This window comes from Coffea arabica, chromosome 4c, assembly GCF_036785885.1.
Source record: "Coffea arabica cultivar ET-39 chromosome 4c, Coffea Arabica ET-39 HiFi, whole genome shotgun sequence".
NCBI classification, from domain to species: domain Eukaryota; kingdom Viridiplantae; phylum Streptophyta; class Magnoliopsida; order Gentianales; family Rubiaceae; genus Coffea; species Coffea arabica.
The window spans coordinates 27,908,755-27,980,843 of record NC_092316.1 but is presented as its reverse complement, the minus strand read 5'-3'; the positions used below and the strand labels follow the sequence as shown (position 1 = coordinate 27,980,843).

The 72,089-nt window shown below is 34.3% G+C and overlaps 2 protein-coding genes and 1 long non-coding RNA gene across 14 annotated transcripts; 2 read left to right on the top strand and 1 right to left on the bottom strand.

Moving 5' to 3' along the window:
* The first annotated feature begins 13,276 nt into the window (after window positions 1-13,276).
* On the top strand, window positions 13,277-21,690 carry LOC113738592 (uncharacterized). Its single transcript, XM_027265838.2, has 4 exons — window positions 13,277-13,662; window positions 14,113-14,245; window positions 14,343-14,457; window positions 21,380-21,690. The coding sequence occupies exons 1-4, from the start codon at window positions 13,442-13,444 to the stop codon at window positions 21,433-21,435; spliced, it is 525 nt and encodes a 174-aa protein (XP_027121639.1). The 5' UTR covers window positions 13,277-13,441; the 3' UTR covers window positions 21,436-21,690.
* A 17,572-nt stretch (window positions 21,691-39,262) lies between these two features.
* Window positions 39,263-50,866, top strand: LOC113740023 (uncharacterized). Of its 12 annotated transcripts, none has more exons than XM_027267509.2 (14): window positions 39,263-39,421; window positions 40,401-40,540; window positions 40,631-40,681; window positions 40,817-41,087; window positions 41,162-41,236; window positions 41,319-41,377; window positions 41,480-41,615; window positions 44,742-44,838; window positions 44,937-45,003; window positions 46,646-46,744; window positions 48,411-48,500; window positions 48,954-49,108; window positions 49,423-49,524; window positions 50,258-50,866. In XM_027267509.2, the coding sequence occupies exons 4-14, from the start codon at window positions 40,835-40,837 to the stop codon at window positions 50,370-50,372; spliced, it is 1,248 nt and encodes a 415-aa protein (XP_027123310.1). In that variant the 5' UTR covers window positions 39,263-39,421; window positions 40,401-40,540; window positions 40,631-40,681; window positions 40,817-40,834; the 3' UTR covers window positions 50,373-50,866. The 12 variants fall into 12 exon arrangements, with proteins under 12 accessions (XP_027123310.1, XP_027123309.1, XP_027123302.1 ...); XM_027267508.2 differs by having other exon boundaries at window positions 40,401-40,551; XM_027267501.2 differs by lacking the exon at window positions 40,631-40,681.
* Window positions 50,867-56,984: 6,118 nt separating this feature from the next.
* On the bottom strand, window positions 56,985-60,388 carry LOC113738725 (uncharacterized). Its single transcript, XR_003460202.2, has 4 exons — window positions 60,293-60,388; window positions 59,520-59,669; window positions 59,146-59,193; window positions 56,985-57,339 (listed from the first exon to the last, which is right to left on the bottom strand). It is a non-coding gene; the product is annotated as an uncharacterized lncRNA (long non-coding RNA).
* Window positions 60,389-72,089: the final 11,701 nt, after the last annotated feature.

The window sequence follows — 72,089 nt, the reverse complement described above, 5'->3', positions numbered from 1 at the left end:
AGGATTGTTTGAATGTTTAGACTTGAACGGATGTATGTATATGTTCCACTCCTGAAAATTTGTTTTGTTTCGTTTTGGGAACTAGTTTCCGCTTTGCTTATAATATGTAATTCTTGGAGGATTGGATGTAATATTTGAGATATATCTTTTAATTTATTTGAAAACTATAGTGAGTGACTGAATCCCGGCAAGAGATAAACAGGCGATCCGCCGAACCCTTTGGTTCGCCTTAGGGGGAGGTTGGGCTATCACATTAAATCCCATCAAATCAGTTCATCAAACCAATGTGGGATTTCATAGAGCTCACTAATAAGATTTCCAATAATATAAAGCTACCCATGTGAATCTATGAGCTCATAAGTGCAATATAATTTCCATAAATTAAGAATTAAGAGGTTGATTGTTGTATACCTTCTTAGATGATTAAGGCAGAAAATTTCGGTCACTTTAAGCTCAAGAAAATCGTGAGATGAAGCACCTTTCCTAGCATAGCTTGATCACCAAGTGATTTGCAAGTTGTGTGTAAATTTTGAGATGATTTGGGTGAGTTTTGAGTGATGAAATGAAGAAGAATTTTGGTGGTTTCTTCCTCCTTGTTGGTCGGCTGTCTTGAATGAAGAGAGAGAGAGAGTTGTGCTGAGAATAAAGCTTCCTTGAGAAGCTTAAATGTATAGCCAAAAGTGTCCCAAAAGTCCACTAGGAATAGTGTGTGTTCGCGCGCGTTTCATGCTCGTTTCCACTCGGGTTTGTTTCACTTGTGCACTAAACCTCTAATGCACTTTCTTAAACATTATAATTATCCACTCTTATTAGTTTAGAATAAATTTCTCAAATCTCCAATTAACCACTCCGATTCGATATACGCGAACTTTCAATTTTCACGTGTTACGGCGAAACTTCCGAGAAACTCTTATAACGATAGTATAACTAATTAATACTTGAGTATTTAGGCATAAAAATACCTATTTTATGACTAATGTATGAGTTTTCAAATCTCCAAGATTATTGCACTCTTGATTCAAATATAGTCTCGACAAATGTGTCTTCGCTATTTTTTATCGAACGAGCCTCTAAAAAATAAATTTTTCTAACAAAATATTTTTAAAACATAAAGGAGACATTATTCCATATGAATGGATTTAAAATGATTGAAATAAATTATTCGGAGAAAATGGACGAATAAATAATTAATTAAGCCATTAAAATAAGATTAAAATAAGTAAAAATTCGGGTTCTCACATCCTTCCCCCCTTAAAAAGAATTTTGTCCTCAAAATTCATATTCTGATTTATGAATAACCCCAAATACTTTCTCCTCCCGTGACCAATTTTCATCACTTTTAATTCTCCCTTTCAAAACTCACACTTATTGAACTTAACTATTCTCAGGTGCCATTCATAATCTTATTACAGGTCTAGAGGCGTGGAGCAATCGATTACATATACATATAAACCGTAAAATCAATTAGAAGCAAGGTAAATTTTCATATGCCAAAAAGATCATAATGGTTACACTAAGTTATAATAAGTTCCTCAAACCATTTCAAAAGAAAAGGGGAAATAACAAGATCAAAAGATGCTAAGTCGCAATATACAATAAAAGGATGTCATCCCCTATACAAAATATTATAACCTCTAAAAGCGCCAGTCCATGCTAGGGTAAAACTACGATCCCTATTTGTCAAGTGGAGTCAGATTCGCCCCTATTCGTAGAGTTTTCACTATTTGAATTCCTCTTACAATCATCAATATTAATCACTCCTTTTGGTACTCGAATGATTTGCAGTGGATTTAGCAGGTTGTTGAGAATTTCCTTTTCCCTTAGAAGCTCTAGGGCAATTCAAAAACTTATGCTTGGTACTACCGCACTTCAGACATTTCCTTACTTTCTCCAGCACTCGGTTTCAGTGTGGTTAATCTTGCCACAGTATCTGTGAGAACCCGTAAATCCCTTAATAATTTTCCTAGGGTTTATTTCCTTTAATGGCATGTTTTCTGCATTTTCTGGCTTAGAAAAATTTTCCTGGTGAATTTTATGAGTAATTATAGTTTTTAGATGATTTTTTCTAGTATTGGTGAGTTTTTAAAAAAATAAGGATATATAATGGACGTGGGACCCACTAGTGCGAAAAGTTCGAAAAAATTCGGCCAATGAGGTTAAATTCCGGATACTGTGTGAAATTTATCGGGTGTTAAGAGATAAGTAGAGGATGTGAAGTGATTGATGTGAGAGGAAAAAGAAAAGATAGGATTGCATTAATGGAGGTGACAAGTGTCACCATTATATTGGTTATGACTTATGACTTACTATTCATGGTTTTGACCTTTTGACTAATTGGTTAAATATCTAAAAAATTAACCAAAATTCACTTATTTCTTACCTTCTTGTGGCCGGCCCTCTTGAGCTAAGAAAGGAAGAAAAACTCTCCAAAATCTTGGCAACTACCTAGCTCAAATCATCCAAACCAAGTGCTTGATCTTGTTTCTACTCCATAAAATCCCTCCATTTGGTGCTAGTGAGTGATTTGGTGAAGTTTTTTGGAGGAGCTAAGGTGTCCTACAACTCTCCCTCTCTTGTTTACTAGGTAAGTGGTGCTTGAACTTCCTCCTACACCTAATGATGCTTAATTTGTGCCTAGTGGTGGCTAAAGTGCTGAAATTTGTGGTTTATTTCTTGGTTTGAGATGAATTGGTGAAGTTTTTATTTTATTGATGAATTTTCTGGTTTAATGTGATCATGATATTGTGGTTGTTTATGATGGGTGGTAATGAGGGGTAATGACTCTAGTAGGTGTGAATTATTGATAATTGCAACCAATTTTGGGTTTGGAAGGAATTTGAGGAAGTTAGGGTTTCATAACCCCCTTTTCTGTCTGGTTTTTTATCATATGGTTAGAGGCCGAATTGGCCTTTGCTTAAAACATGAAAGTTATAGGTATTGATGTGTTTGAGGTGTCTGTAAAATTTCAGGTCATTTAGAGTAGTGTAGAGTGAGATATGTCGATTTTACTGTTACTATTCTGGGTTGATCAGAATGTGCGATCTGCGCTTGTAATCGTCTGTTTTGACTGGAATTGCTTTGGATTTGGATGTTGGTGTCTTCTGATGAAATGTAGCTGGATGTCTTGGCTACCGCATGCCTTTGGAATCAATGCATTTGGACCTGTATAGACTGAGTTGGACTAATTACAGCATAGTGTGATTTGTAAACCTGCAATTACGGTTCTGGTTTGGTATTCTGCATATTTGACCTAGTTGTTCTAGGATTTGGACTGAGTGGCCTTCTACATTGTTGTAACCCTGTCTTTTAGCTTCGAGATGGTGGGTCTTACACCCTCATCCGATAAGCGTAGTGCAATTTGTGCCATTACCGCATAATGAAGGCAAAACTGTTTTTGTTGTTATGGCCAAGATGGCTACATTTCCTGATTTTCTGGTTTGCTATAATGCTTGTATATGCATATGAAACCTTATTGGGGTTGTGGTTGGCATGGCTTTATGACTCGTTATCGAGTCTCCATGTACTTGTTTGCATGTTTTAGGGCTCGCTCTCATTCCGGTCATTTCCTAGCTAACTTTTGTACTTGTACTGCTTTGAGCCTAGTGAACGGCTTTTGGGAAATGAGATGACTTTTGGTGTGAAATGTTGGAACTGATTTGAGGAAATAATGAAGCCTTAATGGCTGGAAAAGTAAGAATTTTAAGGGAGGTGCTGCCCGATTTTCTAGGCCGTTTGGTTCCTTTAAGTTGGATTTGCCTTTTGGTGGAAATGAAATGCTTTTGGGTTGTTTGCGTCTAAGTCTTCATGTTACCTTTTCATTTCCAAGAAAATCATGTTTTTCACCCTTGCATTAGTATTTAATTGGCAAGGCGTACGACGTGTAGTCGAGTCTCACTTGTGCATTTCGTTTACTCAATTTTGGATATGAAACCTTCAATTAGTTTACTTTGATTATTTTAGGGTTTCTTGGCGATTAAGGCCAATCTGAAGTGAAAACTTTTGAAGTTGAGCCGGTGAGTGTACCACTCCCCTCCATTGCTGTTTAACTTGATTTCTGCTCTGCAATCTGTTTATTTGTTTGAGACGAGGGTGTACTTTATCACACTCGTTCTCTTGTCTGTTCATATACCAATTTACTATGCAAAATTTGAATCTATTATCTGTGTCTACATCTGTTCGGATTTCTATGACCTATGAGCTCAGTCCTGTGGCTAAGTTATTCGAGTCGGGCCGGCAAGAGCCTGGACGATTAGATAACGAACCACGGTAGTCTGTTCGAAGATTTTGGGTATTGAGACCCTTGATTCCGGGTATACTCGAGTATTACCATTTTGTTCGTTTGAGGTGAGCGGGCCCGGTAAAGGGGTGTTTGGTGGACGGAATTTCGGTGTTAAGGGGGGTCTACGGACGCGTTGGTTCTATATACGTTGACGGAAAGTCAACCGGTTTGGATCAAGTACTGCGCTGGAAATTTGGCTCCTGAGAGCCACCCGTATCCTTCTGATTTTACATCTGACATGTGTATCTGATTTGTTAAATGTGAAATGCCACGATTTTAATGCTATCTGTTTGGTACCTCATTGAGCGCAAGCTCACCCCTTTCTGTTCCTTTTGTTTTCCTTACAGGAAAATAAACCCTTTTGGTCTGGATTTGACAAATGGCTGCCAAATTGAACTAGTTGAACATATCTTTTGTATAGCTCATGTATTAAAACCCTAAGTGTACTTTTGGGGCGTTTTCTCTTTTGATTTGGCAAACCATGTATATGTATTAACTTTTGAAAACTTTTGTATGTCATTTTGATTTGTAAACGCTAAAATTCAGATGTGAATGTTTGTTAGCTATTTCGGTTGGGTTTTGACGGGTCGGTTACTATTCATGGCCGGCTCCGAATTTCATTTTATTTTATTTTGGGTTATTTTACTATTTTGATTTGTTTACGCGCGTTTGTAAGTTCCGGAATGAAGCAGATAGCTCTAATCTGACCCGTAGTCCTGGCGAGAGTTGGGCAGGCAGTCCGCTAATCCCTTTGGTTCGCCTTAGGGAAAAGTGGGGCTGTTACAGTATCCACAAATTACGTGACAAGTCACGACTTGGCTAGTTTGAGATTTCCCTTTTGTTGATTTCGCCTACTCTGATTTCCTTATGGCGGGGTTTCGCTTAATGGAGTTTCTCCGAGTTTTTCAGGCATCTTCACTCTTCCAGCCCCTTTTTCCATTTTAAGGGGTTGGGTAGACCTCTCGGACTGTTTAGGGGTATCGCTTGGATTACCCCTATTTTTAGTATAAAAAGCCTTAGATTGAGATTTAGTATTTTCTACCTTCTGTGCCTTATCCAAGGCATTCATAAAATTGGTAATCTGGGCAACTGCTAGGGATTCTTGAATTTTTACATTTAACCCCTGAATAAACCTCCTTATCCTTTTCCGTTCGGTGACTACAAACTCAGGGGCAAATTTGAAAAGTTTGGTGAACCGCTCCTCATATTCGGCCACACTTAATAATCCTTATTTCAAATTAATAAAATCATCCTCCCTCTTTTCTTGTATAATTGGCGGGAGAAACTTGACATTAAACTCCTTCCCAAAGTTTATCCAAGTGCAAGAGATTTGTTTTCTTTCCCACTTTGCACTAACAACATTCCACCACGAGCATGCCGCCCCCTCAAATTGAAAAATGGCAAAATTCACTTGCCTTTCCTCGGTATAATGTAAAGCAGTAAAAATATCAACCATCCTTTCAAACCAATTTTCCGCTACCTCGGGATCAGACCCTCCATGGAACTTAGGTGGAGCAAACTTCAAGAATCGCTCTAGGGCTCTATTCTCGCCCTTCTCTTGGTTCCTAGGATGGTTGACTGATTCATGTCCTTGGCGCTCAGCTAAGCGCTCAAGAATATCGATCATGCAATTAATGGCCGCAGCCACTTGCTCACCCTCCTCATTTCTAGGGTTTTGGTTTGGTCCAGTCGCGGATCCCTCACCTCTCTCGGGAGTGCGGGGTTGACGAAACCCACGCCCATGCCTCCGTCCACGTCCTCGCCGATTCATTTAGCAAGCTTCTAAACGCATAATAGAAGTAGAAAGTATAAGCATGTGAATCGAAAAATAGGTACACATTGTAAGAACACTTTAAATCAAAGTATAGCTATTTGCATAAGTTAGAAGTCATGTCACATGTCGATGTGCATACAACGAGTTAATAGTATTAAATACAGGTTATAGGCAACTAAGTGCCACAAATATAGTACTTGCAGGTAAAATACAAAAGGCTTCACGGCTAGCACTGCCCCTACTATACTAGGCAGGATCAAAAGAAAAATCATAAGCCTAGTTAGGGATAAAACTAGAAGAATCCATGATACCAAACCACATCATTCAAATGATTATAAACTCTAAATTTCATCCAAAAGCCTAAGCTACTTTCTAAAATCTTAGCCTCCTTACTAGATTCAAGGTGAAAGCTCTTATACAAGTTAGGGTAATAAGTCAAACCAAATGGAATGCAATAGATGTCTCATTTTCAAGTTCAAAGTGGAGCCCAAAATTATTCAAATGGTTCAACCTTTCTTTCGAAAAATTCGGCAAGCAAAATAACGGAGGAAGCAAGGTTCCTAACCCTTGAACTTACCAAATGGTTATTTAAATTTCCTAATCTTGACTCACCTCCAACCTAACTCAAAGAGTAAAGACTTATAGTATTTTGTAAGCAAAAATGGTGCTACAACCTCAAGCACCAAGATCACATTGCACGTAGTCGACCTCTCCACAATTCCTTCCATTTCAACTCCTGTTAAGGAAAACAAATCTAACGGGGTGAGCAAGTGGAAATGAGTCCGTAGAATCATTTCCACTTGCTTTGCCAAAATTCAATCCAATAGTCCGTAGAACTCTTATTATTCCATTTATGATTCTGAATAGAATGAGACTTACCTCCCACCCGAATCGGTGTGGTACATACTATCGCTCAGTGGTCGATGAGACATCGCTCCAATCAACTTATGCTTTGCTTATAGTTCTGAATCGAATGAGAGGTACCTCCCACCCAAATTAGTGTGGTACATACTATCGCCCAATAGTCGATGAGACATCACTCCAATCGACTTAGGATGGTATATGGTTTTGAGACAACATGAGAGGTACCTCCCACCCGAATCGGTGTAATACATGCTATCACTCAGAGAATTGATCATTTATTTAGGATTTTGAGCTGACATGAGCGGTATCTCCCACCCGAATCGGTGTGATACATGCTATCGCTCAGAGACCCGATTATACGATTATAATTATAAAGGTTGATGACATTCAGTCCAATCGACAAATACCGTTATAGGCCGATGAGCGCACTTCAATCGGCAGTCATACAGTTCAATTATGAATCGAGGAGATTCACTCCAATGACATATACAGTCATAGCATATAATGCAATTCAATTCTGGCAATTCAATTACAATTCATTTTATTGAGAATGCATTCGATAAAGTACACGCCCGACTCAGCAGTTATAACCGATCCATTCCATAATGAACAATTCACATAATTTTCAAATATTCATGTACCTGACACTCACCAACTGAAATAGGAGAGTAAGTGCATAAATAAGCCTTTAGGTGTTCCCCTCGAGATCCTCTTGAAGGCCTCCTTGAGCACCTGACCAAACAATAGTTGTCTATTACACACTATCACTTAAAACCCCTAATTATCAAGGAAGATTGCACTCTTGTATAATCTAAGAAAATGTCACGAAAATGAGTCTTGATTTCTTATAAATCGAGACTCAAAAGTGGGGTTTAAATATACAAGAAAAATCCAATTTTCATCTTTGAAATCGTTGGACGGAAACGAGTAGGTATAAATCATTTTTTTCAAACGAACGATCGAAGATGGACTACAGAAGCCACGTCACAATCCGGCCGGATTCAAGCCAGCGAGGATCCAAATTTTTTTTCAATTTTCACCACCAATCCGGCCAACTATCCGGCCAAGAACTAGCCGGATATACGGCCGGATTCTTTGAAAATGTTCCCGCGTGAAAATTTTACAAAAATGACCAAGAATTATCGAATTTAGAGGCATTCTTTGAAAAACCATAACTCACTCTCTGAAAGTTCAAAATTAGAAAACTTGGTATCGTTGGAAACTACTTCCAAAATACTAAAAGTTCCTAGGAGGCACTTTTCCATAATTTCAAATAGAAGACATTCAAATTTTGGGTCCAAGAGGCTATTTTGGAATACTAAGACAGTTTTGGGTTGATTTTTTGGCAAAGTTTGGAAATTCGGCAAAATTCACACAATGCGAACTTGCCTCTGAAATTTGGAACTCAATTAGAGTTACAATCAAAGTTTAAAACACAATAAGCAGAACAAGAATCAGAATTTTGAGCACCAAGCTATGACGGCTCAAAGTTACTGAAATTTCCTCCTTAAACAAGGATTTTCTAGATTTAAAATGGGAACTTTAAGACTTTGGTTGAATATCGAAATGGATTTGGAATGACACCAAATTTAGCAGTATTACACTACCATCTAAAAGCTATTCCTCTGTAAATTTTCATGCAAAAACTGGAACGGAAAGTCAGTTAACAAAACCATTGAAGTTCCAAGAATTTCTAAGGCAAATCTGCCTTGTACTTTAGTTTTCCTTTTCTCAAACATTTGGCCAATGAACATTCCTCAAATACGATTCATTTATGAGGACAAAGTCTATAAAATATCTAAAATATGTTTGATAGGTGATTAACACTAAGGATTTCAAATAACAAGTCCCAAATCAAGATTAGCTATAGATCAGTCCAGAATTAGGGTTTTCTTTCACGAAGACACTTCTGAAATTTGGCCACATATCAGTCAATTCAACTCGAAATTGAGTGTGGTCAGTGGCATTGAAAACTAGATTCATAAGGCTACAATTTCTTAGAAGGAATCATTTTAAAATTCTATGCACAACTAGCTCATATTTGAGCATCAATTCACAGCTCAGAACAGAGCTTCCAGTACATATGAGAAACATAACAGACAATTTTACAAGGTTGGTACGGCTCACTCAGGTGGAATCAGAGCATGCATTTTATACCATTGGAAAACTGGAAATATCTAGTTTTTAGTGCCACAAATGGCACTCGATTTTGACGTCGGAGCAAAAAGGTATGGCCAAAACAAAAATACTGCCAGAGCACTCTGGACACCCGTTTCCAGCTTTGGCAAATTTTGGAAATCTCAACATTCACTCATCCAAATCACGTAAATTTTTTAGAAAACTTTATACACGACCTATATTACACATTTACATCAAAAACAAGTCAATTGAACCATAAAAAAGTACACCAAAGTGCACGGCAATGGCAGGGGCAGAAACCGTAAAAATTTCCTTTTCACTTCCTTTGAGCTATCTTCCACAAAACAACTTATTTTCTCTAAATTAAGCACTAATCCAATATAAATAACATCAAATCCCATCAAATCAGTTCATCAAGCCAATGTGAAATTTCATAGAGTCCACTCATAAAATTTTCAACAATATAAAGCTACCCAGGTGAATCTATGCGCTCATAAGTGCAATATAACTTCCATAAATCAAGAATTAAGAGGTTGATCGTTGTATACCTTCTTAAATGATTAAGACAGAAAATTTCGATCATTTTAACCTTAAGAAAAACCATGAGATAAAGCTCCTTTCCTAGTTTAGCTTGATCACCAAGTGATTTGCAAGTTGTGTGTAAATTTTGAGATGATTTGGATGAGTTTTGAGTGATGAAATGAAGAAGAATTTTGGTGGTTTCTTCCTCCTTGTTGGTTGGCTGTCTTGAGCGAAGAGAGAGGGAGAGTTGTGCTGAAAATAAAGCTTCCTTGAGAAGCTTAAATGTATGGCCAAAAGTGTCCCAAAAGTCAACTAGAAATAGTATGCGTTCGCATGCGTTTCGTGCCCGATTCCGCTCGGATTTGTTTCACTTGTGCACTAAACCTCTAATGCACTTTCTTAAACATTATAATTATCCACTCTTAATAGCATAGAATAAATTTCTCAAATCTCCAATTAACCGCTCCGGTTCAATATACGCGAACTTTCGAATTTCACGCGTTACGGCGAAACTTTCGAGAAACTCTTATAACGATAGTATAACTAATTAATATTTGAGTACTTTGGCATAAAAATACCTATTTTAAGACTAATGTATGAGTCTTCAAATCTCCAAAATTATTACACTCTTGATTTAAATATAGTCTCGACAAACATGTCTTCGCTATTTCTTATCGAACAAGCCTCTGAAAAATAAAATTTTCTAACAAAACATTTTTAAAACATAAAGGAGATATTATTCCATATGAATGGATTTAAAATGATTGAAATAAATTATTCAGAGAAAACGGGTGGATAAATAATTAATTAAGCCATTAAAATAAGATTAAAATAAGTAAAAATTCGGGTTCTCACACTAAGCTGAAATTTTCACATACAAGCTGGAATTTTTCTTAAACAAGCCAAACTAACATATAAAACCTAGATATTTCACACGGCAAATCTATCAAATCATGGCCAACCTTAAGCATCATATAAGGGCTGAAATTTCACCATAAAAGCGAAAAATTTCCAAATCTCCACTTCAAACCATGAAATTTCTCATAAAACTACCAATATTCAACTCTAAACCACTAGTATGCAAGTTTTAGAAGTAAAAAGAAGTTTCTTGCCATAGATACCTTAAAACCCCAAGAAAGATGGAAACTTAGGGGCTACTTAGTTAAAGGGTTTGGGAATCACAGAATGGAATGAACCCCTTATTTGTTATTTGGGTTAAGCATATTGGAATGCAATTTTTGAAATCATTTCTAAAAACACGAACTTATCCCATTCCCGAGCAAATTGGGAGGTTTTGAACAAAACTCTCAACTTATTCCCTCAGACAACCTTTATGACAGACCTACCCTCTCTTTCTCTCTATCACACGCTGCACCTTCTATTCTTCTTTTTCATCAGATTTCCTATCTCTTATTCTTCATCATATAGTCTTCATCTCTTATCCAAAATTTCTTGGAAAAAAAATCTAAAATAGATCTAAATAGGATAGGAATGGGCAAATATCTTAAGCGATAAAGAGAAGTAGATTTCAATTTAGAGATAAAAATTCGGTAAAAAGCAAGGACCGATTGGACAACAACAAAGAGCAGTAGGTATTCTACTGGAACAGAGATCATTGAGTGGAAGGATATTCCCGTGGAGTTGCTGTTGGGGATTGTTTCACTTGTTGATGATGATAGGATTGTGATTCTAGCTTTTGGGGTTTGTAATGGCTGGAGGGATGTCATTTCTTGTGATCTCATCCATCTCAAACTTTCAAATACTTTATTTTAATTTTCGTAAATTTGTTTAAATATGAAAAATTGGTTAAATAGCGCATTAAATACAAAACCTGTCAGTTTCTCATAAAAAGTTGGTATGTTATGGGCAATTTCAACTTTTTTTTTAACTTTCACATATTTAATTTATGTTAAATACAAAACATACTAGTTTTTCTTTGGGCGCTATTTAACCAATTTTTTCCATAAAAAACTGGTATGTTTCCCATAAAGAGTTGGTACAAAACATACTACAAAACCTGCCAGTTTTCCATAAAGACCTGGTATGTTATGCACTATTTAATAAAGAGCCATGGCTTGTCGTATGTGTAATTCTTTTGCTTTATAAGAATTGTTATATCAGGGGTAAATTTGGAATTTAATTGCATTTAATTCCAAAACACTCATCAAACCAAGCATCAGGAATTGGAATGATGCTAATTTCAATGTGTGAACCAAACTAGATATTGGAATGAAAAGTTTAATTCCAAAACCAGAGTCTATGATTTCATTTCTATTTCCGATTCCAATATATGAAACAAGCATCCCCTTAGTGTTTCTTCCTCCAAAATCTCTCCACTCAAACCTTTAATCTTCCTTAGTTATCACTTTCTATGGAGTAGTTTGCAACATTGTTGGTTACAACTCAAGATTCAAGCAAGAATTTGAGGTTTCAAATGAAGTTTTCTCTCCCTTTCTTCCCTCAAGAGGTTCGGCCAAAGCAAGGTGAAAAATAAGAAAATTTTGGTCAAATTTTGTTTTTATTAAAGAGGTAAGAAAGTCTTTGGTCAAGGTCAAAGATCCAAGAATTTTGTGACAAATGTTTAGCCAAGATTAATCTTCATTTTGTTGTCTTCCAACGGCTAAATTATCTAACTATCGTCTAATTATCTCTTAACACCTTATAAAATAATATCCCTTTATGCAAAATTCTTACTAATTTTCAAAAATTTATCGCACTTATCGTATTAGCGAGTCCCACTTCCATAATGCGTTTCAAACTTAACATGAACTAACTTATACAAGAAAAATGATTTAAAAATTGGAGTCACTTATAAAAATATCTAGAAAATTAAGGTAATAAAGTAAAATAAAGAAAATGTATTCGAAGAAATAAAATAAAATAATATAAACTAAGAAAATTTTTCGTGTCCTCACACTAACCATGTCAGATCGCAAACCCATTTCCTTCTTATTTCAAATGAGAATAATAAGGACGATGAAATTGGATGTGGTAAAATGAGCAGGATGGGTGGGATTTGCTTAGATTTAAGATGAGGCGGAATAATACGAGTTTAGATCTAACCTTACCCATATCTGTTTTGGGACTAATTTGGGCAAGATCATTTTGGAATAGATTTAGATTGATCATGTCCAATACTCAAATATATTTTCTATATTCTTTTATCCTTTAATTCTTTTTTTATATAACTTTAATATTTTTATTTATTAAATTTCTTTTAGTCTTATTTTGAATTTATATTTTCTAAATTCTTTTTCCCACAAATTTTCTTTTATTTATTTTCTATGTAGATATATATTTTTTATCATCTCCGGAAGAAAAAAAAAAAAAAAAACACCACCTCTAGATGAAATGAAGAATAAAAGCCAAATTTCTATGCTGTGTTTAGATCGATCATTTTTTCAAAAACAAGTTTTTCAAATACAATACACAATAATTCAAAAAACATATCATCCATCCAATATATTAAATATTTCAAAAAATTTTTATAGTAAAAATTTTTCGTACACACTATTACAGTAAACTTTTTTAAAAGTATCCCTGAAAACAACTAATCCAAACGGAGCGTAGGTTCTTTGAAAATTTCGTTCGATTTCTTGTCTCTATATGGACAAAACGACACTTCAAATTTGGGACTTGCGTCTCACGACGGTTTTCTTGATTGCAAAACCTGCTAAACCGGCTACCCTTTTGTAAGTTGGAGGGTTAAAAGTGTTCAGTTAATAGTTGAGGGGGCGATCCAGGGCTTTTGCCTAGTCATAAACCTAGGCCAAATTAGACAGTTGAGCAAGCTTTCCTGTGCCCACTGGTGGATAATTCACCATTCCTTATACAGACAAGTTTCTGGAATTTTATTAACATCAATGGCGACGGAAGAGGAAGATTCGATAGAGGGGGCAGCAGCGACGCGGCGACAGCGGCTTAGAGCTCTCAGAGCCGCTCAGGAACTCCTCAACACTCCTGACCAAGACGACCTTCCCCACCACCACGCCGCCCCCGCTCCTCCTCCTGGTCCTCCAGACCGCGACGCCGACAACGATGACGAAAAAGAAGAAGAAGAAGAAGGCCAAGAAGAACGAGAAGAGTAAGAACTTGATGGTAGTTAGTTTTACTTGCCTCTTCCTCTCGTTGTTTGGTTCAACTCTTTCCATTTGTAGAAGAATTAGAGAAACTAGGGTTCGGATACAGCAGCAGTTAGTTATTAAAATTGCCACTTTTTTCTATTTCTCTTCACTCCTTTATGTTTCGGAGTGTATGCTACGATGGATGACATTTTTTGTTGCTGTTGTACATTGAACAATTAATTTATTTTATTAAGGGAAAGTTGTAAAGATTCTGATAGATAAGAGGGGGCAAATTTTTTATTTTTATTTTTTGGTAGGGCAGCTGGTCCGATTTTCATATGGTTTTTTGGACATTGAGCATAAAATTTGGTAATAAGTAACTCAAATGGAGCCATTAGTCTGATAAATTATTTATTTATTTACTTCGTATTTTAGCAGATGATCAAGTTATTTGCATGTGAAATTTGCAGCAATGTCAACATGAAATTCCGGAATTACCTTCCTCATGATAAGCAGCTTCAGGAGGGGAGAGTTGCTCCTCCGGTACTACCAAAATTTGAAGACCCTGTGGCTGAAGCACCTCCTTGTCAAGAGAAGAAAGAGGTTTTTCTTGATTGCTTTTGTTTATGTGGTTTTGTTTGTTTGTTTACCTCGTTGGAGGTATAATCCTGTATTCATGTCTTGGCTTCTGAATGTGCAGGACCCGTTTCTAAATATTGCCCCAAAGAAGCCGAATTGGGATCTGCGGAGGGATGTACAGAAGAAGCTTGACAAGCTAGAGAAACGTACACAAAAAGCAATGTTTCAGCTTATGGGTATGCTATTTGTTTCATTTGTCCTCATTTTCATTATTGGTTTCAGTCAGTGTTCTATTGATAGTTTAGATATATGTAATTGCCATTGTGTACATGCATATTCCACTTGCTGTTTGTTGGCTTATTTTTAGATGGTCCTGCATAGGTTTGTAGAAGAGTGCAATTTGCTCCCGTGAAAACCAATTTCTATACCTTGACTGTTCTGAACTTCTGTTTTACTTCCTCTGTCTGGTTGCTTGTGTAATCTCTTCCCCAACATACTTTCCTTTGAGAAATCAATTAACCTATGGTTTGGGACTTTCCATAAGAACTGTTCTTTGTTTTGGGCTGATGCTGATTACCAAAAGTTGGATGAAAATGGAGTTTAACATACTTTGCTTATGGACTTTTCTGCATTGAATTGATACATGCATGTAGATAGACATGGCCATGGCCTAGTTATTCTGATTCAAAAATCGATAGTTCCGCTTCTTTTGAAAGGTGGAACCTAAACCAGCCCTTATAGGGACGGTCACGGTTTCTTCTAGTTACGGTTCCAATTCTTTTAGTTCTGTTTAAACACTTGTTGTAAAATTGATTCTAAAAAAAATGGCGATGAATGTTAAAAAAAAAGAGAGAATTTTATTGTATTATCATATGCAAGGAAATAGAAAAAATGATGCAAATTTTATGAAAAAATATCTCATTATTGATTGGATTAGATTGGTCTTGAATTTAGATTAGTCATGAGGTACAGACTTACTAATGGAATGGGACAATGGGTTGTTGGGCTAGAATTGGAGCTTCTCGTATTAGGTGCTAACTATCGATATTGAACTCTAAACTGACCAAAGAGGTTTAGGTAGCAAATGTTTTTTAGACGGTTTAAACAGGTTGTAAACCAAAATTTTGGTGAACCTGAACCTACACCTTTAGTCACTGTTGTGGTTCCGGTTTTCAAAATCTGGTTCCAGTTCTGGTTCAACAAACCACGAGGCCAGTTCTGGTTCAAACCTGAATCATGGCTACCCCTACATGTGGGCAGAGTCATCTGAAAACTTAAGGGATAATTTGAGGCTTAATTGTTGAAGGACCTGGGCCATTGGTTAAAAGTTTAACCTGATTGTTTGGAAGTAATAGTTGTTTGCTTTTTCATCCTTTTTATCTTTTGCCTATCATGTCCTTTGTCTGGTTGAATTTTTGTGAGTTTCATAGTGAGACTTGGATGGAATTGATGGAAAGCATTGTTATAGTATATGTGCAACAGAAACTGAACTTTTCAACAAAATTTTATTTTGTTAAAGATATAAAATCACAATTAACAAAGTCAACTGATAGTTATCCTTCTTTTGTCTATGAAGTAACGAACCTTGTTCTTTCATAATAGAGTAGTTATTGGAGAATGTCTTGCTGTGGAAATTAATCTTGGGGTTGGATATTAACAGTTGTAGTGAAGGGCAGTTTGTTATAACATATTATAATTATATGTGAAGAACTATATAAAGGGGTGTGAGTTTGTGTGGCAAAGTTGCCCCCAATCAAATGAAAAGAAATTGAGACTTCTATTGGTGAAACCAATAGGTGACAAATCTGAGCATTTGATACTTTTCTGAGCTGTTAGTTTAGACTATGGGTCTATTTGATAACATAAAAAAGTGCTGAATCTGAATTTTTTCAGACATTTAGATGTTTTGAGTGCTTGATAAATGAAAATCTATTTATTGAACTTGTTAAGCAGTTCTAAACCTATGTGTATTTTTTTCAGCACAAGAATTCTAACTGAATGCTTAATTCTGATAAGAATCAATAGAATTACTTCAACTACCTTATCTTATCTACCAAATCTACCCTTGTTTGTTAATTATGTTCAAACAACCTAATATTCTCTATCTAACGATTTTTAGTTTCTCTTTTCTCCCTTTTTAATGACTTTAACATCTTCTCCATACTCCTCATATAATATATTTCATCTTTTATATTAATTTGATTTAAAAACAAATATTGTCATTTTCATACCTAACAAATTTAAACTAATTAAATCATAGATTCTATTTCTTTTTTGAATGAGAGGATATAAGGCAAAATTGTCAAATTAAACTTATTAAGCATTTAGCTATAAATATTTATCAAATAGTATAAATAGGTTTAGCATTAAAATTCAGACATTCATATATTTTTTTCAGTGCTTAAAATTCAGCAAATTAATTGTTTCAGTATTCAGATTTCAGAATTCAGACTTCAGACTCCAGATTCAGTTTTATCAAACGGAACCTATGACTTGTTGGCTAATTCTTTTTTTCATTTTTTATGCTCAGTGATATCCTGGTCTACATTGTTGACCATTGATGTCTACAAAGACAAGAAACTATTAATAAGATGATGCAGGATAAATTCCGTTAGATAAGTTAGATAACATTAGGTCGTGATGAAAGGGTAAGGAATTGCAGTAGATTAGGATTTTTGGCATTAGAATGGAAGATTAGGTTGTGATCAGATAGAGTCCATAGTTGAGACATACATGTAGATTCCTAGCCAGTTGTTGTAAACTTGCAATTAAAAATCATCAGAAGATGAGTAATTTCTCCAAGTGACTGAGAACTGATACAGGAGTTCTATTAGATTGGATTACAGGACGAGAGGGTTGTAGTTTAAGCATAGGTAGAAAGCATATGAAGAAAAATGATGAGTGAAATGCTTTTGGACTTTAGGAGTTCAAATAAATAGGAAAAATAAGCTAATCAGATTAAAATTCCATTCAATTGTCAGACTTAAAAGTTCTCTGTTTTAGCTGTGTAAATCAGTTTACTTTTGCCTTTATCAAAATTACTTCTTCTTTGACTCCATCTCTGTGAGCTTTAGGGTATTGTGCTAAATTAGCCACCTAATCAAAGCTTGGCCGAAATCTTTTTGTGGCGGAAATCCTTTTGATGGTAGAAAGTTTTAAGTAAAACTCAAATTTTGCAAACAAATGCCATCCAACCCAAGCCAGTTGATTGAAGATGACTCTAGCAGATAAGGTCTAAAATCTGGACCAAAAGGATAAGGAACTGAATTACACGAGGATTTCAGGCATTAAGATTAGACAATGATCTTCATCACAGTTCAACTCTAGAGTTCTAAATTTCCTAAGAACCTGCTGCTTTGTAAAGAAAGTCAGTTCTCTTTTGGTTTTTCTAAAAAACATGCATTTGATCAGGAAGACTTTGTATTTGTCCCACTTCTTGCATCATAAGAGAAGTCTTTTGAAGCAACATTCTGGTAGTTGTAGATGGTTATGCCTTAATGAGAAAGCAGCAAGGTTCCGTATTTGGAACTTGAGATGTCATAAGTTGATACTTTTTAGTTTGAATATGATGTTGGTCTCCTTTTATCTGGCTTGTAGTGCATGGAACAGGCAGATAAGCTAAGAACTATGTGTAGGTGCATGAGAGAGAGAGAGAGAGAGAGAAGAGAGTAGTTTTTATTGACTTTCTGACAGACAACTGTCTGCTGGAAGTTGCTCCAGCAGTGTTCTCATGTGGAAATAGTAAAATAGCGGCAAGGAACTTTCAACATGCATTCAAATGGATAAAATAGATGCTGTGGCAAGTGGAACTTAGATCATATAGAATAACACATCTTTGGATCATTCATGAAAATTATCTCATCCCTGGACATGTTTACTTGAGATTGGTCATCACAATGGTTGTAAATTTTTCATAAACTCATTTTGACTGCCATTATTTCTCTTAAAAATTAATAAATCTCTCTTCTAGTTCCCTCCCCTAGCCCCTCCATGGAAATAATTTGATGCTGTAAAAAGCAAAGGATCTTGCAGTTGCTGAACTAAGCAACTTGCTTGAAGCCTATGAGAGTCTTTTCTCTCTGTCCAATTTAATGTACTTGACTAGCTTAAAAGAACATGATCTGTATCACTGTGAATAATTTTAGCCAACTTTGCGGTAGCTAAAGCACCTTCTTAATTTGCAATTGCAATATGAAATGGTCCCAACTTTTAGTCTTCGCTCCTTAATTGCACCAGCATAGATACTTCATCATTCCTTCACAAACCAATCAAATACTAAGGGAGTCATCTTAATATCATTCTTTTTGTTTATAAAGCTGTATGCAATGTAATTACTTTAAAGAGAAGCTTATTCTTTCAGATACCATTCAATGATTGAGCACCTTTTGCCATTTGACATGATTATTCATGTTATCCTAGGTGGCATCTAGACTCCGAACACCTTAATTCCTAGTATGAGCATACATAAAACTCAATTCAATCTTGCCTTTCTTAAACTAGATGTAGAAGATCATAGAACTATCATGATATGTGAAAAAGGGATTTGATGCAGCAGCAAGAAGCTATGTGGATATTATCTGATTTCAGAACTTTTGATGTTATAACTTGTGAGAATCAGTAGATAGATGAGGGCAGAAGTAAGAGTTTACAAGAACCGAAGAAATGAAGAAGAGTAGAAATTTAGGAAATGTTACCTGGATTTCCATATGATTAACTGCGCAAGTTCAGAAAAAGGAAATAGAATCGATAAGAACACACAACACAAACACGTGACAGCTCAAAAAAAAAAAACGTGAAAACAAATATTTTCATTTTCACTTCCTAAGGCTTTGATAATACCTATGTGTTGAGAGAGCTACTCTTGGAGGCCAAGACTTCTTCAGGACTAATAAATTTTTGTAGTTAAGTAGACATCATGACAAAATGAGCTATAAGCTAAGTGTGTAATAAACTGAATTGGATTTGACTACTTATAGAGGCTGCTATCTGATTTGACTACTTTTAAAGGCTGCTATCTAATTTGACTTTAAACTCACACTTTCACTTCTAGAAGCTTACTAGCTGTTCACAGGCCATTTTGTTGGCAATGTCACAAAACTACAATGTTGTCCCAAACAAAGAATAAAGTAGTTTTGTTTCTGATGACAAATGCTAGCCACATGAACTATGGACAGCTGGTGCACCAGATCTATTTAATTATTTTCCTACTTTGGATGGAACAGTGTGTTAGGATCAAAAATGTGAAATGAAGCTTTAAACGATATTAGGGGGAAAATAGGGGAAATGTCAGAAGTCTGTCGTTCACTGGATTCTCCAAACATTTGCACTTGTCTTTGTATTCTTCATCATGGATATCTCTAAATGATCATAAAGCTGTAAGGCACACTATCATTCCTGGGAGAATTTTTTCTTTCTGACCAGGGCTTCGAGAAAGCAATCTAGAAGGTTAAAGAGCAAGTAATAACCAACATTTATGTCTTTAAAATTTTAGGGATTTCCTTTTACTTCGTTCTTTAGTGGTTGTTCCCTGTTGTACTGAACAAATACTTAGTAACACTAGTTTTAGTTATGCAATTCAAGTTCACAAAAATTCCATGATCACATATCATGAAAAATTAGACCACTTAACTATTGAGCAATAAAATTCTGATACGGAAATTGACTATGCATAAAAGTTATAATCCTGTCCAAAATTGCATCGATCTAATTTAGTAGTGGACTAAGGGATCATTTAGCAAGTTGCTGATAAATAAACATACTTTGTACACACAGAAGCATGCTCAAACTGCTTCATCTCTGAAATCTTATGATGATAACTATTATAGAGAACAAAACAAAAAGATTGATTCTGTAAGTGAGATTGCTTCTCTCAGAACAATCTTTGGAGTAAACTAATTCAAAGATTAAGAAAATTTTATGTTTCTAATGATTAGTTTGGTTTTTTTTTTTTTTTTTGGGTTATTCCAATGTGCATATCAGAAAGGGAAGAAATTGGTGGTACAACAATTAAAGTGAGACTATAGACACACTTGAATGTCGAGTCATGATAAACAGATTGTACTAGTTTCTTGAAGGGGACTCTTGAGACCATGACCAGTTTTAAAAAATCTCTGCGACAATGTTTTCACTTTGACATTGTTGAAACTCTCCCAGGTTTTCATGTTGATTGGATTCCTCATGTAGGCCTTGTTATGTTAATTTGATGCTTTCCTGTGTTATTTTTATTTTTACTTTGTCTCCGTCTCACTTTCCTTTCCTTTTGCCTTAAAAAGAAAACATTAAAATTTAAAAAAAAATCTTGCTTTCCTTTTTGTCCTTTGTTGTGCCACCTCCTCATAACAGTGTCAAGTAACTGGGGGCAAATCCAAAAGATTTGGGATCAATCTAGTTATAGGTTCTTTTCAGAGCTGTATTACAAATGATTATTCTGTTATAAGATTTTTTTGAATTGCTTTATTTTATCCTTTTTTTTTTGGTTTCTTTTGTGGGTCCTCTCGTTGTTGTGTCAGCTATTTGTCTGAAGTGGTATGGTGTCTGGACGTGGTATGGTTTTCTACTGAATAAATGAATGTTTAAACTCTTATTTTCCCATTTTCCAAATTTTCATTCTACCAAGCAAATTTTGATGTTTCTGTGTCCTCCTTAGGTAGTTAGTTCTCTTTGAAATCCCCTTTTTTGGGGAGATTCTAGTAGGATGAGCAAATTCTCCCACATTTGCAGATTTATGCTTGTCATACCAACGGGAGTTAATATAACCATATTTTCTATGAAAGGATTAAGAGTACTACGAAAATTGTAAATGTGATGGTTGTGTCAAGCAAAACTCTTGGTATAAAAGGCTTGCTCATGTATGATTTTGAAGTTGGTTGCATATATGAACCATCTCTCTTACGACTTTTTTTTTTTTTTTCCTTTTTTTCTCTTTTAATCACCACCCCCAGCACCCTCGCCAAAAAAAAAGGAAGGAAAAAGAAACTCATTTATCATTTGCTCTATGTTTCTCATAGTTTTTAACTCTCATATTTTGTCTTTTTATTTTTTATCCATAGGGGAAAAGAGCTTTTGCTTCATGCCTTGATTTTGTTTTCCATGTCAACCCCATTGTTGTTTGTGGTACTTGGAAACTTTCGTTGCTTGACAACTTTGTGTCTCTTGCAGCGGAAGAAGAAAAGAGGAGGAGATTATCTGAAGAAGGTGCAGATGGAGAAGATTGACTTTTCAATTCATTGTTGGGACGCGGCTTGTAATATGGAAATTTAGTAGGAATATTAGGAATTGGTATAGGGATTTACATAAATATTAGATTGAGCCTTGAGTTAAATTAACCCTGTGCCTTGAGCAGACTACGGGGAGCAGGAAAATTCTGGTAGGCGGAAACTGGGTCTGCTGTGTTGAAATTCGACCTCTGCTGTTATTAGGGAATCTGTTTTTCTTCTCTAATATTCTGGCTTTCTGTTTCATGTTCTTCAGTATTTGTTTTCCCTGGTCTGGTAGTTTCTGATATCTTCACGAAAGCGATACTACTAGGGAAAATAGCAGAAGCAGTCCTCCACATATCCATTTCTGACTTATAGTTGCTCACATTTGACACGAGGCATTCTTAATTCTTCAGATGAAGATTCTCACATTTAAGGCGCAACTTTCATTTTTGGTCGTCGTTTACCTCCTGAAAAGAACAGCCGAGTGTCATTTGAATAGAACATCTAGGGGCAAAAGAGGAAGCACAACAGAGATTTTTCTAGGATTGAGAATATGAGCTCAGGCGAAAAAAGCTTTGTTGTGCACATTTTTTGATGAGAAATGGATTTGCCGGCTATAACGTTTAACTAAAGGAATTTAGCAATTTTGTTTTCCTTCTTGTGTTCCAGCCTAGCGTCTATATCAAAAGGGGTTATTCACATTAATACCTCTCTTCTTATTAAGAATAGTAAGAATGATGGAATTTTTGTTCGATTTCTCCAAATATGCAACTCATTTCGTGAAAATCCACTTCAAAAGCGATGTTCCAGAAATTAGTTATGACACTTTCCTGAATCGCTAAGCACTTGCTAAGACACAAAGTATCGAGTTCCTCCACCATAAATAGAGGGAGGTAGGCTCAATTTTTTTTTCCAAATTTTCCCCTTTTTTTGAGTAGATAGAGGCAGGATCAATTACAATATAAAGGATCTGAGGAGAAGAATTGGGACAGTATGGAGGAGGAAGAACATAGAACGGGGTAAAAAAACAATATTGGAGAGCTAACCTGCCGAGCTCTTTAGCTGTTTTCAAGGGTTTCAAAATCGACTTGCATCCAAGAGTGTGGCTGGAATCAATTTCTTTGGTCATGACATTAACGACTTTTTTTTTCAAGTGGAAGTTCTTGACATGACATTTTCTCTCCTTTAGATTGAAATTCATAAATCAGTAAGCTGAATAGAAAGCTCAATTCTTTTTCCTTTTTGTTTTCTAGTTTTCAATAAGGGATAACATCAGAAACCTCCACTAGGGTTTTTTTTAAATATCACCTAGCCCCTCTAAGATTTTAAAAATATCACTTACCTCCCTTCCTTTGATTATTTGTGTAACAAAATTTTTAAAAAAATCCTAAACTATCCTTTTTCTTGTTAAATAAAAATACGCCAAACCCACTTTGTTTGCTCTAAGAAAACTATCACCTATAAAACAATTTCTAATAGTACTACCATATCACAATACTATAGTCCATAAAAATATAAATTTATAAAGCAGAAAAGATATTTACAAAGAAATACACTAGTACCAATTTAACTCTATATGCTCAAAACCAATTTCTTATGAACCTTATATTTTTTTTCTAACTTCTTCTCAATCCGTGCGCAAACCTTTAAATTATACTCATCATTATAAAATTTAACTCAAAATAAACAAAATAAAATCGTACCGCACTCTATCACAATTACAAAAATTAAAAGGCAAAAAAATACTATAATTTACAGGTAAAAGACCTCATAGTCATCCAAAAAAAATGAGTAAAGGAAAATGTTGGAGAAAGGAGAGAGAAGAAAGTGATTTTTGTTTCTTTTTATTTCTATTTTTTGAGCTCCATTTATTTGATATATAAATTATGTATCAAGTGAGGATTAATATAGTCTTTTTATAATTATCAGGGGATGTAGTGATATTTTTAAAACATCATGGATGCCAAGTGACATTAGGAGAAACCTACAGGGAGGTTTCTAATATTTTCCCCTTCAATAAAATGATCAATTAGTATAACTGATTCTATCTATGAAGACCTCTTGAGTCAAGATACATTAACAATCTGTTGAGAGGTGTAGTGAGCTGACCGTACGAATTCTGTCATCAGCATTTGTAACGTTATCATGCTATATAAGCTGACATGAATTTGGAGTTCTAACATTTTAACAATTCAATTCAAAAGTTGGACGGAAATGGATAAGAGTGTGATAATATATTAAATTTAGGAGGTTGGCTACGAAGAATCTTAAGACATAGGGATATTCTATTGTGTGTTTTTACGTATCAAACCCTCAAGTAAAATTTAGCATTTGGGATGGTGAAATAATTGTTTTGAGCCATTAGTTTGTACTGACATTAATTGTTTAAAATTTGAACAACTATCTACTGTTATATTATTCACAGGTTGATGTCTTCTAAAATCTATCTAGTATATACCTGGCAATTGGGTGGATTGGGCGGATTTTGGACGGGTTAATATTGAGTTTTCATTTAAATGGGTTACACCAAATCCGTCCAACTTTAAATTGGGTAATTTTGGGTTGAGTCATATTGGGTCAACTCAAACCCATGACCCAATATATTAATTAATAAATTTTGATCATAAACTCTCTCAAATACATTTTCACATACAATAAAAAAAATTTCACTAATTGTTGTCCATAGCCATTCCTAGAATATATAATCCGTAACTAAAAGAAATAAATTTAGCACTAGCTTCATATTAAAGCTCCAGTTATCCTGTTATGATCGACCTAATAACCCGTATATATTCATTTGGATAATCTGTCATGTACCGAGCGAGCATTCATGTCTAATTGATTAACAATTGTCTGAATCCAGTATAGACTGTGTGGATTTAACCCAATTATATACGAATTGCATCATGACCTAGAAAAATTCTACAATGCAAAATGAACTTATTAGTTGGATTTTCCTTCTGCAGTTTGGAGAACCTACATGGTAGATTTGTGACAAAGAAATTTGCAGTACTGCGTTTTAAGCATCCTAAATGGACGGAACTTTCACTAAAGAAGTTAAATTCGATTATGCTCAAATCCTTTGATCTGAAGGTATGAACTTAATATTTACTGAATCCTTAATTAGTGAACTTCAATTAATTGGCAATTTCTCATGCATCAATACATTGAAGTCACACACCGAAAAGAGATTGGATACAAAGTTTTTTTTTTTCCTATATTATTTTGCTTTTTTTCGTAAACACATTTCGAACTATATATAAGACTTGAACAAGTTTGTTGAATAAAACTTTGGCCAGGAGATGTTTTGTTTGATCCAACATTTGGCTTCATTACATGATTCCAAGTCTTTTCTTGTTTCTTGATTTTAATTTTTTTATTTGTTTTTTAACTTAAGTTGGGTAATGGGTACCCAACATAAATACCCAAACCGCCCAAAATATATGTGAGTTTTTATTACCCAACCCAAAATTGACGCAAAACCCAACTTACCCAACCCAACCTCTCAAATTAGTGGGTGGGTTCGGTGGATTGTTGGGTTTTTGGTATAATTGTCAGGTCTAATCTAGTATTATCTATTTTGTTCTGAATTTCTTTCCCTCTAAATTTTTTGAGTTATTTTTATTATAAGATAAATTTGACTAATGTTATGCTTTCAAGTTCAATAATAAAGTAATAATCAATAATTGCGTTACACGAATAGGATTTTAGATATTTTTATTATATTAATATTAAAAATAATATTAAATACTTTGTTCTAAAATTTAAATGATTTTTGACCGTTTGTGATTCCCATGCACAGCATGAATAGTCACTAAGAGATAAAAATTAAGAGAATGGTTTCCTAAGGAGACAGAGATTTTTCCCAAGTTATAAAGTATGCAATGCATTCTCTAATAGCTCAATCAGTGTATGTAATAACAAGAAGGAGGGAGGAAAAAGGTATTGTTTTGGCTTCGATCAGATTGTTGCCGACTTTGTTTAGATGCTATTAAATCTCAAGGCCGCGTTGTATATATATATATATATTTTTTCTATAGCATCAAGTTGGGTTAATTTAAAGGTAAAAGAAAGTAAGTCACATTGAAGGAGTACGAGACAAATTTGCACGGATGAGAGGGCATGAAGATATCATTGGTATAATTTGCCTCAATGACGAATGCAGAATTGAACATACTAAGCACCAAACAACATGAAAGCACATTCGACTCGGCTTTGGGGTTTGTAACATCTCAGTTCCGCCTCAGTCATCATAATCAAATAGGTACCCGTCGTACTGGTGAGGGCATGGTTTAGTGTTTGAAACAATCAGAATTAGAGGTTTTAAATTCAAATTTCATAAATCATTAGTATAGCGTTATATCATATATGTAATAAGATAAATGTTTTATGCATTATTAGTGCATATATTTGACAATATAAAAAAATTAATCTTATGTATTAATTGTGATCATGTTGAACATAATATGTTAGTATTTGATTCTACCCATACACATAGAATATTAGCATGTAATGAGGTTTTGAATTAGCATGAAGCAATCAAAATTGAAACCAGAAAAAGTTAGAAATTTTAGATGCAAGTCTCACGAGTTATTAGTGCATCTTTTTATTGGTGTATATTAATGAATCTGTTTAACAAGTGCCCACATGTAGTTCAGGAGTTAAATTTTTGGAAAAGTAAATTTAATTAGAGAAAGTATATAAATGCAACGGAGATTTATACTTTCATATGATAAATTGGGTGTAATTTATATGGCTTAACAAGTATACACTAAGCATCCATTAAAAAAACTGTATTAATTGTAATCATGAGAAGATGTACAAATGAAAGGGAGATTTAAAATTGTTAGTATATAATTATAAAAAAAAATTGTTATTATATACTTTCACATGATAAGTTGGGTCAGGTGTTTTAACGGATAATTGTTGAGTATCCGCTAAAAAAAATTTATATTGGTTGTAATCATGTTGTATGTTAATATATTAGTATTTTTTTAAAAGACTAATATTTGTATTTGGTGCGACCATATGGATTGAAATCTTATTCTAAGATTTTTTCCATTTTTGGGTTCAACCTATCCTACAAGAAACTTGAAGATATGGGAAGATATTTGTGGAATGATTGAATGAATGAAGCTTCTTTGCTTCTCGTTGATAGCGGCAAACTGTGGAGTCACACCTGCCTCGACTCCACTCTTGGCCGTCCAAGCTCCCAGCTTTTGCCACGTGAACTCTTTCAGGAGCCTCGCGCGACCATGGCGCAAGCAAACCCCACTCAGAATGTTGAGAAAACGTGCCCGGATCTAAATCAAGGCTATTATTGGCTGCAGCAATTATTAATTGTGAAAATTACCGAAAGTAGAAATTAACACGTGGTGATCACCCATAGCTGGATGGTGTGGCCACCACATGATGCTGCCCTTTCTGGCAAGGCAATTGCTTGCTTTCAGCTTTCCGTTGCGGCCTGCCTGCAACGCCTTTGGACTATTGTTTGGTAATTGCATTCAAGAGAAATTTGCTTTGTTAACTGGGGATAATTTCAAAAACCTCCCTTGACATTTCTGACAATTTCACTGTCCTCTCTCAAGATTTTTAAAATATCACTTACCTATCCTGTCAATTAATTAGGATCCAATGCTTACCTCATTGATGCTCAAATGACTTTATCACCCAAGCAACTTAGAAAATTTTATATAGTTATACAGAGAGAAACAATAGAACCACTTGTACCGCCATAATTTGGAATGTAAAAAAAAATTGAAAATCTTGAATACCAAATTTTATAACGATAATTGTTAATATTATAAATTTCTTTTTCTAAATTTTAGTAGTTTTTGTAATTTCTTCTCCGTAAAAAAGATTAAAATTCCTATTGAGATATTATTATTTCATAAAATTTTCATAAGAATAACAAGATAAATATGAAATACACAAAAAAGGATAAATTGTTAAAATATGTTTACAATTAGATTTTAATAAGTTATGGATAAAATGTAACTACACATAATCTATTCTTTACTTCTTTTCCAAAACATCTTTTTTTTTTCTTTGCATACGTAATCCCAACAAGATTGTTAAAAATGATTTTCTCCACATTGATTTACTTATTCCACTAAAGTCATTTCCTTTCTATTCATGCAAACATTGCTTGAGAGTTGTTATTGTTTTTGTTACAAATATTGGACATTTCTTAGTAATCATGTGAAATAATGGACCTCGTAAATGAAAGAAATAATTTTAAAAAACATATTTTTTATTTTTTATTTATTACGGCATTTTTTTTAAAGTGGCCATACTTTGTCTTGTCCAATTCTTGTTCAAAATCTTCCAAATTCCACTACTAAGAATTTAGGAATTCTACGTGTAAATATTGATTCTAAATTAATAAAATTTCCTCTCCAATTCTTTGATTTTGTGAGTCATTGTTATTGAATTCTACTGGACTCATACTAGTGTTATAATTTGCCTCACTTACACTGACACTTTCTAACTATAGTTTTTAGTTTCTATTCTTAACTAATGTTCCTTTTTTATTCTAAATCAACCAACTAATAATAAGTTGATGGGCACTTTTGATATGAAATATTCTTCTCACCATTGAAATCATTTTTTATTATTAAATTTTTAAATTGGTCTAATTTGTTACAAGAAAATTAGTTTTACGGGAAGTTAGTGAAATTTTTAAAATGTCGAGGGAGGACAGTAAAACTGTCAAAAGCCTTAAAGGAGGTTTCTAAAATTATCCCTTGTTAATTACATTTGCATCCCTTTGCTTTGACTGTCTTGCTCTCATGGCTCCCGATGTTCAAAATTAGGCTCAGCCACCCTAGACTTTTATGGTCATATTTTGGAATTTAGAGCATAAATTGCTAAATAACACTTAGCATTGAAAAAAAATAGCTCGATAAGATTTATATTGAGACTTGAAAATGAGCTCATGTTCTTCATTTATCAATTCACTATATATGGTGTTTATAAAAAAAAAAAAAAAACTAACATAATTTCTGACTAACAATTCTCCAAAAAAAATTCAATAAAACCAGTTGCTAGCAAATTAATATTATCTTCTACTTAACAACTCTTACATAAGAAATTTTAGCAAACATATTTGTTAACAATTTAACATGATTTTTTGTTAATAAATATCCTAACAACTACACATTTATTCAGCAATTAAATAAATTATTCTAGTATCGAAAGAATCCAAAAGAAAGTGCAAGGAACTGGCATATCTCAACATCATAGCTTCCCAAATTTCAAGTTATTATGAAGCATTAATAGTCACTGCTAGTTCTAAGATAGAAGTATGGTATCCCACCATATTGATATTTGAGATGTTTTTCAAAATTAGTATTTTTCCTTAACAAAAATTGTATGAAAACTATATTCATTATTATGCACTGTTAACTTGCGCTTGAACTCTTGTAACTGGTGGTTCAAAGTATACAAGCCACAATAATGTGTTGAAGGTAAAAGTCTCATGGTCCTTTTTAATTTGCATTTGGAGGTATTTTGGTCATCTCACAAAACCATGTTCATTGCACATGATAAATTCTGCTTAGGCTGCTCAACTTAATTGTACCTGATTAGAAAAAATTTAATAGCATAATCATGAATCGGACTCATTTGAACATTTAGGAAAACGATATGAGGAAGAGTTGTTGATCCTTTAAATAGGAAGGAGGGAGTAAAACACTATGCAGCAGAGTTACTTGCAAGGACATTTTATCATCTTGATCATAATATTTCTCAAAGATTAAAGTGTCCAAACGTAAACTGCTAAACCTAAAGGGTGTACATGCAATTAAGCCCAGCATTTGGCATCATTTGATTGGAATGAGGAAAGAACCACATGCTCTCCCTCTCTCGGGACTTAAACGCCACTCATTCTTTGCCACGTTTAGGTCAACTACATTACTCAAACATACATCGTCGATTTTTGCTGACGCGTAGGAACAAGTCGTCTCCAAATATGGACCCAACTGCAATGGTTCATTCATAAAGTTCTTTATGGAATTTTCCTTCATAACTCTAGTGCATGAATGTATTTTTCAATTTTGCTTTTTTTTTTTTTCAAAGAATACTTTTCAGCTTTGTTAGAACTTTAGTTGATAAATGTATTCAAGGGTTATATGTAAAAGAATAATAACTAACAAAGATATAAGTAAAAACATCTAACATCTTACAGCAATATAATGAGATTTCTAAAATTATAAAGATTATAATTGCTTGTCGTTTGTCCGCCAATAAGAAGTATCTTGGCATATGATAAAGTATTCACCATATATCAAAAGAAAATCTCACTTAAAATAAAGTGTCTTGGTATATAATAAAATATCCACTTAAAAAATTGAAGTTTTTTTTTTTTTTTTCCAAACGGCAACAACTTAAAAAATTGAAGTTCAATTTTCCAAATATATAAACCTGAATAGTCAACATCCATATTCTATTCCTATCAGTACGATTAGTTGTTGTCCTAGATATTGGTTACGTGGCACAAAACAAGCATTTCATACGCTGTTCAAGTTTGAGATATTTAATAGATATTTATGTCTAGGATGAAATAGCTACGTGACATGGGGAAAAACCTGTATCAAAAAAGCAAGCGAAAGAGGCTTAACATAGATATGGCCTTTTTGGTGGTGTTGAATGGGGTGTGCTTCGTCACTATCTAATCGGTCCTAACCTTCCTAAAAGCTGTCCAGCAAAGCTACTCGTACGTGTATCTGTTTGTATCATGTACTTTGGTAAACACATGACAGAATCCACAGTCTTTCCTCACATTAAGGGCAATATCCAAGTTCCAAATCTTCATGCTTGATGAGTTCATTTCCTCCTTGCCTTGAGTGGTTGAAAAACATTCTGTTGGATATTTGCACGTATCATTCTAATGGATTTTTATTCGTACTTGTGTGATGAAGAAAATGGACTCCAGTATATTGGATGGCTAATTATGACAGTAGCAATTGGATATTTCGAATCTGACATGGTGCATTTACATTTAGTTGTTCACGTTCAATTTTTGTTTTGGAAACAGATTGGTTAATGCAAGCGAATGGACAACTAACCTACTGCAGATTGGAGCAAAATTACTAACCGGACAAACTAATTTTGATATTTTGTGGAATGTACGTACATCACCGCATGAAAGAAATTATGGTGACAAGGTACATTTTGTTGTCATAATGGCACATTTTGCCAACTTTGAAATTTGGACCAAAACTAACTATTGATCTTTTGGAATGGTTGAAAGCAATACGGTGGCTGACTCATTAGCTTCTTTTTCTTCATCCTCTGGTTCCTTTGCGTTGTTTAATTCGCGAAATAGTCTTCCTAAATTGTCTGGAGGGTTGATGCATTTAGATAGACTGGCATTTGTAATTTTCGAGTTCGGAGAGGATAAGGTTTGGTCCCCATTCTTTACATGTAATCTTGTTATTTTATGTAATAATTAAGATGGGATCTTAGCCAAAAAAAAAAAGATCTTTTGGAATGGTTGCTCCTTCCTTTTACTCAAGTTATTGAGGTTAACTTGCGAGCAGTGGCATTCGAGGGGGGATTAGGGCAGATATGATTGCCAGAGGCAATCATTCCTTATTTCTAAAGGTCAAGATTCGGCCAACAAAGCAAGACTTTAAAAATGTACACTTTGAATAAGGATATGTAAGTCTCTTACGATGGATCCTAACATCTAGAAGTGTAAAAGTTGCACATGATATTTGTTGTTAAAAAAACTTGTAAACCATTCAATAATGGTTGCCAGCCCCAAACTCTTGGATTTTAGCTCCCACCCAGTTAAAGCAGAACAGGTAGCTCGTGCTCGTGGGTGCTTCCATTCCCAAGAAGTCCTCTCATTTTTGCCAATAAAAAGTGTTTTATTTTCTACACATTTGTCAGGCACAAAGTCTCTTATATTTACCAATAAAAGTTTTTTTTTTTTTTTCTCTTTTACAATGGTCAGGTAGAAGATTCAAATCTTGAATCTGACAGTGAAAAAGAAAGAAGTGGTCTAAGGATGAGTTCGATAAAATTAAAATTTAAAAATCAAAATGTAAAATTTGAATCTATTAAATTATTAAGTATTAAATTTAATATATTTAAATTTATATTAGATTAAATTGGATTATCAAAAACAGGGTTTATGCATTTGTGTTGAGGTTCGAAGTAACAAAGCAGCACGCAAGTAGGACTAGGCATGGGCTTGGGTGGGGCGATCCAACCCCACATCCCCGGCAGTCCCAGATGAATGCCCGTTTTGAGCTTTTGTTTTTACAATTTTCAATTACTGGAAGAGTAAAATAGTGAAATAATTAGGTGAAATGAACAAACCAATAGAATATTAAAAAAGCATCACTCAAAGTTTAATAGAAAGTTGAAGCTATACAAAAAAATATTGCAAACTATAAAACAACTATACTAGATTGATAAAATACACAATAGTGACTTAGTTATGTAGCCAAAAAAATTTTCAGTTATATAAACATTTTACTTCTTTAAGGATATACAAATACATGTAAAATGTGGGAACGGATGGGTTGGGTGATTCGGGGAGAGAGAAAGTAAGTGAGAGATTCTTTATTCGAGTCCTCTCTCTTACGTGAAAAAAAAATCATGTAAAATAAATATGAATATAAAGTAATATATGTACATTGTGCATGTTTACGCACACGGCTGCAGTCACATACTCCATTTAAAGAGGGGAAATTGACCAAGCTCAATTAGGCTCAACGTGTTGTTCAGCTTAATAACATCAAGGTTAAGTTGTTTAATGCTGAAATAATGCTTAATCGACTCTTAACTCTCTCTCTCTCTCTCTCTCTCTCTATATATATATATATTTGTTCCAATGTCGATTCTATCCTTTCTGAAAAATTTAAAAGTCATTACGTCAAATTGCTAGAACATGATTAACTTTAAGTCGAGCTCCATCTGGCTCAACTCATTATTGAGCTTAAATTAGTAGTAAACGTATTTAAATCAGGCTTGAATGCTTCTACTTTTAGTCAAGCCAAGCTTGAACGCTCCTGAATTAGTGCTTTAGTTACACCATAGTGTCTCGCAAATTGTGTTTTGACCTACAAGGTGAGTATGCTTAAGTTAATAATCACCGAACATTCTATTATTTAGTTTGGAACACACTGCTAGGAAATGGATGATGCCGTATGGTGATTTAAGGCTGAACAGTTGGTTTTAAGTTTCTTTTCTTCATCAATACACTGAGTTCTCAATTTGAAGACCATAATCTCAATTCTTATTCTTGTAGCAGCATTGTTTTTATTCTTCTCTTTTTACAAATTTCTCTTAACTTTTACGGCGAATGATACCTTCTGAAACAACACAACACTCGTCAGTGTTGCCCAAGCGGATATATGTTGCCGTGCTTCATTCATGGAATGTGGTCCATATGCTAAGAGGCGGTAGCAGTTCTGTTCTTTAGGACAAGGGGCCACATCTACAGCTAAGAAACCATAATGTAGGAAAGTAAAAAATGCATTAAAAAGGGACTAATTTCTCTTGGACCGTAGGTCGGAAGTTTGAACTCTATTTGTTGTAAAAAAAATTCAAAAGGAAGTGTCAAAACACGCATTTGATTTAATCAGATTTGTATATCTACTAGTCTCTTACACAGTCTCTTTAGACTTCTCTTTTGTAAAATAGGATAGATGAGATTAAAAAAATGTTATCATTGCAGCAATAAAAAAGGGAAAGGAAAAAATGCAATATCCGTACTCTGAGGTATGACCTCAATTGATCCCTAATATTTCTACCAAAACAAATGTTGCCAAAAATTTTCCGACTTTAGCCAAACTAATCATTAAAATATTCAATTTTCATCAAATTGATCCCTAATGTTCCATAAAAATTTTTGAAAAAATTCATATAGAATTATAAAAGCTACGTAAAACTGCACAAAAGTCATAGTAGAGGATACCACAAAAATAAAAGAAGAAACATATAGATCAAAGAAATTTTAAAGAGTCTGAAAAATGAAAAATAAACTCAAAGTATTCAATTTTGATTAAATGAAGACCAATGATATATTTTTTCAATTCAGTAAATGCATAAATCATTTGTTATGCATGTGCTCTTTTAATTTACTTTTTTTTGCACTTTGATTTAGATAGATTACGTAATATAATTAGTACATAATTGTTAAAAATTACTTTTGCAATTGCTTCATTTATTAGGTGTAGATAATCTAGTAATAGAAAAGTTATTTCTAAGTTGTAAAATTAGCTTTTTCTGTTTTAAGTGTAAAATCCATTACCTAAAGTACAAACACAAAGATAGGGCACTTACATTACCTTTATGACAAACCGTTTAGCAAAAAAGTTATTACCTTTCTTTGTCTGTCCACCCCCGTTCTTATTGCCTTCTCTCTACTCTCATTCTTACCACTAGAGATGATATCGAGTCGAGCTGAACTCGAGTATCCCAATACTCAAGCTTGATAGCCATACACAGTGCTTGAACTCGAGCTTGAGCTCGAGTGAGCTCATTATAATGCGCTCGAGCTCGACTCGAAATATTGTATTCTAGGTTCGAGCTCAGCTCGTTGGAGATTTAGTCGTACTCGAGCTCGAGTACTCAAGTTCGATTACTGAAATAATTCACAAATTTTATAATGAAATTGATTATGGTAGTAATTATTTCAAACAACCAGCCCAAAGAAGTCAATTGATTATTCTTAAACTATTAATAAAATATTTGCATGAGTACTCGTTAGAGCTCACGAGCACATATTATTCATAATCGAGCTTGACTCGCAGCTCCAATTGAGTAGTTCGAGCTCGGTATTGACCGAGCTCGAGTCAAGCAATTGACCAAACTACTTACAAGCTTGAGCCAAGTTGCTCGAATAAGTTGCAGCCCTATTTACCACTGTTCTTCCCCCATAGGAGAAAGATCTTGGCCTTAAATCAAGATCTCCTTTCCTTTTCCTTATTTGTTTTTGTTTTACATTTAATAAAGTTTCTTTTAAGGTATTCTAATGAGAGTTTTCTCTTTTTTACTATTTACTAGTGAGAGTTTTCTTTTCTCTTAACCTATCCTAGTGAAAATTTTGTTTAATTTTTCATTAATTTTTCTTAGATTTAAGAGTTTTTTTAGATCTGAAATTTCTTGGGTCTTCTCATTAGATCTCATCATCATTTTTGAACTTGAATCAGTTGGATAGTAGATCTGAGAGAATAAGCATGCACAGATGTTTATAGAGAGCAGCTAGTGCAATTGATCAAATCTGATGGTTGTGATTCATAGTGTAATTTTTTTATATTTTATAACTCTATTAAATCTGATAAATTTTCAGATTATATATATCTGTAATACATTCTATGTATTTTTTGTCATTAGTGCAACTATCTTTGTCAAACAAATCATGTTAGATGATTTTCAACTAGTTTATTAATAATATTGGCTTATGTTTTATCAAAAAATATTACCTTTATGACTTTTACCGTATTTGTGAGTCTTTTTTTAATAATTTTTGTATCATGTTTATCGTTTTTATGATTTTTTTATGTACGTTTATCTTTGTTTCATGAGCTTTTTAAGATTACTATGCAACATCAGGGATCCACTTAGCTGGAGTTGAATACTTCAAAGACTTTGTCGGTTTAGGCTGAAACATTAGGAACCAATTTCGAAAAATTTAAAAACTTTAAAGATTACATGTCTTGGCCCACAAGTATAACACAAATATGGTTCAACCTCAATAATTGAAAGCCAAAATGCAATTTTTTCGAATTCTGGAAATGTTTCTATCTTTCACGAGAGACAATAGAAGTCCAAGATGTTTTAAAGAATTCATAGCTCTCACACTTGAAATCAGAAAATAAATTTAAAATTTTTGATAAATTGATAGTACAATTATCAACTCGACTATCTATCCCAATTGCCATCCCCATCTAAGATTCAAATCAATTTTAGAGGATTGAAATTCTTTCATTTTCCAATACATCCAAAGTCAAAAGAAAAACTGAAAAAGACAGGTGAAAAATACTAACTAGAGAATGCCTATGAGTGTTAGCAACTGAGAAAGGGGACTATGTTCCATAAAATAAGCAAATGTAATTGGAGGGTGCAATTGATAATTTGGATTAGACTATATGTACAAAGATTGTTTGAAAAATCTGCAAAATAAAGACTAATGGTTTTAACACTTCAAAATTAATTTTAGATACTCCTCTCTTCCTTTTTCATTAACAGAAATGGGATAAATACCTCGAAATTAATTTTTTAATAACTTTAATCTCAAAAGTACTTGGGTAAAGGAAGAAAATAATTTAAACACAACCTTTGTGAATGTAATAGGGCAAAAATCCGCAGTGGTCCTCAAACTTTCAACTTTGCACACTTTTAGTCCTCCAACTAATAAGTGTGTAAATGTAGTCCTTCAATTAATAAAAATGTGTAGTCATAGTCCTTCTGTCTAATTTGACTGTTAAGATGGGCGGGAAGATACAAAAATGATACAAAAAATAAAGGGATAATTTCAGAAACCTCCCTTGAGGTTTTTAACAATTTCATTTAGCTCCCTTGATGTTTTAAAAATTACACATACCTCCCTTATCGTTTAAAATGACAATACTACCCTTGAATATTTAATGAAATTTCCTTGTTTGGTATGTTTATATTTAGAATGACTTTTAAAATTATTTTTTATTCTATTTCTTTCTTATTCCTTTTTTTAAAATTTTTTGCCAATAAAACTGTAAAACTATCACTATTATCTCTAGTTTCTATTGCAATCAAATGTCCAATTAGTGATTTTTTTGATGAGTTAACTTTATATGCAATCCAATGTTTTTGCTGATCTTTATTTTCTATTTTTTGGTATTAAAATTAATAATAAATCAAAAGAAAATGGTCCAAAATCACTATTACATTATGATAATCCAACTATTCGAAAAATTCATAAACACTAAAAGAATTATTTTAACATTTTCTTTTCTATCTTATAAATTTAAGTCCATAATAAAATACCATCAAAAGTATCCTATCATAATGATAAAATTATTATTATTGCCATTTATCAATAGTAGATACGAATATGAAAAATTTGGCACGTTTTTCTTATAATTATATTAGATAATCTTATAATTGTATAGGGAAGTAAATTAAAACTCATTGCACAAGAGTATTTTTGGAAATTCATTTAAAAATTTTACCAAATCAATATTATTGTAAGGTTTTGTTACTAAAACTATCAAATCAAGGGAAGTAGGTGTAATTTTCAAAACATCAGGGGAGCTGAGTGAAATTTTTAGAAACCTCTAGGGAGTTTTTGTAATTATTCCAAAAATAAATGTCATGTGAGCAATGTGTGATATGTTTCCCGTCTGTCTTAACAGTCAGATTGGACGGAAAGACTACAATTACACATTTTTATTAATTAGAGGACTACATTTATGTACTTATTAGTTGGAGGACTAAAAGTGCACAAAGTTGAAAGTTTGAGAACCACCGCGGTTTTTTGCCCATTGTAATACATGCCAATGAAACTAATAAGTAGTAATTTTTAACAGCTTACTACATTTATTTCAAAAACACAAACTAATTTGTAAGGTAAGAAATATATCATTATTTAGAATATTTTACTTTTAAAAAAAAAACTATTATTAGCATTAGAATTTAATACCTTAAAAAAGTTTAAAAATCATGATGTATGTATCACTACATAAAGAATTTAAGGCTATTTCGCAAATAAAAATGAATAATGATATTCATACATCCCTAATTGATATCCAAGCACCCTTACTACCTTTCGTTTATTTGAAGGACTAAAATACCCTTGATAATAGTATATCATTTTTGCCATGCCAAAATCACGCTTAGCCGTAGAACCTCCATTCACATCTCATTACAATAAATTTGGCTGCCTCCAATCAATTATTGATTGCAATAAATAACACATACATAAATCGACTGCTATTTTTATTTATTTTACTATTAATTACTTGTCACCCTTATTGCTTTCATGATCTATCTATCTATTACTTTTATGATAATGGTTGAGTAATATTGAACTCTAATTAGATTGTAATGTACTTACTTTATTCAGTTTATTAATTTTCATATGACTTCTGATGTAAGGAACATGAGTTTGTTGCATTATAGAGTTTATGATAAATTATTCACTATTAAGTCTATCAAATAGACGAATCACAATTAAAATAAAAGATTCGCATAAGAAAATTTGAAGATTTAGTGCAAGTATTTTTAAATCAAAGGGCAAGAATTGGTTAGTGGCATACAAGAATGGGAAAAGAAAGAAAGCAAATGAAAAAGGGAAGAAAAAGAAAACAAAGAATAGAGAATAAAGAAATACATAAATAAGAAATACATAAATAAACGAGGCACTAGAGGTAGTTTTGTCCAACACATTGAAAGAAGCCCTTAAGTGTCTATAGAAAAGTTCAAGAGGGTAAAATGCAACTCGAATATGTAAAAAGCATGACATGTGAAAAAAAGGGTGTTTTAGTTCATTGATGAGAAAAAAGGGTGATTAGATTGTACGAACATCACTAAGGAGTACGTGGACATCATTGCCTATAAAAATTCAATAAAAGGTTTTACCATAATGTTATATAGGTATTTTAGTTCGTCTAAAGTAATCGAAATAGGAGTGAATAAATTAATATAGGTCTGATCTCAATTGATTTTAGAGCTGTTATAGGATTGGGTCAATCTAACTTAACCCATTTACCCGAAAAAAAAGTATACTAAACCTAAACTTTAATTGGATTGAGCAGAGATTGGGCATAAATATTAGGATCAAACTAAATGTAAGCCAAGTTTGAGTCATATTAGACTCAGGCTCAATTAAGATCCGGCTCATATATAAGAATAATTGTATGTATATAATAATATCTATAATTTATAATTATACATATTATGACATAAAATGTTAATAATTTATATATAAGTTTATATTAATCCATAATTATAAAATATGTTATATATAATTATTTATTTAATTATGAGTTTGGGTCAAATCCGATTTAACTCCAGAATTCATATAATAGTGTGAACTGTGTTTGAATCTCTTAATTTAAATACGAAATTCAAAAGTCCGAAATTTTAAAATTCATCTAATTTATAAGCGGAGCGTTAGTTATCAGAATCCGATTCAAAATCCTCAATTGACACCTAATTGATTCTCATATTTGCACAAATTGATAGTTACAAAAGCCATCTCTCTCTCTCCTAACCGAACTCGCCGAGAAAATCGCAATGGAAAAATTCCTGCCGGGACCCGAAAGAGCAGCATCGGAGATATGAAGAGGCTATGTTGCCCTCATGTGATAATAATATTCATGGTAGAAATCAACCAAACTTAAACCTAGAGAGAAAATGACCTTCAAAAGGCTTGAAATGGCGCCATATTTGATTCCTACAGGTAGCATTAGGGGAAAAAAACAAGTAAACAAAATAACCAACAAGGCTAAAACTAAATTAACTCTTTTTTAAATCCACCAACTATATTTAAATATGTTGACCAGTTGTCTTTATTACTGCCAACATCCTGTAACAACTCTCCTTTATCAGCAATCAGCTCCCCTGTATTAATTTATATGTTTCAACTTTTCTTTGTGGTAATCTAATCTAATACTACCCATTGGTTTTAATTAATAAATAATTTTGTACTAATTTATACTGTTTCAACTTTTCTTTGTGGTAATCTAATCTAATCTAATACTACCCATTGGTTTTAATTAATAAATAATTTTGTACTAATTTACACTGTTTCAACTTTTCTTTGTGGTAATCTAATCTAATACTACCATTAGTTTTAATTAATAATCAATGTTGTACTATATAGCAGAATATAGGACAGGCTCCACTACTATTTAAACAACACCAAACAAATAAAGAAAGAAGTGTGGCTCGCTCGCTCGCTCGCTCGCTTGCTTGCCCTGTAGTATTTCTGATGATTACTAGCAGCAAAACTATTGCTTTGCCCACACTACTTGTCAAGAATTCCACTCTAAGTTGAAAGGTTGAGACTTCTAAGACTCATGTTTCTTTCTGTTACTGTGTATGTATGGTAGATCCACCACCTTATTTCCTCTTCCATTTCTACCATATGCTCTCAGAATTCTGCTGCTTCAGGCCTTCAATAGGAAAAGAAAATAAAAAAGGTTGAATTATCATTTGATTCAATTCTGGGGTTTCTGAGTTTTACAAATTTCAAGGGAAAAATTGTTTCTTTTTGGTTTTTAACTGGCTTGTTTTTCATGGGAATATTTGTTTCCTCTGACAAGTTTCTTTCTCTATCAGGTATTTTTATAGTCCTTGACTGTGTCAAATTTGAATTTCGTGTTCTCCAATTCTTTGTTTGCACGTGTACTTGTGTTAGGAAGATGAAGACTTGAGGTGGGTTCATTGAGAATTATGGGTTTTTTCAATTGAATTGGGCGTCATTGAATTTCTATCCTGGGTTTGTGGTTGGTTTTCAACTTTTCCTTAGCAACTGCTTCACCTGCAAGTTGCAACGCCCACTTGAGATTCTTTATGATTTCCTTGTCTTTATGCTTTCCACGGTTAGTATTGGAATGAAATTTAGTGAAAAGCTGCAAATCAGATGAGCATTTTTGATGACCCTTTTCTAAAACCAACAATAGTTTCCACCCGTTTTGGTTAAATAAACAAGAAACTTGGTTTTACAAAGAAGATTTTGAGGGGAAAAGGGAAACTTTTACAAAGGGCTTTGCTCCTTTTTGTTTGTTTGTTTCTCTTTTTCCTTTCTTTGTGAATTGGCATTTCAGTTGCATTACAAATAGGCTCCTGAAATACAAGTTGGATGGGAAATTATAAGCATAGCAGCTATCAGTTATTTTATTTTGTCACGTCTTTCTTGTGATAATATTGCTTTCCGAGGTCTTTCGTTTCTTCCCCCCCTCCCCCCCGCCCTTTATTTTTGTTTGCATTTGCCTTTCTAATAGATTAGATTTTTTTTTTCTAAAAATTTTGTACAGAAGGTACTAGAGAATTTGACCGCTGTGTTGATTCTCTGATCATTAGAAGACAGGTGAGCTAGTCGATCCAGTTTTCAAAGATTATTTACTCGGGTGCGTGAAGTCTGGACTGGACAGATTGGTCCTGGCATCAATTACTGGTATATTGCTCGTGAGCAGCCAACTGTTTGCTGGTTGTTCATTTAATGAATTGTCAACTGTTTGACTTTTAATTGGTACAAAATTTTCAGATCTTCCTTGTGATTGTCAATGCAATCTTTAGGCTGCATTAGCAGAGTAAAGCATAGCATCATACCTAACTCGGTCTTAGATTCGTGCACTTTCATAATTTTTTTCTTGTGATCTTCAAGTTTAGTAGTGTTTTCCCTGTTTTCTTTATGCTTAGAATGACAATTCTGAATGCTTATTGCTTGCAGTAGTGGATACAAAAAGTTATGGGATGCCTGGTATCAACACCGAAGGATACTGGTGGAAACCGGAGGCGGCCTGGAAATATTGGAGAAGTTTCTGTGTTTATTCCTGGATTGCGGATACCAAAGGCTGTGGATTTCTCTCAAGCACTTGGTGACTACTTGTCCAAAAGCTTAGTGGAGCGCCTTTCTGCCCTTAGAACTAGAATAGTTGTCATGGCTGGCCAAGAAGCTCCTACAATTACAAGAACAAGAAGGAGAACTGCCACTCAGCATGGTTAGTTACATTTATGTCTCATTTTTATTTCTGTTGGCCAGCTGGTACTGATGCACCATTGGCTGTCTCTACAGGAGGTTCTACACTGGCTGATCTTCTGCAGGCTCTTGAAGATTATTTGCCAGTGCTTTTGGGATTAGTCAAAGATGGTATTACACATTGGATACATGACTAAATAGAGACGCACATTCTGGACATGTTCCTGAGTGTTTGTTATATTGTTTCGTGCAGGAAGTCCATTACAGCACAAAGTGCAGTTTGTTTGGATCAATCAGGAGGATGACGATGAGGTGAGATCTAATATTTATGCTTGCATATCCGGGTGTATGAGATGATTAGTGCATTCTACTCTCCACTGTGCTTACTCAAACTGCAAATTGTTGATATTCCAGGAAACAGCAATGCATAGCACTTGGTATGAAGTATTGTCAGTTTTGCACTTGATGGCAATGCTGTCACTATCTCAAGCCAATTTGCTGCTTCTGCCGAGGATTTCAGCTGATGGTTATCAGCCAAAGGTATCAGAAGGTATGCATTTATGCTTCGGTCAGAATTGCATGAAATTGCAAGTCAATCAACAGAGTACGTTGGCACCTAATCAACACAATGAATTCTGAAGCTTTTGAAGTGTTGTAGATTTCCTTATCTATATCAAGTTTCAAGGAAGTCATGCTTTTGCAGTCACTTTTCTTGATCTCATTTCATTAGCCAAACTGATTGCTTCATCATTTTTGGGATCTATACGCTACACCTTCTGCTTCTTGTCAACTGTAGATATCATTGTTCACTGATCAACACTTGATGTTGGATGATTCCTTAGAGATACTTTGGTTCTTTGTGTTCAAATATCCTACTAAAGTGAAAGAATATTAATATGGTTTTAATAAAATAACTCAACTTAGATGCAATTTTGTTGTTAAATCACGAAATGATGGATACATTTGTTGGAGGCCATGGCACATTACCATGTGCTGTGTTATTGCATTGGAAAACATGTGTAATGGACAGGAGAATCAGTTAATTGTACAGATTAGAAGTTATTCTGAAGTTCAGAATACATTTAAATCATAAACCATTTATTTAAGGTCTCAATCGAACCATGCTTGTATTCCATTTCTTGAGTTCTTTCTTAACTTTGCTTTGTCTTGAGCTTTGAACAACAGCTTGACTCTAGTCGTTGTACTGTCCATGTTTAGGCCCTTTTAACATGTCCAAAATGAGTCTTAAGCAACATAGACTAAGCTGTATCTTCTATTCTAGGTTTCCCATTACTTAAAACTTCTGAACACAACTTTTGTCAGATTTTTGAAAAATTTGAAAAATTTAGAGAAAAAAGTTTTGACTTTTTGTTAACTTTGTTTTGCCATCAACAGTTGTATTGTAGCCGGTCGTACAGATACTTTTTTTTAAGTGAAAGTTAATTTACATGGTTGTTAACCATACTTGAGTTGTTAGTAAAATAGGCAAAAGTGAGATGTGGTGCAACCATAACCCCAAATACCAAATATAGCCAAATAGGTAGCTTTGAGTGAAGTATAAGTAAATGGAAAAGAAGGAATACCTATTTCATATGATCTGATTTTAGTATAAATTGATGCTGAAAACTTGCCAATGCTAGAAAAGAAGCTGCAGTAATGACTGTAACATGCAAAAGTATCTAGTGCATGTGAAATGTATACTCACTTCTTCTCCCACAGCAGAAGCTGTAAGCACTAGGCATGACTATAAATTAGATCTAACACGATTCCAGATAGAAGAACTCCAGTCATTTCAATTTTGTTTGAAGTTCTTGTAGCAATGGTGGCATGATATTCTGTGAAGATCTTCTGAAGCTCTTAATTATGTATACATTCACTACATAGTATGAGATTTCTTTTCAACAATAGCAGCCACCAACTCAAATCATCATACACATGACACTGTACAAAAGTCTGTTTCTAGGAGCATCTAATCTACAAATGCTAGAAAAATTCTTATGCCTCTTTTGAGTTACAGCTCTGACTACAAAAAAGCAACAATGAATTCTTCCAGAAGATCAAAATGAAATTTGATCAATTTATTCATACATGAAAAGGAGATTTGGTCATTCAATTATTAGCTTGAATTAGCAGTTAGAGAGTAGGTAAACCTTCAGTTTAATATCTTTTCTTGTAATACGGCAAAAGCTTTGAATTCTTGGATTGACTATGTTGACCTTTGGGGAAAGAGTTACCCCTACTTTTTGAGGTGATTGAAGCTTTTAGACTAATCTTGGTAATGGGCAAAGTATACATTTTGGGTAGAATGTTACTTACTTTTACCTTCTAAAATAATGGTTTTGTTCATCATTTTACATTCACAAGAAACAGAAAGTGAAAAAATAAAAAAAGAACATTTAAGAAATGCAGAAAGTCTGAAACATAGTAAAAACCCAAAACAGGATTCAAAACACTTAAAGGAGTTACAGGAAGGAAGCTAGAGAGGGGCCAAGTTGTTAGAAGAAAACAAGTACAGAGGCAGGGACGATAAGTTACAGAAAATGCACTTTCCAGTCCTGGCACTCATCTCTTGTGCCACTGTCATGCCTCCTTCTGCACTAAATTTGCCCCTCTTGTAAACATACTATACGCATTCACCCATCTCATCTAGCCATCGCATAACTGTCATAGCTTGTGGCTTGTCTCTTTGTACTTTTCATGTTTCAATTTTATGTTTAAGGGTTATTTTAGACTTTTGACATCTTTTCTACACTCTGGGAATTTCTTGCCCTTTCTCTCTTTCATTTTTGTCTCCCTTCATCCTGAATTGTTTCTTTCATCATTTAGAGTTTTTCCTTGGCCATGAGTTTAGTTCTCTCTCTCTTGTTCCTGTGTTTTTTTCCCTTGGTTTTGCTGCATTGACTTTTTTCCTTAACAAGTGAATATGAGGGGAATCTCTTTTTGCAATGTAATCCTGTCAGTCTGACCAATTATGGATGGTTATCACCAATGTATGAATCTGCTTAATAGTGAAATTTATCAAAGCCACTACATTGTCCACTATAGCGAGCAAAGTGACGTTAAATGTTCAAACTGAATTATATCCACTGCAATCTTCAATTGCATGTTCTATCTGGTTGTCATGTAGGAAATGTAAATCAATGTTCTTGATGATGGATAAAGAATGTGAAGTGTGGGATTTGATTTCAAGGCACTGCATGATCACTATTTGATCTTTTCACACCTTGCTTTTGCAGCTTGAGATTTAAAATTTCTGTCACAATATAATCTTCTATTTTTCTTCTTCTTGTTGGTTGTATGGGCAAGCTGTTCCGTGTCCAAATTTTACTTTGACATTTTCCTTGTTGTTCATGGGTGTTTGTCACTAGATGATGAGAAGGATCAATGCCTTTTCTAAGCATCAACAACGATGCCATGGCACCATGGAATAAATAAATTCCACTATATTGGTTCTGGTATGGCAAATGCTTTGATCACATATGATCATGTCAGAAGATGCTTCACCATATAATTGATTGTATGCAATATTTTTGAATGCTTTCCTGAAGTTTGACGCATCTGTCACTACTCTTGGGAGTCAAAATACTTGCATACTTGTTCCATGGATCTATTTTCTGTCAAATGCTTCTAATGGATATTCCCAGTTGTGCACCAACCTGTTTCTTATGTGTAACAGAGAGCAGACGATGTTGTATTGATGTCTTCCTAAAAGCAGCCGGATATCTTGATTGTGCTGTTCGACAAGTTCTCCCACAGTTTCCCAGTGAATTGAGGTTTAGAATCTTTAACTTTTCCAGTTAAGTTCCATTTTTTTAATTCAAACCAACATGAGAGATTGAAGAGTTTAATCTTTTCAACGTATGTGTTGTAGGAGAAAATTACCAGTAGACCTTGCAGAAGGAGTTTTACGATCACTTTGCCTTCAAGCATTAGGACAGGTATTTCTAATTCAGTGTACATCTTACTTATATTAGCAAAGGAGCCTTGCCATAGAGATTCGTATTATTATAAAAGCTTAATCCAATAATGCATCTTTACAATGCTCTTGTCACTTAGATAATCCAAGGCCTTGTGTTATTTGCTTTTCTTCTCTAAGGGATGTTTAAAACCACAGCTGTATGGTGTCTAATGTATCATGATAGTGATCCTGTGATGATGCAATCACGAGACATTACAATATTGGGCACATGTAAGATTTTTGAGGTTATGCTCATACCAACCCTATGTTAGATAAGTTATCCTGGACGGCCTAGACAAGTCCTACATCAAATTACACATAATTGGTAGTCGTATAAGAATGCAAAGAACTGGTAGAATCAAGCAAGTTGGGCATGTAATAGCAGTAATCAATAAGGAGTTGAAATGCAAATCAGCACCACTACGAAAGGGATATCTTATTATGCATATGGCCTAGCCAAATATTCTAAGCTTCATACCACAAAGTTTGGCATATGGAATCCCCAAATTTCCAAGGAAAAGTACTAATGCTGTCATCAAGGAAAAGTACTAATGCTGTCATCAAGGAAAAGTACTAATGCTGTCATCAATTTGCATCTAAATCTCAATAACTGACATCCCAAATACAACTGACCTGACAGCAGTGGCGGAGCCACATTGTTGGCAGTGGTGCACATTCCCCCACTGAGCGATTCCTCCCCTCTATATTTCTATGCACAAATTTTGGAAATTTAGAAGTATTTTGGTAATTTAAGAACTTGTGCACCCACTAACATATGTTATATAAGTTAAATCTAAAATGAATTTATAGTAATTACTACTAACTTTTAATTGAACTACTTAATCTTATGAGGTTTAGATGTATATTGTTCTATATGTTGTTATTTTAATTGTATGTAATTAAAGGGTAAAAAAATTTATTTTAAAATAAAGGAGAAGTGAACCACAGTCATATTTTATAACTATTTTCATTTTATCTAAGTGTTAAGATAGTTCAAATTAGGACCAAGTATAAACGTCACATATGTTGTTTTTCTTTTCTCTAATATTATGTGACAACATTACTAATATGGCATAATAACCATGAAACTTTTCGTATTATGTGATGACATTTCTCAACAATGTATATAAAGATAAAGGTACTCTTGTAAATGGTACAATCAAATTGCTTCATAACCTAAATGTGTGTATAAGCATATCAATATAGTCATGTCACTTTTTATCAATTTCTAAATATAGGTGAAGCTAAAATTCTGGAGGTATATGGCCAAATATGAAAATAGAAAAAAAATCTAACAGTACTATTGTTCATGTGAGGTATGAAAAAGTGACGACTTATTCTTAGATATAGTTTTGCTTCATTGGCTTCTTTAAATGGTACAACCAGTATAATGAGGAATTTACTGGAGAAACAAAACTATATCTTCATTGGGTTCTTTTAATAAAAACAAGTGCAGTGTCAATTGTTCCTAGAGATTTTCGTCTAAGGGCTTCTCGAATTGAGTATAATTTTGGTTTTATTGTCAATCAGCTGATAATGTAAACAAGAAATTTTATTTCCCTAATCCCTGTGGCAAATGTTTCTCGATTGGATCATATAATATTTGTCTGATTTCTCTTTAGGGGGTTGATATCCAACTTGGACTTGCAATTGATAGCACTAAGGCCACCCTAGCAGTAAAGCGAAGGCTTGCATGTGAGATGGTGAAATATTGGCAGCAGGTAGGCCTTCTTATACTTTAGCACATGGGAGCATGGCCTTATATATGGGTCATCTTTCTAATTTGGTGCATCCATGATTCATGTTCCATGCTAATCATAGAATTTGTTTACTATTTCTTTGTTATCAAAAAAATACCTTGCTTATTCTCTGACGTTTTTCAGATGTATAAGAGGTCCATAAGTATACAATTATAGAATCTTCTACTTCCAAGAACCAACCAGCATATTTCACCAGCCAAAAAAAGAAGTCAGTCAAGGTCCTACGATCAATTATTTGAACAGACAGCAATCAAGTCATTTAGTTGATACTTATCATGTAAAAACACCATGAAGATAGAGCACAGATATTAAGCATGTCCGTCTTTTTATGGATGTAAGCAATGGTAGTACCAGTAAGTTTCTATGACATGACCAGTTGAAGTTAAATTTTGGTATACCCGTGCATTTGAAGTACTTTCATTTGCTGCTGAAAAGCCAATTGATGCTCGTCACTTAAAAAGTTTTTAATCAATATGCGGTATACTCATAAAGTTATGTCAACTATGTCATTGGTCATACTTTTTCATTTTAGGCATTTTCTTTAATTGATAGAAGCAATTTAAGGGAGGAAGTCTGCATTTACTACTGACTGAGCAAATCTACGAATTAGTCCAGTTTTCTACTTGATGGATATTTTGTCAAGCCTTGTCACCTTCTTTTTCTTCTTTTTACCAGAATTGAAGTAAAGAGTAGCTCCAGTTGGCAAAAGAAGGCTTAGCATACACTGGACTTGAAGGGATTCCAATGTTATGAGCAATAGTCACATAGTCACCTTCTTTTTCTTCTGAATATCAAAGGGATTCCAATGTTATGAGCAATAGTCACATATAAACACGAATAACAGAACAGCAAATGAGTGATAAGTGTTAGCATGCACCTTGCAAATATACTGCCCTCATATCTCTAGTCTTGTTTTCCAGACTCGTCTTTTTGACCTGTTATGCATTGGTAAAATTTAATATTGTCATGTCTTGAAACTTTTATGTGAATACACGGATTTCCTCTTTCACCAACAGACAAGGTGCCTGTTTTATTCATTATACGTTTTGGTGCTTATAACTTATCTGGATGGGTCGTGTAACTCATCTTTGTATGAGATATGGTTTATGAAGCATGGGGTTGTTTCTGGATAAAACCAGTCTCAAAAGGATGGTTAAGTTGTTATTTAGTTCAATGAGGTTGAATGTACCTTTTTGGTGAATTATAGTCGACAGAGTTTTAGGTTTTAAGCCTGGTTGAACTTTCTGATGAATTTATGTCTTCAACTATGTTCTTCATTCTCTGGATACATTTATTTTACCGATATTGCAGAATTTGCTTTTTGAATAGGAATCTTAGCTTGAATTAACTTCTTGTGGCTATTTTTTGATCTTGTTACATGGTGATTGAATTTAGCAGCCCTTTTCTTGCTTGTTTAATATCAATATGTTTATTGTAATTATCTACTTTGAGCTTCAATTTCACTTTTTCTCTTACTCTGAACTTCTTTTCAGCTTTAAATCTCTATTTTAGTTCTTTTCTTTTCAATTCTGTATTCTTTTGAAAGCTTTGAAGTCATGCAACTCTATCATGGTGAATTCTGATTACTGGGCAACATGAACATTTATCTCATCTTTGTTATTTGTAGGCTCAAGATAATATAATGAATCTTCCATTATCAAATGGCTGGGGAGAAAAGCATAGACTTTTCACTAAATGGAAGTATATTGAGGCGAAGGTAACTTGTGATTGCCTTTGCTTACTTTTGCTTACTATTTGCGTTTAGTTCCTTTTTCTTTCTAGAGCTTGATAATTTCATTCACCTGATATCTAAATTGGTTGGCAATCTTGGCAAAGATGTTTATGCTAGAGTGCTTTTGTTTCTGCAATTTGACAGTAGATCACTGCCCAGACACTATCATTATGTGGCTGGTAAATGGTTAATATAAAATATAACAAAAAAAAAAATAAAGTGTTTTGTTGTTTTAAGTTCACCACTAGAGTATGAAAATGGAGATGATAATTTCATTGCCTACTAAAGTTGATTAACGGCAAAAAGAAACATTTTCCAGAGAGAGAGAGAGAGAGAGAGAGAGAGAGAGAGAGAGAGGACATTAGGTCAGCAGAGTTGTTATGCTTATCATCGTGGATGCTAAAGCTTAAGTTCGTGCAACGTTGCATTCTTATCCAGGCTGCAGCTTACTATTACCATGGTCTGATTCTTGATGAGGGTAACACAGAAAAATCTCATGGAATGGCAGTGGCTGCTCTGCAAGCAGCGGATGAGTATCTGAAAGAAAGTAAAAAGGCATGTGAAGCTTTTAACCTTGCAATACCTCTATCTAGGTAATCCTCTGGCATCCTTTTTCAATGGATCCAAATGTATAGCAGAATTCTTTTAAGTATGTGTATTTATGTCTGTGCATTAGGGTAAGTTATGGTTCTCTTGCCATCCTCATGGTATTAATTTTGGTAGTTCTCCTCTTGCCCTTCTAATTGGAACTGAATGGTTGTACTCAAGTTGAAATTAAAAGGAGAAGAATGTTATTAAGTTAATGAGTCTATAAACTCTACAAATTCAACATGGTCATGATAGTTCATTGTGAAGATAGCAGCAAAATGTTTGTTTTGAATTTGACCTGTTGCCATTTGTAATGCAGAAATCCACCTCTTTGGGGAACCATGAAATTCCTGTCTGAGAAAATTCCAAAGGATACTTCTAGCAAGGTGCGAATCAACAGGGATCTGTATTCCCATGAGAAGTAAGTGTTCTTATTTGCTCACTTTGGTATTTGGTTGGGAGAAGCTGCATTACATATCCCAGCATACAGTGGGGGATGCTGTCTAGGATACTGATTGCAGAACTAACTAATCTTTGGAAAATCATTTCCTTACTAATAGCACTTCAAGCGAGACAAGTAGGAGAGTACATTGTGATTGACACTATGGAACCCACTCTTACATGTAGACTTAATTTGCCATTCTTCTTTGTTTCTTTGCTAAGTAAAGGTAATATGTAGAGGGAGCAAGTTTACATCAGAACATGGATCTATGCTATATTTGAAATATTTAAGTTTAGATTTATTTCTGTTGTATGACTACAAGGGAGTCCATTTACTATGACCTCCTCGTTTTTCTGTTTCCCTCTCAATCCATGATGTCAATAGCATTTTAGTAAATTTTATCTATTACAGTAATAGTTAACCTTTATCTTTTCTAGTATACTTTGGAAACCATTTCCCATCTGTGTATAACGGTCTGATGCAGCTCATAAAATTCTATTTGGATTCTCATTATGTTTGAATAGCTCATATTTCAGCTTCTTAATTCTGGTACACAAAAATGTGTCGCAGATATATTTCTATGAATAGAGGGTATACTCATGCATTATGCAGAAACATATCAAAGACTACGCATTATGTATAACTCAATTCTAGGTACATTCCACGTTACTTGCATACTAGGTAATACTTACATTAGAAAAATTCATTGTAGAATCATGGAGACAGCGCCAACGCTACCTGATTTTGCTTTGGCCCTCAAACCTGAAGAGTATGGGCTACCAATTGTGGATCCTTCATGGAACGAAGAGAATACAAATAACGGGTAATTCCGCCCCAAAAAGCTTAGAAGGTGATTTAAAACACAACGAATTCATGTGATAGCAGATTCCCAGGCAGACTGGTTAAAGAACACTACCTGGCCATGATTGACCCGTTGAAGAATTATCTACTTGCTGTTTTTCTGGCATGCTCGTCTTTCTTTTCCTACTATCTTGGGCTTCTTTTCTCTCCTTTTGCCTTGGTGAATCTTCCAATCCCTTTCCCGCATGATTCATCGTTGACCTGATGACGGAGACTTGTACAAAGTAAATTTTGTGTGTAGTCTCCTAATTTCTGGAGAAGGGATTTTTTCTTTGCCAACTTACCAAATAATTGGTATGCTTCTGTTCAAAAGAAGTGAAGGTAGAATCTGAAATTGTTAATAGAAAACCTCTGTGTAGAAGTCCTTGTTATGTGTAAAAGGTGATGAATATATGGGGAAAAATCTGATACATTATAAAAATCGTCTTTCTTTATAAAAGCAACAAATGGTTGCATACAAGATCAAGGTTGCATTTGATTGCTGCCCCTTAAGCTCCATATTACATTTTTCAAAGTGAATTTCAGAGGATTCAAGATGTATTGGTGCCATGAACGACATCTAATGTTGAGGAGAACAGGGTGAGAATCTAGTAGGTGTTTGTGGAATTTTTTTTTAGCCATTCTAGTGTGGGTGTTGATGTTAAGGATAGGGAATTTGTAATGGATATTCCTGAACCCTTGAATCGAAGATTTTTCAGGTTCTTGTCTCGCTTTCACTTACAGATTGAAGAAGTGAACCAATTTTGAGGTCAGCTTGTTTAAAAACGTCATAACGCTGGTCACATTTTAAAGAGAAACAAGCACATAAGAAGTGACACCCCACATATTCTAGTTTAAATTTTTAAGTGTATAGTTAAAATTCGGAATGTAATTTTGATGTTGAAGCAAAAAAAAAAAAAAACTTAATTCTAAGATTATTCAAGGACTTTTAGAACGAATTATAAAAGAGCTGTTCTTCTAGAAATATAAACTACTAATATAACATGACAACTTACTGAGTGGAACAAATAATGAACAAAGAACAAAAACATTAGGCCTAATAACTTGTGAGAAGGTATATTCACGTGTAGCATATGGACCGTAATGGTTCTTTTGTAATCAAAACCACCAGGTTAGATTAATTAAAAGGAACGAATGATAAGAATGAATTAAGTATTTGGAGTAAAAATTGATGATTTTGAATTAATTCTGAAGGTTAATATCAGAGAAGGAAAACTTGTCATTTGGGAGTTTAGAATTTAATTAAGTAATAAGAAGGAATGAGTTCTAGAATATTTGATTAATGATTGATTGGATTAATATCAAACCAATTAACAAAGATGGCAAAGTTGGAATGTTTTTGTAACCTGCTACATGATTATTCGTTAAGTGTAAATGATGGGGTTCCAAATTTCGTCATTAATGGAAGATGAGACTACACTATAAAGTGAGATATGAAAGAGAGGCAAGGCTAGGAGTGTGTAAGTTTATTAAATAAAAATGATATTATTGGTACTTGGGGTGCAAAGTTTGCGAGAAGTTTTATTCATGCATATATACTTCTGTCTTAAAACAAATTTCTTTGATCTAGTTCATAAGCTAGCTTATGAGATTTATCTTATTGGTTTTGGTAATTATTTTAGATGTAAGTTTAAGTATTCATGATAACCGATCTAGTACTGAAATTAGATTAGAGAACCATAGATATATTTCTTTTCTTAAATAGCCATAGGTTATAAGTTAATTGTTCAACCTCACATGCAACTTGGTTACATGCAAATATGCCAATAAAAGATTTAGGTTGTTGCTGGAATTTTGCAGTCGTGTTTTATGTGTGATCATGAGTTTTTAGTTTTATGAGTTCTCAAGCTAATGGATTTGACGAAACTAGATGAATCCTGAATGGAATTGTTTTTTGGAAATATTTACAACTTAATATTGTTTCACTTCTAAACCATTGTTTAATTATTCAAGAAAGGGTAATTATTGCAATTTATAAATTGCTTTAAAGTCAACATAACGTGAAAAACTTTGTAGAGAAGACTTTCATTTTGAAGAAACTTTATTTTATATTATTCCCAATTATTCTGCACAAACTACTGTTCTTTGTTTTTTAGCAACTTTTTGCAATTACAAATTAGCATGAATAGAACTAATTAAGAATTATTTTAAAAGCTCAGCAATTCATGTCAAGCAAAATATTATCGTCAATTTGCCAAGCAACACTCTGATTCACTATTATAGGTGCTTTTTAATACTTGTTTTAAGCTTTTATTTTTAAATTTTAATGTGATAAAAATTGATTGATCTTTTTTCTATAGCGTACAAAAGCATAATGGCAAAATTTATTTTTTCCAACTCAAAACCATCCGTTGTTTTTGAAAAATTATCATTTCAAATCTATACCAAATTCTAGTGCTTTGTCACTTGAAGAAGACTTTTTCTAGTTTTCCATGTGATTGAGTATTTATTGTACTAGTTAATTGAAAATTATAGGATGTTTTAAAACTCTTCAGCCTTAAAGTGAATCATAAACTAGTGGATACTTTTTAAAAATGGATGTTTTATGATTGAAAAAAAAATATCTTAAATTCATCACATGCACAATGATCAATTCCGGGATAAGTAAAGTAGCATTGTAAACCATTACTCTAATAAGAAATTAAAGTAATTTCTAGTACCACTTTAAATGTTGTGTTGATATGTATATATGCCTCTTAAGTTTTCAGTGTGGACTATTAGAGGTGATACTCAAAAGTCTCGAATGGATTCAGTGAGATGTGCTGCTGATGTTTGTCGAACTCATGCTATTTCTCGGTGGCAAGATTTGGTTTTATTGATTGTTCACTTTCATCCTAAGCTGATGAGCTATTGCATGTTCATATCTCTTTATCTTCTAGTCAGCCATTATACTCTTCTGTCGTGTATGCTATGTGCTCTTGGACTGGTCCTAGAGATTTATGAGCTGCAATGGAGTTATTGGCAGAATCCATGTTGGATCCTTGGCTGGTTATTAGGATTTTAACTTGTTTCTCCCTCAAAGGAACGTGTAGGTGGAGCTGCTTCTTGTGTTCATGAAATGGAAGACTTCAATTTGTCTTTACAAACATATGTGCAGGGTTTATCAGATGCTGCTTTTGATGGTTCACAGTTCACTTGGACCAATGGACAGGTTTGTCAGCGCTTAGAGAGAGATGTAACTGATGCTGCTTGGTCAAATGCTTCTAATCTTGCTCACCTGTTGTACTTATCAGATGGGCAGATCCGAGCGTCGTCCTCTTCTCATGAATTGCACCAACGGGGGAACAGCAGTGAAAAAGGTTCCTTTTATGGTTTCTGAATGTTTAGATAGAGCTGTAACTAATGCTGCTTGGTTGGCAACATACTTTCGATTAGGTTAAAATGGTGGAGTTGCGACGGTGGTCGTGGTGATGGTGGTTGAACGAGGTTAGGGTTTATTATCAGAAGGAAGAAGAAAGGGAAAGGAAAGGAAAAGAAAAAGAAAAAAAAATTTAATACCTTTCCTTTTGATTACAAATACCAAACAACCACTAAGGTTTTATCAAAGCTCACTGCCATATTTGATAGTTATTGCCATTGCCGTTCCGTAATGTATACCAAATGGGAGGTTGGTGCATAATTAACCTGCAAAATGAATCTTCACAGTGAGATCAGTTGGTTTCTTCTAGTTTTTACATGATAGAATTCTTGTTGAGAGGGACTCCATCTAGGATAATAGAATTCTGTCAGAGTGGGAGTAGAAGTGGATTAGCTATCAAAGCAATCCAAGTATGTTTCTCTTCACTCCCATTATGCTGCAACCGAAGTATGGTTTCCAATAGAATTTAGGGCAAAGTAACTTTACTCTCCTATGATTTAGCGCTTTTTCGCATAACCCCTATATGGTTTCAAAAGTTATACATAACACTTTCATGGTTTGGATTAAGGTGTAAAATTGATGGAATTTACATTCCACAACAGAGTCAATTAAAATTTATTAACTATTGGGGGATTATGTATATATTTTGAAAACTATAAAAGGATTATATGATAAAGTACTAAATTATAAGGGGGTTATATGGTAAATATAAAATCATACGTGATTAGAATATCATGCATATTATATTTATATATTTTGGTCTTTAGTTTTTAAATAAGGGTAATTTCAACATTTTTATAAATTTCATTACAAATAATCGTTTCCGTCATTTTGACACTTTAATTCAAATTATGAGAATTATATAACTTTGAAACTATAGGGGAGATATGTGAAGGATTACTAAACCATAGGAAAGTAAAAGTGTATTTTGCCCTAAAATTTATTTAAAGTTAGATGCAAGTGCCCGTAGAAAACTGGATCAAAGGATAACATCTTTTGTGCTAAATGCAGTTTCGTTTCTTTTTATCATTTTTTTGATTAGGAATTAGCCTTTCGAGCTCCTTTTTCTGTAAGAAGAATGGAGTACTAGGATTAGAATATGGAAGAAGAAGCAGATATATCTTCGTCCGTCGGCCTAGAAAAGAAATTATCCCAAAAATTGAAGTGAATTGCGATCCCATTACCATCACATGACAATTAAGTGGCTACAACTTCATCAGGCACCAAAAAAAGGAATCTAATGACAAGCTTGTCATACGTCAGTTACAGAAAATTATGCACCAAATTTAACCAGTTTTGTAGAAACAGGAACTTAATCCATGTACTCACCCATATTTCACTTTGAAGCTAATATTCAGTACTATTAACCAAATAATTACAAGTATGAAACAATCATATAAACATAAAAAAGACCCAAAATTGTTGTCCATCTTTAACTAGTAGTGCGTTTGGAAGGAGAGATTTGGCCAGAAAAGAAAAGAAAGTGATAAACAGAATCAATTTTTCACCGTTTGGGAAATTCTTTGTGTCAGAAAAGAAGGGAAATGAGCTGATTTGGTTGGATCTGTTTTGAGGCTATAGTAGAGAAAAACATTCTACCCATTTTAGGCTGATTTGGATGGAAAGTGGAAGAGTGACTATAGATTTTTTTTTGAAATACCAATTGTATCCTTAAATGGTTATTGAACAAATTTTTAATGACATATATATCTAAAATCTTTCCATTTCTTTCTTTAAACTCTCAAACAACACTATAATCTCTTCTTTTCTTTTCTCATCTTTTCTTTTCTTTCATAACTTAGGGTTTCTTTTCTTGTCTTTTCTATCTTAAACTCCCAAACTTGCCTTAAATCACACGTCTATTTAAACTGCATGTTCCTGATGAAGTCTTTGACACAAACCTTAGGTGCTGAAGGCTACAAAGTCAATGCAAATTATTCGGCATACTTATCTTTGTACTTTTTGTGCCTTTTTATGTATACTCTAATTGAGATAGAACACAAAATTTTCGCTGTGTCTTAAACTATTGCGGGCAATTAAGTGTGTTTTGGATAGGAATTATTTGTCAAAAATTTATTTTCTGGCATTACAAACACATTTTGATCTTTCTAATCACTTTTTTTATATCATATATATCACATTACAATAAGTGTTATAGTAATTATTTCAAATAATATTTTAAATAATCTCTTATCTAAACACAAGATTTTTGGATATTTGATTCATTGATTGTTTTGAAGGGGGCAAAATATTTTGTTCAAAAATATTATCAAGTAATTATCATCAAATTCTTGAGGTTTGGACCTATTAACTTTCATGTCCATTCAACATGGCTCAAAAACAAGGTGATTTGAATCAATTTATTCCTGAACCCCTAAATTAAGAATTTTTAGGCTCTTGTCTTGCTTTCATTGACAGCTGATTTGGGAGTTGAGATTTCATCAAAAAAAATGGAAAGTGAGAAATTGAGGAAGATTTTTGTCATTCGGGAGATTTTTAAGGATGGAATACTTTTGTAACCAATTGAAGGAAACTTTCAACCCAAATATGGGAAGGAAACGACGGAAAGATAGAATAAGCTCACTAATTTGTCCTACTGCTAATAAAAAAAAAGCCCACTAATTTTTTAAATGCCGATTTTGTCCTTAGATGGCTATTGAAAGAAATTTTAATGACATGTATGTCTAAAATACTTCCATTTCTTTCTTAAAACTCCCAAATAACATAAGACTTATTTTTTTCCTTTCTTTTCTTTCATAACTTAACATTTCCCATATTTTCTTTTCTATCCCAAACTCACAAATAGCCATTATAGATTGAAGAAGTGAACTGCTTTGAGGTTAGCTTGTTTAAAAACACGATAATGCTGGCCACGTTTTAAAGAAAAACTAGGAGGAGAACACCACGCGATGCGCGGTGTAATTTTCAAGCTTGCCCAGAAACATTCAGTTATTCAAATTAAAAAATTAATTATAAAAAGTTACATAAGATGTATCAAAATCTTTGCAATAGTTACAAAAAGGACATCAAATATACCCATTTTATTTTGTAACAAAACGATGGCTTTAGAGTTCAACTATTGTTTTACCGAATGAAATAAAAAAAGTAAAGTTCACGACATTGACAAAATATTCATCCAATCCAATAAGAAAACTTCAGTAAGAAATGCCATTGAAGTTTGCAATATAAAACTACACCCTCTAATAAACCATCAAAAAGCCAATAAATTTGATTTATTGATATCCTTTAAGGATCATCATCATTACAAAGAATTAAAAAATAGCTTCATTACCAGTGGCACTGGTAACTGGCTAGGTTGACATTGCCAACCAAAATAAAGTTCCAACAAAAGGCAAACTACAAATTACCTAAGAAAACAAATTAGTTTACTCTCCTTGCCACTATTGAGTTGATAAAAAAAAAAGAAAAGTAAATCTTGCAACCTATCAATAAGGTTGACAAATAACCAAAAGCTGAAAAAACAAAAACAAGACTAACATCTCTAGAAAAAGGAAACAAGCAAAACTACAAGCCGAACAGCAAGTGTACAAGCAATAATATGTCCGAGTTGAATTCTGCAAAAAAGAAATTAGGTTGTATGATTCTCAAACAGAGAACTCAAAACAATAAAAACGGAGTAAGTAAAACAAGTAAAAGGGATCTCGAGGAAATAGGATGCCGTCTCAAATTTTCACCCTTCACTTTTTTAAAGACCAATAACAGGATAAAGAAAGCATAAAGTTACAGCCAGTTACAATGAAAAAAATCTGTTCACACAAAAAAAGGAAATTAAAACATATCATCAATGCTTACTGAAGAAAAGTAGCCTCCTTTATCATTTCTTCCTTCATCTAACAAAGACTTAGAATAAAAAATGCTGGCAAGAGCAAATTTATTAGGGGGAAAAATGAAGAAGACAAAACCTTGGATCTACACTAAACAGATTAACATTTTTTTGTTCAAAAAAAGGGCCTAAATAAAATTCACATTGAGAAAACAATTTCCAAAATCCTTTTGTACTATGCTGTAAATCTTAATATCTCAACCCATAATAAACATCTGGGATTTAGTAGAAAATAAATATAGTTAAAATTCTTATGCTACACCATCAAATCTAGCATAGCATATGTTAAATCGCAAAAAAGAAGTAAAACAATAGGAATTAAGCACTAAACACCTAATTTTTGTTTCAAAATTTCACATCCAAATCACATTGATGCAATAGGACAAAACATCGTCCCTAAGCCACTTTTTGAAGTAAATAAATAGTTTGTAATCTAAACAGATACAAAGGACCTAAAACTTACAATAGCAAACAATTAAGGACCAAAAAAACCTTCAAAGTTACTTTTGCTGCATCATAGGTGAATACATGAAAGGGTTCAGACCACCTTAAGCAAATGGATCAAAATGCAATCTACTACATAAAAGGACACGTAGAACTACATAAGAAATCTGGTAATATCTGATAAGTCAAAAAGGAAAATATTTACAAGAATAAATCAGAATTTTCTGAAAACTTTTCGTGGTTCCTATAACAACATAAGAAAGTTTCCAAACAATGTGATATGATAATTCTACCACATTTCCAAACAATGTAGCAGATACAGGAGAACTATGTTATTAGAAAAAGGCTTCTAAATCTAAAACCTAAACAAAGGACCTAAACCTTACACTAGCAACAATTAAGGACCAAAAATACTTTTTTTGTTGCATCATAGGTGAATACATGAAAGGGTTCGGACCACCTTAAGCAAATGGATCCAAATGCAATGTACTACATAAAAGGACACGTAGAATTACATAAGAATTCTGGTAACATCTGATAAGTCAAAAAGGAAAATGTTTATAAGAATAAATCAGCATTTTCTGAAAATTTTTCGCTCTTCTTATAACAACACAAGAAAATTTCCAAACAATGTGATATGATAATTTTGCCACATCTCCAAACAACGTAGTAGATTTAGTAGAATTATGTTATTGAAAAAAAGCCTTTCTAAATCTAAAACCTGATTCTTCTATAATCGTTATAAAACAACCAATACTTGACCACAATCTAAAACGCGAGAGAAACACTAACATGAAGTCACCAATTCTCAAAAGGGATAAATCACAAAAATTGAGGTCATTAGGTATGAGCGCCTTGATTAATAACTCATACTGCTACTCAGATAGTATTTGAATATCCAGTGTTCTTTTTTGACGAGTCTATTTACTCAAAAAATGTTTTTTTTTTCAGACAGTGATAAATTCCTCTTGCTTCCTACAAAAATAATGGTAAGACAAAAAAAATTCAAAAGATTTGAGACTTGAGAAACAAAAATCAAAAGAACATTCTTATCAGCCAAAAATAGTTAAAAAAAAGCTTCAAAAGAATATACCTCTACAGAACAGAAAAGAATGAAAGGTAGGTGCTGTCATCTTCCTTCCTACAAAGGCAATAACATCAAAATGCAAATCAGATAAAAAAATATCAGTGACACAAAATACTTTTCTAAGAGGCAAAAGATCAGAAGAACAAAGGTCTTGTTAATGAAAAAAAGAAACCATGCGTCATTAAATCTAATAAACATAATCCACCAGTTGAAGGATGAGGGACAAATCACAAAAGGGACTATAACTTCAAGCTAAACCTACCCAAATAGTACCTCAAACATAAGCCAAATATTCCAAAAGAAGAAAGCATAAAATGAGCTTATTTACTTGGAATTGAAATGTGCTAAAATACAATTAAGTACATGATAGAGCAACAGACCTGCTATACATTCTTGTGCTCAGGTACAAAAATATCAGAATTGAAAATGTTTCCACCTCTTGAAGTGATACATTCTGATAGCTTGCAACTATTCCACCCCATCGTGCAAGAAAAATATGGAAGAAAGGGTAAAGAGTTCACAAAGAGAACCTGAAAACAAATAAGTAAAATAGATGGTTATTAAACAATTATCCAAAAACAATGAGAAATGTAGTAGCTGAAAGTAAACCAGCAAATCACACAAACCATAAGTTTGTATAAGGGCTCTCAAAGAAACGGCAAAAAATAAAAGCAAACTAAGTAAATATAAATACAACTCGATGAGAACTATTAAAACTTAGACCAATAAAACCAGTAGCAAAGGTATGGAGAGATCACTGCCAACCAAAAGATGAAAAAAAAAGAGATCGAGGAAATTAATTCACATGCAATAAACAAAATTTTCCAGAAAGAGAGCCCCAAATTGCAGGATACCTTAAAGCCGTCCTTGGGAGAAATATGATCAAATTTTATTCCATACAAAAGAAAACCCTATAATGATTATTTTTCATCTCTAATATAATATGCGCTCAGAAAGGAGGATGGGGGCAACAAATAAATATGGTTGGAACGAAGCTTTAGATCCATAACTTTTCTAACAAAAAAAATAGTTGATACCAGTATGAACAATATTGGATTTTCTCATATTATAGTTGAAGGAAGAAACGAGTAAAAAAAAACACTATATTATCACAGCCAAATAACCCAAAAAAATGAATGGGCAAGAAACTAACTGTAATTCCTCCTTCAGTGGCCTTCCTTATGTTTTTTTTACCTGATATAATCACAAAAAATTCCATAAGAACAAAATAATCATAGTCAAAAAAGCCATGAGAAAAATAAACATTATGTGAGATCTCTTATCTAACGGGTTCTGTAGAGATTGAAGATGTGACGCCCCACATCTCCCTAAGGCGAACCAAAGGGTGTCCGCGGACGCCTGCCCAGCTCTCGCCAGGACTCAAGCAATTCCATTCAATTTAAAACCGAACTAAACACTTCAAAGAGAGCAACATGAATACAAATAATGCGGAAGCGTTCAAGCATAAAATCATCCATTACCCCACCCATAGATAGGGCGTTCAAGATACAACTTAAATCCGAAATATACGTCAGGCCCAAAAGTTACACATCAATTCCAAAAGTACAATCCCAACAAAGGACATAGCCACAAATAATAGAAACCTTAAAACAAAAGTACAGCGAAGGGTTTCTCCAAACTTCTCCGAGATTCAGTCCTGTTAAGGAAAACAAAACTATAGGGTGAGCTAAACGCTCGTGAGGCCAAGAACACACATGCAAGCACTTTGTTCAAATAGCAATCCCAAATTTTATAAATAAAATCATGTCCTTTCAATAATCAATCATTCGAACAGGAAAAGTAATCAGAAACAATTCAAGGATATAGTAGCTCTCAGGAGCTAAGTTCCACTTGCTCTGCCGATGTCATTCATATACCTTCCCGCGTTGACCCTCCTGTCAACCGGGTCAGTATTTCCATTTCCGTAGATCACCACTTACTTCCCTCCGTCCACCGTACACCTCAAGGGCCCACAAGTCATTTATAAGGTGATACTCCACGAGTATGCCAAGCAAGACCTCTCATTAGGTCGAGCTTATATATATCTCATGGCTCGCCCAAGTCCCCGACCAAGCCCATTGCCGGCTCGAGTCTAAGGTCGGCCTATGAGTTTGGGCGTCCCCCATTCATTTGAAAGTCAAGGAGGTTCACTCCAACGACATATGTAATCATAACATAACATTGTATTTCATTCATTCATTCAATACATTTCAATCATTCATTTGAAATTAGAACGGGTGCGATAAAGTACGCACCCGCCCTTATTTTTAAAACTTCCAACAATTACCACAAATAAGCAAGTATCAAAGATTCACACACTTGACACTCACCGAGCAATTCAATAAGAATTATTTTCTGGGAATTCAAGTGTCCACTGTGAGATCCTCTTGAAGGTCTCCTTGTGCGCCTGGCAATTAATAGTGGATAATCACTCAATAATCCAATTATCAAGGAAGATTGTACACTAGTACAATCTAAAGATTATTTCACAAAAGGAACCTCAATTACTCGTAAATCGAGGTTCAACTTGCCTTTTATTATGTAAAATATTATTTGAGTTTTTATCATGAAAATCGAGGGCAAAACGTTTGAATAATACTAAGAGAATTAAGAGTTTTGGAAAAAATCCTTTGCCTTGAAAATTGAGAAATTTCAGTTTTATCCTAAATCTTTGAAAATTCGAATCTCTCTCGATATAAGCCCAAAACTGGAAAACTTTATACCGTTGGAAACCTTTTGGAAATTGTTAAAAGTTCTTAGAAGACACCTTTCCATGAATCTAAGTGAAAAGTACTCAAAAATGAGCTTGAAGGTACAGACTCGGCGTACAAGGCAGAATTAAGTTGGATTTCGGCCAACTTTGAAAATTCGGCACGATTCACACGTTGCGAACCGGCCTCTGAAATTCGTAACTCAAGTAGTGTTGCAAGTGAGGTTTATAGAAAAGCAAGCGGATCAAGAATCGGAGTTTCGAGTACCGAGATACGGTAGCTCGAAATTGGGGAAATTCAAGACTGGAGAAGAATTTCCAGATTTGAACCTCCAACACTAGAAATTTAATTAGGTATCGAAACGAACTTGGATTGGTACCAAAATTGGCAGTATTTTACTCCTATATGAAAGGTACCGTTCTATCAAATTTCAGGGAAGAATACCTTCGGAAAGATAGTTAATTAGTCAACCAAAGTTCAGGAAAAATTCTAAGGCAATCTGCCTTTTGACTTTCATTTCCCAATTCAAATCGTTTAACCAAGAAAGCTATCCATCCATGGTTCATTGGTGAAATAAAGGTCTAAGATACATCCATGATACCTTTGGTAATGGTTTAGCATCAAAATTTCAATTAATAAGATCACTCCCAAGTTTTTGTCCCAATCAGTCCAAATATTACGTTTTTCCAAAACAGGACAGTCCTCTTGTTTTAGTCACAACTCAATCAATTTAACCCGGAATGAGGCATGGTTTATGGCGTTAGAAAATACATTCATAGGACTAAAAGTTCACAGAAGAAATGTTCTGAAATTTGGCAAGCAACCAGCTCGAAATTGAGCCTCAAGTTGCTGCCTCTACAAACCATTCCAGCAAATCCGAGAGACAGGACAGCTATCTTAAAACGTTTGGTTCGGCTCACTCACAAAGAATCAGAACGTGAATTTATCTCAAATTAAAGCCAGGAATGTCTAGTTTCAAACGCCACCGACGGCACTTGATTTCGACACCCGAGGACAGAGTTATGGTCAAAATGCTACCGCTGGACAGGGTTACCCGAAAATAACTTTCCAGCTTGCATAGTCCACGAATAAATTCATTTGCCCATCCAAACGTTAATGTTTTCCAACGAAAATTTTTGCACATATAATATAACATATAAACATCAGGTTCACGCCAATAAATCTCCAAAAATGGGCCTTATCATGGCCGAACAAAACAGGGGCAGTTTCGGAAATTTTTTGTCATGACCTCAACTTTGAGTTTCCAACAATAATACTCCATAAATCCATCATTTTAACCACTAAACTACCATTAAATCCAACATTAATCCTCTAATCAGCAACAACAACCCAAGTGTGGGAATTCAAAGAGCCCACTTTCACAATTTCCAACTATATCAAGCCATCCATACACATGCAATAACTTAAAGATGCATTTCTACCATCATAATCCAAGTTTAAGGTGTAGGATGAAGTTATACCTCCTTAGTGCCTTAACCCAGAAATTTTTGGTCCTCAAGAGCTCCAAGAAACCGTGAAATGCAGCCCTTTAGTTAGCTAAATCCAACCTCCAAGTAGTTTGCTAGATGATCTTCAAGTTTGGTGAAGATTGGTTGAAGTTTTGGGTTGATTTGATGAAGGAATTTGTGAAGCAAGAGAGTGAGAGAGAGGGAAGGTTGGCCGGCTGCTTGGTGAGAGAAGAAGGAGTGAATTTTGATCAAAGTTAGCTTCCAAGAGAAGATTAAATGAGTGGTGCACATTCACTCCAAAGTCAACCCTCATTAGGGCTTGTTTGGCACGTTTTGGGGCTCGATTTTCTCGCATGTTTGGTTCACTAGTGCACTGAACCTCCAATGCATTTATATTCATGTAAATATTATTTACTTTTAATTGTCCCGAAATAAGGGTCTAAAGTCCCTCAAATAAAGTCGCGCGTGCGAAGACGCGTACCGTCAATTTTTAACGCTATAACGCGAAACCTCCGAGAATTTCTTATAACGATTGCACTACTAACTATCACTTGAGTATTTATTCATAAGATTACCTATTTTAGGACCATAGTACAAGTCTCCAATATTCCAAGCTTATTGTGCTACTACGCAGATAAAATCTCCAAGTACTATTCACTATTTTTACTAAACGCACTCCAGGAAATTAATTCTTGAAACGAGTCTCTTTAAAAATATAACGAAGTTATATTACCATGTATTTAGGTCTAATAAGACTAGAAAATATTCCTCGTGGCAAAAATCTAATTAAATAATTTATTAAGCCATAAATTAGGCATAAAATAATAGTTTTTTTTTACGAGTCCTCACAGAAGATACTAGATAATAAAATGCAAACCTTAAACTTGCACCCTGAAACAAACATGAAATTGATTAGAGAATAAAGAAAATCAGTCAAAATAAAGGAAAATTTTAAAACTAAAAAATGGCGAGATCAGCGGATCGAAAATAAATTAGATAAGAAAGATCTCCAAAGTAATCATGTCTCAATAAAGAGAAAAATAATTGAGAGAAAATAGAAATTTTTCTGTGTAGAGAAAAGGAAAAAAATCATAGGTTTATGAGGAAAAGGGATGGAGATCAGAAACAGAAAAAGAAAATCCAAATGTGAGCAGTTGAGCAATCAAGATCAACCAAATCTTCGAGGTTCTCCTATCTCAAGATAAGGAAACAAAAAGAACAAAAAAAGAGAGAGAATAAAAGGTGGGTTTTGAGCGTCATTTTTTCGAATAATCTTTAAAAGAGGGGAAAAATGAAGAAGAAAGGGAGAATAGAAATGGTGTGCTGTTAGTCTGTTTCTTTTCTTTTTTTTAGAGAAAAAAATGGAGGAAATCCATGGAAGGAATGGAAGCGGTCAGTCATACTCTCAGATGAGATGAGACAAAAGGAAATAGAGGGGTTTTGGAAAAAGGGGTGAGGAGACCGGTAGAACAAGCGGCGCAAGCGAAGACTCTCAGGAACCCTACCTATTCATTAAGGCGTGAAATCTCGATTTTATCCTCAATTCAATTCATTATCCCAATCAATGGAGGACTACCATCAATTGGCCAATCAGAAGATGCCACGTCAACAATTGAAACTCAATTGGAAAGCCATGACATTCGCACATAGACTAGATATGTTAATAAACACATAAGACCTAATAGTGGTGCCGGCATAATGGTGAAAATACGTGATATAAATTGTCTTATAATTAGCAGAAGGGATGTCACATTTCATCCGATAGAAAGAATGGGAAGTCGAGGAACGAAGAGGTATGCTGGTCCCGGCACTCCTCTCAAACCCATCACTCGAAGGAAGAGGCTGTTCAGCAGCACCGGTGGTGCATCGAGTGCAGGCCCCAATTTCGAAAGGAGAGCAAGGCTGTTCCTGCGAGGCAGGAAGCGACCCTTTGCGCAAAGCGGGATGATAGACGAGACATTCGATCTTGATGAAGGCGTAGCTTGTGAGGCCGTGTGGTACGATTATATGAAGCTCTCGGAACTAGGCCAGGGACGGGGGTAGATATGAAAACAAATGCAGGGTCACTTCCATTAACATTGACGGAAGCGTGCTGATCGGCAGTGATGCTGCCTTGATGGATGACGGACATGGGACCCACCGTAGTGGGCCCATCGACGGCATATTGGGCATATTCATTGTTCTGGACTGTGAGCCCAGTGATCAGCGTAAGCCCAACTTCCAGGACGTATTCGGTGAGGTCACGTATTGGACGGTTGAGATCAATTCAACCCAATGGCATTTCGGTAATATAGTGGAACGTGGGCCGCTGTACTTTCTTGCCATGTGGCCGAAGGCCACTGGCCGCTCGGGAGAGCCCGGCCCCGCACTGATGCACAGTGCCAGTGGGTGGAGTAGCATAGTGCCCGGTGGCACTGTTGCAATTCGAATTTAAAATTAAAATGAAATTCAATTTGAAATTTTCCCGCCCACGTCAGAGATCGAATTTTGAATACTCCCGCTATGGTCGGGATGGACGACACGCGTCCCCGGCCTGGTGGCCGCGATGCTCGACACGTGGCAGAGTGAGACAAAGATAAATACGTGGCATTCCTTGCTCGACACACCCATTCTAGTGAACTGCTCGATACGGTGCGTTTTGAAGGTTAGGAAAAAATGGCAAACATGAGGGACATGACCGGATTCTTCAGGGTCGTGAGGGACTGCGGCATGGAGCACGTGGTGCTACTCGGCATGTACTTCGTACTTCGCATGGGGAGCCATCGATTCATTCACGAATTGGACCTGCTGTTCAAGGCAGTCGAGGAGCTTAAGGGAACCCTGTCGGAGTCAGATGAAGGTGCGGATGATACCAGCTCCACCGGGAGCAGCTGACTTTCTTCAGTAGAAGAAGCGGACTGAACCCCCGAACTCGGGAGCAATCCTCCCTTGGATTTTAAGCACTCCTATGAGTGTTTATTTGGGCCTGGAGCCCTTCTGATATCCGAACTTTATCAGCAGAATATCCGCATCCGCAAACAAAGAGTGCACGCCTGAAATATCATACACCACTAATCTGGTTGAGCGTCAAACTTTACGTGCTTTACAGAACAACCATGTCAAATGAGCCCAAGCCAAACACAACGTTAACTGGCCCGACAGAAGATTGATCCATTTTTTCATTTTTTTTAAATTAAGAAATAATTGGTAAGAATTGACTGTGTTTATTAATGGTTGAAATCAAGCTCTGTCGAATCAGATATGGTCAAAACATCGTTTCCATTCTTTCAACGCTCTAAGCATGCAATTTTTCTGAATCGCACGGGGAGGTTTTACAGGGACGTTAATACTTGACAGAAATATATATATATATAAAATAAAGTCACCCTCTTTTCTACTTGGCTTAAGCCGGCAGCAATTACTGTCAGCGCTTCTCCTGAAACACTCGACGATCTCTTTTTATTCCTCCCAAATCCGATGACTCACATCCCCCCTCTCTTCTTCCTCCTTTTTTCTTTGTAAGTTGGAGATATTGTTTTCAAAATCTTCTAAATTACATACTTTCTTAGTTTATAACTCAATCCAACTCTCCTTCCAATCAAATGCCTCACCTATTTCACATTTTAACTAACAACTTAATCAGTTATTTATCTTTTCTTTTACAAAATTTAAGATTTAGGATTATCCTTATTATATGCCATCCTCATCATAATCGATGTCAAGAACCATTGTTTCGTTATGTATCTTCTGATTTCAAAAAAAAAAAAAAAAGCTATCATGTCAATTTAAAAATAAAAAAAACCATCGTGTCAATGGATAATTGTTCTTTTCCTTCACGGTTTGTTGTTAATGGTTACCATATCTTGCCAAGAAAATTATTGAAAAACTGTTGAACATAATATTCGTTTGAAAATTGGTGAAGATAGCAGTTGGTGATGATAGCAATCGAAGGTTACAAGATCTTTACATATTCTGTTTTGCACTTGTGCTTGCACCTATAAGTACATATCTCGAATGTTTTGCCTATGTCTCAATTACCGTTATTATATCATTTGGAAAAAAATTCTTTAATTTGATTACTACTACGTCTCAAAAGAAATTCGTGATGATCTTATAGTTGTCGTTACATAATGATCTTTTGATGAGGTAAGTAAATTTTTTTCCCAAATTTCATTAAATTTTTTAGTGAACTCTATTATTTGTGTGTGTTAGACTATATCAATTGGAGGTTTAGTTCTGGGTTCTTTAGTATAACCTGAAAGACTCAGGAAAGCCTCATTTGCCACAACAATTAGCAAGACTGTATCTCCCATATCTTCGTGCAAGCAACTACAAATCCAAAATTTATTGAAAAGAAAAAGAAAAGCAAAGCATACACAAGAGTAAGTATAATTTAGTAGTAATTTCTAATTAATTATTTGTATTGTTTCACATAATGGATGATATACTAGGTTTGATAGAGTTTGTGTATGTGCTTATACTTTCCATAATTTGGTGCATTTTTCCATTATTTGGTGCATAATTTTGGTTTGTTTTTTCCTTTTGTGCAGAAGGGATGGGAATTTGGGGAGGGAAAAATTTTGTCAAAAATTTTTGGGCATATGGGCAATTGTGGATGTTAAAGAACGGTAGATTACTGGAGGAGAAATTAGGTAGCTCATCAAGTGACTCAATTGTGTCAGAACAGGTTTAGATACTGACTGAGTGAAAGTATTATGTATTTTTGTTTTCAAGGAAGTTTGAGTTAAAATAAGGGTTTCTATTTTATGTATAAAAAAAAGAAGTATTAATTGTAACATCCTGATTTGTGGTTAGCCGTGTCAATGGATAGAATTTGGATTGGATCCCTTTGATCCAGATCCGGACCCATTAAATTTAGTTAGACCCAGACCAAAACCCTTATGAGTCTGAAAAAATAAATTCAAACTCAGACCCTCTTGGATTTGGGTATCTAATGGATATCCATTGTATTTTTGTAAACGCTCTAAAATAAAAATACATTAAAAATATATAGATTTCAAAAAAATATAAATGCCATCCAATTTTTATTTTTAAATAATAAAATTAATATTCAAGAAGTTGAATGTAGTATTATGAACTCCAAAAAAATAACTATCCTCAACTACTTCTATTTATTATTAAAATTTCAACTGTATCTATATCAAATCTTTCATTTATTTGCCTTTACTTTTTCTCCTTTTTTTGAAAAATTTTGTACTAATTATTGACAACTAGGATTAGGTTGAAAAAAGAAAACAATTATGAAGTCTTATAGTATTTGATCCAATAACCATAAAATATGAGAATATTTTATAAATTTACTAATATATATATGCGTGTGTGTAAAATTTAATTATATATACATGGGTTTGGGTAGGTTCTGGTATGAGTTTGAATTTGGATATGGATCTTAGAAAATCACATCCTATCCAGACCCATGACTCTTTTACAGGGTTTGAATCTAGATAGGGTCTGGATTTGAGAAATTAAATCCAAACCCTACCCAAGTACATTGGGTTTGGGTTAGATTTGGTTAAGACCGGGTCCATTGATATGCCTATTTGTGGTCAACAAATGCCACAACCGGTGAAAATAGGGATGAGATTACTTTTCAATGCTTCATTTGATTTTCATTTTATTATTATTATTATTATTATTATTATTATTGCATCTCCAAGTTACTGTTTATTTTTTTTCCTTTATAGGTCCGAGTGATGTAATTCGATTTTAGTATTCTTAAAATTCATGGCACTCCGATGATTATATAGAAGAACATGTTATACAGATATGTACTGATAATTCTGAGGCAAAAAATAGGGCTATGACTTATTTGGTAATTTATTTTTTCAAAAAATCACAATGCACCCTCATAGATTTTAAGGAAACTAAATTATTTATCTGTGAGGACTCGCAAAAAATTTACTTATTTAATCTCCTATTTCTAGCTTATTTAATTATTTATTTGGCCTTTTACTCCGAATATTATTTTTGTGAGAACCCGTAATTTTTCATTTTCCAGGTTTATTATATTTTAAAAGGCTTGTTTTCTGCATTTTCGTGATTAGGAAAATTTCTAGATATTTTTAAGGAGCAGATAGAGTTTTTAGGTGATTTTTCTAGTATCGAATAGTTTTTGAGAAATTAAGAGCGTATACCGGACGTGGGACCCACTAGTGCGAAAAGTTCGGAAAAATTCGGCCAACTGGGTTAAGTTTTGGATATTGGGTTTAAATTATCGAGTGTTAAGAGATAAGTAGAGGTTGCTATTTGGATTGGTTTGAGAGGAAACAAAAGGATAGAGATGCATTAAATAAGTGACAAGTGTCATCTTTTGGTTGGAGGGACTTGTAAGACCACTATTCATTTTCTTACCATTGACCAAATAAATAAAAAAAATAACCAAAACTTCACCATTTTCTCTTCATCTTGGCAGAGCTCCTTGAGCAACAAAAGAAAGAAAACTCTTCAAGTTTTTGGCTTCAATCTTGCTTCAATCAACTCACTCAACCTTCCAATCTTGTTTGTGCTCCATAAAACCACTTAAGGGAGTGATAGTGAGGTGTTGTGTGGAGTTATTTGGAAAGCTAAGAGGACTTATTGCTCTCTCTCTCTCTCTTGTTTCTAAGGTGAGTTGTGAAGAACTACTCTTCTCCCTTTATTGATGCTTAAATCATGCTTAGTGGTAGTATGAGATGCCATTTTATGGATTATATTTTGAGTTGTGGTTGAATTGATGAACTTTTATAATTTTTGGGGATTTTTCTGTTTTAGTATGAACATGATTGTGTGGCTATCTATGATGATTGGAAATGGTATATGATGACTTTAGAAAGTGGAAAAAGTGGTTAATTGCAACCAATTTCTGGTTTGGAAGAAATTTTAGAAAGTTAGGGTTTTATTGGGAACATTCTGCCCGGTTTTATAGCTCCTAGTTAGAGGCCGAATTGGCCTTGGATTAAAACGTGAAAGTTGTAGGGAATGATATTTTAGAGGTGCCTACAAAATTTCAGGTCAATCGGAGTAGCGTAGAATGAGAAAAGTTGAAATTACCCTTGCTGTCCTGGTTTTACCCGAATGTAAGAATTGCGCCTGTAATTGGTTGTTTTGGCTGGAATTGCTTCAGAATTGGTTGTTAAGGTCTTCTGATGAAATGCAGCCCTGTTTCTAAAATTTTGGATGGCTTTGGAATTTCTAGATTTGGACTTAAGTAGGCTGAGTTATGCTGTTTGCAGCAGAATGCGTTTTGTGAATCTGTTTTTCCGGTTCTGGTATAGTATCTTGCATTTTTGACCTATTTACACTCGGAACTGGGCTGAGTGACCTTCTTCAATATTTTAGCCCTATTTCCTAGCTTCGAAACGGTGGGTCTTACACCTTCATCCAATAATCGTAGTGCCTTTGGTACCATTACCGCAAAATGATGTCAAAAACTGTTTTTCTGGTTTTGAGCTTAACTTTCATTTCCGGACTTTTTCCTAACTTGAATTGTACTTGTACTACTTGGAGCTTACTGATTGGCTATTTAATGAACTTATTTTGTGTGTGCCTTTGGGAGTGATTGAGGAAAACAAAAGAAGCCTTGATGGCTGGAAAAGTAAAGAGAGACAAGGGGAAGTGCTGTCTAAATGTTTGTAGGAGCTTCGGTGCAGTCTCGGGAGATTTGCTATATCTTGATGTAGAAATGTCGGAATTGAGTTCCGTTTGTTGCGTTTTAAACTAGATTCATAGGGCTATAAACCATGTAAAGTTCAGATCCTGTTTCTATTTGTCCAATTTATGGTGATTTTTCAAAATTGACTGAAATCTTGTACCTGTTCTGTCCTCCACTGGATAAAGCAGCAACTTGCGACTTGAATTCGACTGACTTACGTTCTGAATCTTACAATAGTGTTTTCTGAAAAGTTATAGCCCTTTAAATGTATATTCAATGGTATAACTTTTATTAATTTTGGACTTACAAAACTTGAGATATGATTTTTCATATAAGGTCGTGCGGAACTGGAAAAATTCTGTTTTGCTAGTATTGATCTTGCTTTCTTTATCTACTTCAAATTTGGAGTTGGTCAGTCATTGTAGGAATGGTTTTGAGGTTGTTCATGCTTTTAAGAATAATTGTTACCTTTTCACTCCGAGGTCGCCTCTTTGCTTTGCATTAATGGTTCGTTTGACTAGGCATATGGCTCGTAACCGAGTCTCACTTGCGAATTCCATACTTGGTCTTGGAGTCGAGTCTTAAGTGTTTGCCTTGATTGTTCTAGGAGGTAACGACGAGTGAAGCCACACTTGGGAAGGAAACTTTTGAAATTATCCTTGTTTAATCAGGTGAGTGTACCACTCCCCTGAATTATTGTTAAACTGGTTTTCTGTACTTGCAACTTGCTACTTGAATATCTTTCCTGACCGTTTATCTTGTATGAGACGAAGGTGTACTTTATCACACTCGTTCTCTTGCCTGTACTGAATAAACTGGGATCTATTACTGGTACTTGTTATGTACTTGAACTTGTTACTTGCACTTGTATTCGATCATTTGGAAGTGTGTCCACGATCGTCCTGTTAAACTTGATCGTCCTGTTAAACCTGAGCTCAACCTCATGGGGAGTTAATTAAATCGAGCCATGCAAGGGCTTGGTCGAGAAAATTGACAATCCGTGGGTGCCTGTTTTTATGGAATCTTTGAGTATTGAGACTCTTGATTCCGGTATACTCGAGTATTACCATTCCTGTTTTATTTGGCGTTCGGCCCGGGATTCGGCGTTAAAGCGGTGTTCTACTGGATTGGTTTTCTTTA

Coding starts and splice junctions, on each gene's coding strand:
- LOC113740023 (XM_027267501.2), top strand. CDS start 40,835: ATGGGATGCCTGGTATCAACACCGAAGGATACTGGTGGAAACCGGAGG. Junction 41,088..41,161: donor GAGAACTGCCACTCAGCATG/GTTAGTTACATT, acceptor CTGTCTCTACAG/GAGGTTCTACACTGGCTGAT. Junction 46,745..48,410: donor TGGTGAAATATTGGCAGCAG/GTAGGCCTTCTT, acceptor TGTTATTTGTAG/GCTCAAGATAATATAATGAA.
- LOC113738592 (XM_027265838.2), top strand. CDS start 13,442: ATGGCGACGGAAGAGGAAGATTCGATAGAGGGGGCAGCAGCGACGCGG. Junction 14,246..14,342: donor CTTGTCAAGAGAAGAAAGAG/GTTTTTCTTGAT, acceptor CTGAATGTGCAG/GACCCGTTTCTAAATATTGC. Junction 14,458..21,379: donor AGCAATGTTTCAGCTTATGG/GTATGCTATTTG, acceptor TGTCTCTTGCAG/CGGAAGAAGAAAAGAGGAGG.